Here is a 61,808-nt window from a genome sequence, read left to right as displayed (position 1 = left end):
CAGAGTCGTCTGATGAGAGTGATTGCCAGGAGTTCCCAGTACAGGCAGAAGAAAATGCACTGATGGTCACTGGCTTAGAAGACTTTAACGGGGGATTAGGCAAAGCGGTGGAGGACACACCATCCATGGCTATGAGCCCTAAGAATGAAATGAAACCTCTTTGAATTGTGCCAGTATACCACTGCATACCAACTGCTGGAGAGCAAAGGGACAGGGGAGAGGGCTTGCCTTCATGCTCCCTGCTGCCTTCCAAAAGGCAACTCTCGGCCACCGCTGAGTACAGCATTCTGTCTGACCCAGAAGTGATCCTTTCATGTTCTCATGCCCTACCATTTCCATATACCTAAAGAGCCTGACACACGACCTCCCCCAAACCCTGAAAGTTAGATGCCATGCATTCACTCCAGAATCTCTTGCTCTTGCTCCAGCCCCTCTACACCTGAATCACTCCCATCTGCAGCCCCTGACTTTTGCAAGAACTCAACCCTTATTTCTTGCTTGCTGCTGCACTCAAACCACAGAACCGCCCTAATTCCATGGGGCATCAGCTCTCGGCACCATCCCCTCCCACCAACCTGACAACCCTCTCTTCTACTTGCCATCACCCTCTTTCCCCTTCTTATTGCCACCCCAGACAAAACATGGGGGGGAAGGATGAAAATAATGATCATTAAAACACAATTTAGAGACAATGCACTTCGCAGAATAACATACACTCAAAAGGCTAATCCCTGCCCCAAGGACCTTGCAGTTTAACAGAGGAATGGAGAGTCTGGGGCCTTCTAGATGTTGTTTGTCTCCAACCCCTCTTTCTCCTGGCCAAGGACCCTGCAAAATTGCCCCCATGATGCCAGTCACCACTGGTTTCCTTCTGTTGGTGGAAAGGAAAGGCAGGAGGGTATAAAGACTATTGGCTTGAGGTCACCATTCCCGTTCGCAAATTGCTGTGCCCGCCTCATGCCAAAGTCAGACTCCTCGCATTGTCTCTCCTTGGGACGTGCCCAAACTTGGTTTCCAAGGAGCGAGGCCACGTTGTTGGGGTTGTTGTGGCTGTGTTGTGCTAAGGTGAGAGGGAAAGAGGGGCATCCTGTCTACATAATGGAAAGGAAACAGCCCGCTTGGCACACCTGCCAAGATCTGAATGCTGCAGAGATTAGCTTATTCAAACACTTTACCTCATCTCAGAGGTGACCTTGGACTGACCTTGTTTTGCCTGGAAATGGGCTCAAAACTGAGAGGTGTTTGCAAATCTTCCCAGCTGGATACCTGGGCAACTGGAGATTCTTAGGGAAGGATGTCTTTGTTGTGGAAGATGTTTGTTTATTTATTTCCTTTATAAACTGCTTCCCATCAAACATCCCAGAATGATTAAACAATTTAAAGAATCAACAATAAAAGCATATATTTAAACAATTTGAAATCTAATACAGTTACAGAGTGGGATAAAAAAATCTCCACTGAGAAGGCTCATCAAAAGGGAAGGTCTTCAACAGGGGTCAAAAAGACAACAGAGGTGGCACATGTAATGGGAGGGAGTTCCAATGCGTAGATGCCACCACACTAAAAGCCTGATTCCTACATCACATGGAAGGGACCTCCTGATGGGGCTGCGTCTTTTATCCCCTTCTCATGGTCAGATCACTACCTGGTGAGAGTAGACCTTTCGATGTCACACACCCTCCGTGGGAGTAAAGGAAGACGCGGGAAATGCAAAAGGGGCGTTTGAAACCTCTCGTGTGAAAACGGCCCCGGGAGTTGCATGGAAGCTGCCTTGGCACTGGGTCGACAAGCCGAAAGGAGTTCAACGAGGCTAAGTGCGGGAGAAGGAGAAGGGCACGCACATATACACAAGAGCCTTCCCCATCCCGAAAGCAGGCAGGGGCTCCCGGCCGCTTCCCTCCCGGAAAACGGCTGACAGGCCCAAGGCGGTCCTTCTCCTCCTCCTCCTCCTCTCACCTGCAACCGGCTTCAATCGCCGGCTGCCTTTCGCAGAGAGAGATTTATTAAACATTTGTTGTCCCAGGGAAATGGGAACTCCCTGGAGGAGACCTTATATCTCCTGAGTGATGTTAACAGCTATGTGACCCACAAGGTGGCTCTTTTTGCCCTTGCGGCAAAAAAGATCAGAAAAAAAGAATTAGACAACATAGCAATTAACTACCAGGGAGATTCTGCTTGTTAATTTTTATTATGTATATTTTCTATGTCTTTGTTTATATTCAATATTAAAGTTTTTTTTACAGTATTTTTCATGGCCTATGGCTAGCACAATAAACATTTTTGACTTGACTTGAGTCTGGTTTTCTTGATGTGGTGGGTCGCTGAAAGTAAACACTCTCCATTTCAAGCACAAGTATATATGGGCAGTGACAAGAGACGGTCATAGTGACGGCAGCTACAAAGTCATTAACACAAACAAAACTGCGGGGGTGGGCGGTCTGTATCTGTCCCCATCATAGCTGCTGCACTGGAGCCTGCATCCATCCTCAGATTGTCAAGTGGGTGGAGCTCAGGATTCCCTGCCTCTTCTTCCTCCTTCTTCTCCTCCGGGACACTTTTCCCTGATGGGCCAATCACGCCTGAGATTGTTACACGTTTGGAAGGCTTGACAGCCACCTGCTGTGGAAGAGCAAAGAGAGAGAAGAGAGTGGGGAAAAAGAGATGGGCGGCTATAGGAGAGGCAGGAGAAAACTTGGGGGGGGGGGACAGCATTAAAAAAATGGAGCAGAGGTTCTCAAACATTCCACCCCCAGGGCCCACTGAAAATTACTGAAGCCCACCAGTCACAAAATGGTGGTGCAGGGGCAGAACCAGTCAGAGACTTGTGGCAGATGAAGTTTGGTATAATCAGCTGGCAATTACTGATATCATTTTCTATTGATCTCTAAACCATCTTGAAAAATTGCTAAATTCTTTGCCACAGTGTTTTCCTTGTGGCAGGGAGTTCCATAGCTCTGCTTTCCTAAGTACAGGTATTTGCTCGAGCTACTGTGACAGCCTTCCTGTTTCACTCAGAATTTGCAGTTCAGTGGCTTTAAAGGGCTTTTTCTTTTATATTTTTAATATTTTCTCCATGCCATCCCATCCCCCCATGCCTCTCAAAGTATTTTTACCCATCTCCTGTAATTTCTTCTTCCACTTAACATGTACCTTATCCACACACACCCAACTGCCAGTTTCTTTCATCCCTCCTGCCTGTTCATGTTCCACTCATGTCTTTTTCCTTCTGCGGAGAGAGGCCTTCCTTCCCTTCTGTTCCCCACAACTTCTCTGTCTCCCAGCTACCTTTACATTTCTGGCATTGGTCCAACCAAAAGGCTATGTGGCATGTCTAGGGTGTAGGGCAGGCAAGTGAAGAGGCACTAGTCAGGCTGTGGCACTGAAGCCCACCTGAAAGTGGCCCTAGGCCCACTGGTGGGTCGAGGCCCACTATTTGAGAAATGCTGCACTAGAGCATAAGATGAGGTAAGCCTCAACTTGGTGCTTTAAAAGTAGTAATTTGTTTTGTGGGGATGACTGCCCACTGTCAGTGATGACTGTGGCCTGGTACTCTGTGCCTTGCTAGGCTCCTGGGATTTCACATTTGCTGTCTGTGAATGTGCGGCACTTTCCTGGCCCCGACTCCCTGGCTCAGAAGGAGCAACTGCGGCTGCAGGTTTCTCAGAAGTCATTTGAGCTGGCTGACTGGTTGGTCTGGATGGGCCAGCTGCCATTGACTTGGCACCCACTTCAGAAGGTCCAGCAGCCACTGAAACATCAGCCTGTCTTTCTTCCCTATTTAATTCAGACTCACCCTTTCTGGGGAAAATCTGCCAAATTAAAAAAAAAACTGTTGCCAATAACCAGTTTGAAATAACTGAAAAATCATTTACAATATTAAGCCCCTATCTAGAAGTGCCCTAAGTTGTGTAGATAAGATGCAGATGTGATCTAAGGACAGATGTTCTCAATGCTTCTAAATAAATAAATTGCATTTTGGGAACAAGAAGAAATGAGTGGCTAGTGACTTGAGGTGTCAACTCCTGACAAAGCACACTCCCTCCTTCCCCTTTCAGATGGGAAAGGTGAGGGGCAGGGGATGCTTTGGAAGCCAATAAGGACAGCAGTGGGCATGTGGCCAGTGGAAGACAGGAGAAGGAATGAGGCCAAGGAGGACAGTCTACAGGACAGATCGAAAGGCTGCAGAGGTTTGCAGTTCCCCATCCCTGGGCTCATCAAAATAGGGAATGCAGGGAAATATTTGGACCTTGAGGGTTCTTTTTGAGAAGGTGGGGGAGGAGCTAGGGTAAGACTGAGCAGCGTGATGATGGCAGGCGGATATGGTAAAGGACAAAGAAGGAACTTGGCTTTTGGGTAGCTTTGCTTCATGAGACTCACCTTCTCAGATGTAGCACGCAAGCTAGCACTCGTCCGTATCGTGTGAAGCCCCGATTCCTTCGAGGTGAAGCTGACTGGAGCACTGATCCTGCCGCTGGCCTCGTGCAACATGTAAGCAAGGCGAATCCAGCGCTCAAAGAGGAAGTTATCCCCTTTGGGGGTACAGAGTTGCAGATAATATATTTGCCCTGTTGCCAACTTTACTTTCAGCTGTCGCTCATCCACGTTATGCACAAAAATCTTCACCAGGTGTAGAGGGATCAACCTGTGAGGGAAGGAAGGACTCAGCCTAGGAACCTCCCAGGTGGTGGGGTTTTCCCGGGAAAGTGAGGGATGGCAGAATGGGGGACTGCACCAATCTCACCGAGTGATCTCCAGGTCTTTCACCTTTGCCTTTGTGATTTTGACACCTTTCTTTACTTGGGCCATGATCATCTGGTCAGGAAGTGGTAGAGATGGGCTGCTGGCTAAAACACCCATGGTGATTACATTGGGCTGGTCGTGGATGCCAACGTATTCACCCCTCTTGGTTACCTGCGTGAGAGGAGAGGAGAGGGGAGGGGAGTCTGCTAAGAATGGAACAAAAGCTGTGGCAATAGGAGCCCCAAACAAGCTACAGCATCTGAAATCATTTGGGCAATGCAGGGTCTGGCTGACAGTAGACCTTCCTTGCTGTTCCTTGCACTGTGGCTCCTACGCCTCTTCAGGCCTAGAGTCTCTTCAGCCTACCATCAAAGCCTTTGTTTCTTCCCCCTCTCATATATAATCACATGAATCTCATATATAATCACATATATAATCAGGATAGGCCACAGGTCGGTTTAGTCCAACACTGTCTGTTCTGCCTGGCAACAGCTGTCTGTATGGGCTTTGGTGGAAGCAACAGAAGTGGCTCCTTTAAGGCATATAGGCCACTGCCCAACCAACAGCAGCATGGCCATAGCTCAGTGGCAGAGCATTTGGTTTGCACGCAGACTGGCCCAGGTTCAATCCCCAGCATCTCCAGACAGGGCTGGGAGAGGCCCCTGCCTAAAACCCTGGAAAGCTGCTGCATGTCAGAGTAGGCAATACTGAACCTCCTCAGTATTGTTGGCAGTAAAGCACCAACCCTTGCAACAACAAGTAACCTGAGCCAGTAGGGGGCGATAGACAGAAAGGCCACCTATTTTCCCCTCACTGATTCCTTGTTTGTTTTTCCTCAGGCTTTGCTTCCTCCTGGCTCTGCAGTAGCCACATGTATGTCTGTTGTCAGAATGATTTTATTCCCCAGTGGTAATAAACCTTACATTTCTTTACCCTTTCAACCAACAGCCTTTTGAGACTATTTTTGCATCAGGCTATTTGTGGCAATATATGCCAACTTACTTAGGCTCAGACTAAGGCAGCTCCCTATGATCGATGACTCTTAGTCTGCCTTCAGTCAGCCCTCACTTGCCCTGCCTTCTTACTTGCAAGCAATCCAGGGGGTGGCACTGCCTTTGAGCTTCCTCCCCCTTAGTCTCCTGAGTGTTGCCCCTCATTGAACTCAGCCGGGAAGAGGAGGATAGAGACAACTAGAATGAGTTGGCTCTGACTGTCTTTGGCTCTGGTTCCACCTCCCATTGGGGCTCCCTGCCTTTCTGCCCCAACAGTCCCAATGGGCTCCAGCCACCGTTGGATAGAAGCCTTTCCCATCACCCACTCCCTGAGCCTTTCAACTAGAAGTCGGAAGCAGGGCCTTCTGGGGCACTTTGCTGCAGTCGGTTGTCGATGCAACCATCTGCCCCCTCCCATGCCTCTTTATGAGCACTTCCATGCAGAGAAACACAAGGAGACACAATGGCCCAAACTGGCATGCGGGCAGACTGAGCCAGCAGGCACATGGGAACAGGATGGCTCTTAGCGGTAATTGCGAAATGGTTTGCCTGCCGCCGCAAAGCATAATGGAAACTGCCATTTGTAAAGTTTTCTGGGAATTTGTAGCTCGGTCGGGAGAAACCACAGTTCCCAGGATTCTTTGAGGGAAGAAGTCACATGGTTTCAATGGGCTTCTGCTGGGCGGATGGGCGAGATATAAATCTAATTAACAACACCACCAACAACAGCAGTAATCATGTGTGTTGGATGAGCTTTGCATGGTATTGGTGTGGTGTGGATCTGCCTTTAATCTACGCTGGCCAATATGGTGCACATCCTTGTACGTTCGTGGGGGGAGGGCAGGCTCCAACAGGGAACGCTGCTGCAGAAATCTCTGTGCCGTAAGCCACACTGCCCAACCAAGGGCAGCATTCAGTTCACCTGCACAAAGGTGCCCTCGAACATTGGTGCATCTCCATATGGATAGTATTCAGGCTGCCGCAACACCTCCTGCAGACTGCCAGTTGCTGGGGCCCTGCCAGGGAAAGGCTGCTCACGGATACCTTTGGTGAGATTCTGCAAGCCCTTCTGCTTAGTCCCTGGGAGACCGGAAAATAAAAATTAACAAAGAGGATTCATATGAGAAATGACAGGGGAAGTCCAGGGTCAAAACCTTCAGTCTGCAGGACCTGGCTTTTGTCTTGCAGCAGGACTCAGGGACCCTTCCCTTTTGCAGTTCACTCCCTGTGTCAAATTATCAGCAGCGGCTTGTGGTTCCATGTCAGTGGAATCTGCTCTGGGTTTTCGTCTGAACTTTTGAGCGCTGTCCAAGGTGCTGAAGCCTGACCCCAAATTTAGATTCAGCACCCTGGACAGCTCCTTGAAAGTTCAGAGTGAACCCCGGAACAGATTCCACCACCCCACTGACATGGACCTATCAGCCTCCATTGCAAATTATAGGTTGTAAGCTTCTTGGGGCAGGAACTTCTTCATAAAGCCGGTGTGGGGAACTTTGGGCCCTCCTGATGTTGCTGAACTATAACTCCCATCAATGCCATCAAGCATGGCCAATGTCCAGGGATGATGGGAGCTGTAGTTCAGCAACATTTGGAGGGCCAAAGGGTCCCCATACCCACAGTAAAGCATCACACACAGTGATGGTGCAAAAATAAAGCCTCATTATACCCCCTCCCACATATGTTAAAGTTCACTAAAGGCCTCTAACTTAAAATCATAGAGTTGAGAGATGACAGGGACCCAAAGGCTATATAATTCAACCTCAAAATCAACTGGCCGCCAGTTCTTCCCAATAGATTTACATTATTTATTTATACACCACCCTCTTGCAAAACATATTGGGTGGTGTACAGCAACATAAAAGCATTTGGCTGCAGACCACAGCGCCTGCCAAGCGAGCAATGGCTCTGGACAAATCAAGCAAGTGAGCCAAGCCATGTGTGCAGGTGACAGGCAACACTATGCCTGCTTGCTCCTCTCAGATAAATGAGCCAACATGATCTGAGGGGAAATTCCTTCCTGTCCTCAAACACGGCCATCTGTTAGCTCTTGAACATGAGCAAAACCTTCCATCTCACAAGCCTTTCCCTTGAAATCAAGGCAGAATTCCGTGGAACTCAATTATCTTCCTCCCCTCTCAAGAACCTGGGCACCCTAGGTCCTACCTGCAGGGTACGTGTTCATGGCTGTGGGACTGAGTGGAGACTCAGGAGTTATAGGGCCTTGCTGGTTAACATGGCACAAGGCATCCCTTGGGTCACAAAATACTGGCTCATGATTCCAAGTGGGGAAGGGCCCCCCCATGTCCTTTGTGCCTCTGGGGCTCTGTGCCCGTGGAGGACTCTCTTCTCTGCAAGTGGCCCCCATCAGCTGACAGGCTGTAAAATGGCAGTAAAATGGCTGCTTATATGCCTGCACATTATGGCATCATAAGGCAATTCAAGCCAGTGCCTGGAAACTGGCAGTAACAAGGTTATTGCTGCCTACAGCACTAGAGCTCCTGGAGTGGGGGCACTGTGGCTTTTTGTGCCTTGGGACACATCCTCAGTGACCAGAGTCAATGGCTCCCTTCATGGGCATCATCACTGGCACTGCATGATTGGTGGGCCTTGGTGGATTGTCCATGGAAGTTTGGTGTGTGTGTGTTTTTTTTGTGCCATGTAGGATTTTCTGTGGTGTTTCCCCCTCCCAAGCTGAGCATGTGTAAGATACGGCTGCTGTTCTGCCAGTGTAACCCCCCCCCGAAGCGTTGGAGTAGAGCAGGAAGGGCTAGCCTGTGGCCTTCCAGATGGTGCTGGACCACAAGACCGAACAACCCCAACCATTGGCCATGCTGCCTTGGGCTGATGGGAGTTGGAGTCCAACAACATCTGGAGGCCCAAAGCTTCCCCATCTCTGGAGCATAGGTCTGTAAACACACTAGTCACCAGATCAAAGCTTTTCCATTAGCCACAGCTGGAGGGAACACAGGTTGATCTGCTGTGAAATCTCTCTCAAGCTGAATTTTTTTAAAAAAATGCATTCAAGCTGCTCCCACCAGATTTTACAGGGAAAGAGGCAGGGTTTGTCTAGCGTTGTGTGGCCCTAGTTTCAGAAGAGAGAAAAATGGAGACATGCTGAAACCACTGAGTGTGTTTCTACCCTAGGAGTGCTCTGTTCAGTTAAGAGTTGAAAGAGATGTTGATGTTGCTTTCAGTTGAGTACCGTTTGCTTCTGTCAGCCATGGAGCATATTTTTGAAGAAAGCCAGGTAGTATTGTACACACCTGCTGGCTTTCAAAACCACTATTTACCATTTTTTTACAACCTCTGTTGCAGGTGCCCATCAAGAATTTCAAGTCCCATGGCCTTTTTTGTTAGTTCCATTAATTAATTGCAGGGGGAATTTTTTATTCTGTGCATTCAGCATGGATTTAGCTGAATCCACGATGCTTTGCTACCGGAAGCTGAGCCCATCTCTTTCATGCACTCTCCTAGGGCCAATACCTTTTTAAAAAACAGTCGACTGTCTGAGATCCCAAAGAGCCACTGCCAGACCACCCTTCCTTACCTTGGTACCTTCCAGATGTTTTGGACGACAGCCCCAGTCCAAAACATCTGGTGAGCACCTGGTTGGGAAAGACAGGAATAATTATACTGGGCTAGATGCAGCAATAGTTTGATTTGTTATGAGACAGGTTCATCTGTTTAAAGCAGGCCCTCCAGATGTTGCTGGAGTTAACATAAATGTGTTAACATTTTTTTAAACATGTCTTGAAATCTTTTAAAAAATGTTTCTAAAGATGTTTCGTTTTAATGTATTCTAAAGTCTGTTTTTATGATGTTTTAAAGTGTTTTTAGTGCTTCTGTTTGCCGCCCTGGGCTCCTGCTAGGAGGAAGGGCGGGATATAAATCAAATAATAAACAAATAATAAATAAATTTACACAGCCACAGCTTCCCCCAAAGAATCCTGGGAAGTGCAGTTTGTGAAGGGTGCTGAGAGTTGTGAAGGAACCCCTAGTCCCCTCAGAGAGCCAGAATTCCCAGAGTTCTCTGGGAAGAGGGACTGACAGGTAAACCACTCTAGCAATTGTGACTCTGTGAGGAGAAAAGGAGTCTCCTCACCATTCTGAGCACCCTTCACAAACTACACTTCCCAGGATTCTTTGGGGGAATAAATGTGTGGTGTGAACATGGGCTTACAGAGGAAAATCAGGCTATTGGACCATGTAGCTCAGTGCTGTCAACACCAGGGCATTGCTACTCCCCACCCCCTCCCCGGCAAAGGGTCTGATGTGGCCCTCAAGTGCACTTCTCTGCCCCCTCCCCAAGACCCTCAGCAGCCACCTTCAGGCCAGTCTTTCATTGGCTTCCAAGGAGATGGCAGGAGAGGGACTTCCAAACCGACCAGTGGTCCCAGCTAGGTTTTCTGCCAATCTTACCAGCATAAGCGGTATCTGCCTGGTGAAATCCATCGTCCATTCTTTGAACTGCATGGACAGAGCCTCCTTGCGCATGTCTTTCACGTGAGCCTTGATCTTCTCCACTTGCTCCCTTTGCCCGCGTTTTTCTTTGACCAGCATCTTCATCTGGGCTAGCCTGCAGGGGACAGGGACACCAGGGCTTAAAGCAGACTCCTGTCCCGTCCCCCCCGCTGCCCCTGCCGCTGCATTTCTTACAGCTGAGGGGCACTTCTTCCCCATGCCCACATGAAAACTGAGGGAGTCCTTTCACTCTCTCAGCACCAAAAAGAGTGAGCAGGATACTGGACCAAATGGGCCCTTGGACGGATGGCTCCCTCTAATAGCAAACACGTGTGGCAAACGCCAACAGGACTGGAGCCAAAACAGGCTGCGATGAAACAAAAGGAGGGAATCAGCATGCTTGGGTGAATCCTCAGGTGTGCAGAAGAACATATTTAAAAATTGAAACAAAACTGAAAGGGGACAACCCCCTTCCCCAAAACAAAGACAGAGCAGGGGCCGTGGAATGTTGAGTGTCAGTTGGGAAGCAAAAAATGGAATATTGGGAAGGAAGGGAGAAGCAGAAGGGTCTCCCCAAGCACCTTTCTTTTATAGGGATTCTTGAGGAGGATGTACTGAAACATTTTGTTGTTTTGTCATACTTGCCTTCTCATGCCCTTAAAAGGCTGGCCTTTTGGAGTGTGTACACATAAAAAAGAACCCACCCTCTGTGCCTCTGCATGAGTCCCTGTTCTGAGCATGCCTCCTCTTGAGGGTCATAATTCATCCACAACTTTTGCCTCAATGTTATCACATGTTGATGGAAGTCAACACCTCAGAGGGTCGCAAGCTGTACCCTGCCTACCCTCTCCCACCAGCAGCCTTTGTTCCAGACTGCTGGCTGCATTTTGCGAAAGGCAGATTGTAGCAGTGGTGGCTCCGTGTCAGCGGGGCAGTGGAACCCACTCCAGGTTTTAGTCCAAACGTTCAAGGAACTGTCCAAGGTGATGAAGCACCTTGGACAGCTCCGTGAAAGTTCAGATGAAAACCCGGAGCAGATTCCACCGCCCCACTGACTCGGACCCACCAGCTGCCCCTGGATTTGTAGGCTGAAGACACTCACTTGTGCATCGTCGTCTCGGGCACGTGGGTCTTCATCTCGTCTGCAACGACTTTCATTCCATAGGGATTTGGTATTGCAGGAATATCATAGGCTGGGTTGTGCCTCATCAGGTACTCTCCCAGGAAAATAAGCGGGTTAAACGTGCAGGGCTCAGACTCCTCCATTTCTACAACCTTCTTCCGCTCTGCGACCATGAGCAGTTTCTCCACACCGGGGATTAGCGTGGGGAGCAGCTTATCGAGCAGGTACGCCCGAGTCTCCAGGGTCATCATCTCCTCGCTGAACCAGTCGCGGGTCTGACTGTCAGGGGGATCTTTCCTCTCCGCCTTTTTTTCTAGCATCTTGCTCTTGTGGATTTTGTCCACCCTCACTTCCTGCAGATCCAAAGCCCTTGGTTGTATGGTGTCATAGAAAATGGCCTTCCATTGAGCATCAGTCCCTGGAGACAGCAGTCTAACCGCAACCTGTGGGCTGGTTTCGTCTGCTTCTGGAGGTGCGTCCCTGATGGGGCTCCTCTCAGAACTTTCCTCACTCTTTTCTGGGTCTGCATCCATGTTTTAACCTGCATATTAAAAAAGAGACAAAGGAATTCCAAGTCAGACCGTTGGTCCATCTAGCTCAGTATTGTCTACCCTGACTGACAGCAGCTCTTTAAGGTTTCAGACTAGGGATCTTTTCTGGAGATGCTGAGGACTGAACCTGAAACCTTTGTCTGAGCTCTGCCGCTGATCTACAATTCTTCCCCTAAAAATGAAGCAAGATCCCAGTCCTCGTGTCTCTGAATTAAGAGCTAATTTAAATAGGAATATAGGAAACTGGCTCATATTGAGTCAGACCATCGGTCCATCTAGCTCTGTATTGTCCACACTGATGGGCCGCGGCTCTCCAGGGTTTCAGGCAGGGGACATTCCCAGCCCTACCTGAAGATGTCGGGGATTGAACCAGGGACCTTCTGCATGCAAAATGGAAGCTCTACCATGCCACTGAGCTATAGCCCTTCCTCATGCGTGGTATGATTCTAGTGGATGTAACATCCCCCCCCCCACGTGGTCCCGTTATAGATGGGGCTCAAGATCCACCAAGGTCACTTTCGGGCTGCCAATTTCAGTTTCACTCTCAAGACAACAGGGGTTTCTGGAGACCCAGAAGAGGACCATTTCAGAGACTACAAAATCGCTAGAGGCCTGCAGCCACAAGATTTGGCTGTAGGATTGCTATCTCGCACTCTGTATTTGGACATACATTTAAACTTCTCTCTGTTCCCTCCATGATCCTGTTGTCAGCCTTCTGCCCTCACCTACTTTGCAGAACACCTGGATACCTGCTTTCCACCAAGGGCGAGGATGGGGAGGTGGACAGCAGGGGCTGCAAAGGGAGTGGGCACGAAGAGAGGTGATCACAGTCTCTCCTTAAGGCATGAGGCAAGGGGAACGGAAAAGGCTGGATCTGGGCTGTGTGACAACCTTTTGAGCTGTCTCTCCTCCCCACCCCCCAGTGATCACATGAGGTGAGCTTCAACCTTCCTCAGTTATGCAGTTTTTTTGGCCATGAGTTCACCAGCAGCACCCTTGGTCTGCTACATGGATTGGCAGTGACTCCAGGGCCACGGGCAGGAGACTTTCCCAGCTCTATCTGGACTGGGGACTGAAGCTGCTGTCCTCCTGCGTGCTAAGCAGGTGCCTGCCACTTAGCCCTTCCCCCCCAAAAAAAGATTCCAGTCCTCATGGTTCTGAATAAAGGACCAATTTACAGCACATAGGAAGCTGTCTTGTACTGAGTCAGACCACTGCTCCACCTAGCTCAGTACTGGCTACACTTCCTGGCAGCAGCTCTCCAAGGTGTCAGACAACGGTCCTTCCTTGGCCTACCTGGAGATGCCCAAAGTTGCACCTGGGACCTTTGGCACGCAAAACAGGGGCCCTCCTACCACTGGCAGGGGCAGCGTGACAAAACGGCGGCTAGCAGGGTCCGAATGCCCCAGCTCCTGTCTAAGACCCAACTCTGACTCTTCCGAAGGTTTGCCTTGAGCAGCATGGAAATGCCAAGGACATGACATGTCTTTCCTTACCTTTGTAGAGCTAGCGAGGAGAAAGGGAGGTGCCTTTCAACCGTCAAGAAACTTACCCGGGAATCCAGAGGTCTTTTGCTCTTGCAGAATTTTACTCCTCTGTGTGTGTGTTTGATGTTGCTAAGCAACAGTCCCCAGGGCTTGCTGGGCTTCCAACTGATTGCTCGCAACTGGGGTGGGTCATCTCCCATCTCAGGCGGCTGGAGGAGAGGAGGGGGAGCGCGTTCATGTTGTGCCTCGCTGCAGTTACATCACCGGGCTGTTAGAATTAAAGAGACAGAGAGAGGGAGGGAAGAGATCAGAGTAACGGCCAAGTAGCCTCTGGGAGGGGAGGCAAGGTGACGGGACTGAGAGAAAACTCTTTTGCACTACAAATGAATAACAGGTGTATATTAAAGCTACAGTCCTAAGCACACTAGTGAATAAAACCTACTGAACTCAGTGGGGCTTACTTCTGAGGATACACGCTTCAGGCTTGCCCTGTAAAGACATTATACAACCAACAAGGCAGACATGGCCTCATTTTAGTCATCCTTATCTCAGGGCACACCTCTAATTACAAATTCAAGCTTGTCTCAAACCCGAACTGCCATGTCTTCTACCATAGTAAACTGCCATATACAGAGTCAGACCACCAGTGCATCTAGCTCAGTATTAACCACACTGACTGGCAGCAGCTCTCCTCGGTTTCAGACAGGAGGTCTCTCCAAGCCCTACTGGTGTATGTGGCGGATTGAACCTGGGACCTGCTGCAGGGAAAGCAGGGGGTCTGCCACTGCCCTATGGCCGTTCCCTGCTGTGCCTCTGTCAGGTCTTCAGGGAAGGCTTTGCTCTGTGTCCTTCTACCATGAAACGTACACTTGTTGAAAATGCAGGGAATAGGCACTGAGGCTGTGCCCCGTAGGGTAGACTTTCCCCAACCCGGTGCCCTCCATTTTATCCTCACAACAATCCTGTTAGGTAGGTTAGGCTAAGAGGCACCGACCGGCCCAAGGTCACCCAGCGGACATCATGGCTGAGTCCTAGTCCTCCATGTCCTAGTCTGAGACTCTAATCACTACACCACACCAGATTAAAGCAACCTAGAGCCTTCCAGATGTTGTCGGGCTTCTAACTCCCACCCACACTAGCCAGCATGGCCAACGGTCAGGGATGATGGGGAGTTGTGGATCAGCAACATCTGGAAAGCCACAGCTTTGCCACTCCGAGATTAAAGACCTCCTTGCTCAGGTGGTCTGTTCTTCCATGGGAGTGAAGGGGCTCAGGCATGGCTGCTGGCTCTTTGGGCGCTGGCTCAATTAAAAATATGGTTTATTTAAAATGAATAAATAAATAAAGGCATTAGTGGCCAAGTAGGCAACTTTCAACACCCTCACAAAACGACAATTCCCAAGGATCATTGGCAGGGAAGTTTCAAGGATTAAACTGGCTCCAGACCCAATTTAGGTTCTGGGTGTTGATGTGCCTCCAAGTCTCCCTCCACGGGATGGAAAACCTGGAAAGCAAACACGGCTCCCATGTGCCTTGAGGCTGCAAAGGATTCTGGGCAACATTGGCACACACCTGGTTTCCTCCTTCCCTGTTTACTTTTCACCTACGTGTTCCCCCCTTTAAAAAAAAATAATGTGCACACTTGAAACTTCTTGTGCTGCTTTTGGCTGTTCCTTCTGTACATTTTAATGGCTTTCCGCATTTTTGTTGTTGTTTTAAATACAGAATGTTCTCAAATATCACTGGAATCCTGCTGGCCGCAAGGCCCAAGACATGTACTGTATATGTTGTCACTGGCTCGGCTTGAATGGTATTTGTTTGTGGCCAAGCAGCAGGAGAGGGAGGACATTTTCGCAGCCACTTTTTGCCGGGAAAGGAACTTGGCGTGAAAGCTGAGGCTTGCTTGTGTCAACACCAAAACTGCCACAGACTTAAGCAGAGCGCAGATTTACGCTTATAGTGCTGACTGAACGCCTTGGAAACCGAACATTATTGCAACTTATTATTTGTCCCTCTTGGACAAAAAGTGAATGTTTTCCAAACTTTGATGGGATTATTTATATGCCACTGGAGTAGAGAGGAATCTATGTTTGTCAACACTAATTTACTGCTCCCATGCCTTAGAACTTAGGATGCTTTTGGGAAAAGAGCCATAGGTCAGTGGTAGAGCACTGCCTTTGCATGCAAAAAGTCCCAGGTAGGACTGGGAGGGACCCCCTGTCTGAAACCCTGGACAGCTGCTGCCAGTCAGTGTTGGCAATACTGAGCTAAACAGGCCAGTGGTCTGAACTCGAATGAGCAGTGGTAGCTGGCGGCTCCATGACAATGGGTCAGAAGAATCCACTCCAGGTTTTAGTCTGAACGTTCAAGGAGCTGTCCAGGGTGCTTGAAAACCTGGACTAAAACCCAGAGCAATTCCACTGCCCCACTGACATGGAGTCACCAGCCACCACTGGGTATGAGGCAGCTTCCTACGCTGGGGTGGGCCATAGCTCAGTAGCAGAACAAGTGACTGGCAAGCAAAAGGTCCCATGTTCACTCTCTAGGTAGAAAATGTAAATGCACTGCCTTCAAGTCGATTCCGACTTATGGCGACCCTATGAATAAGGTTTTCATGAGGCTGAGAGGCAGCGACTGGCCCAAGGTCACCCAGGGAGCTTCAGGGCTATGTGGGGATTCGAACCCTGGTCTCCCAGGTCCTAGTCCAACACCTTAACCACTACACCACACTGGCTCTCCACTCTCTAGGTAGGGCTGAGAAAAGCCCCTGCTACCTTCCCGTGCACCTGGCTACTGCTAAACACAAGGCCAAAAAGAAAAACTCTACGGACACATCAGGAAAGGAGCAGGAGAGGCCACGGGTCACATCAGACCATGCAAGCAATTCCCCAAACGGTGAGCCTCAAATGAGCAGCTTATGGGGCCTGAGAAAGAGGTGTCTTACATTGGCCTTCACCAACTTGCTGCCCTCCAGATGATCTGGACTACAATGGCTGTGTTGGCTGGGGCTGATGGGAGCTGCAGTCCAAAACATCTGGAGGGCACCAGGTTGGCAAAGGCTGCTTTAAATGTGAACCTCTTCAGGAGTGATGCTGGGCCTCCAGTTTTAATTCCGGGGTGAAATAAAGATGAAAACGTAACACAGGTGAGCTGTCAGGAGTCTGTCCCGTACTCCAAGCTTGCCTATTCCTGGCCTAGCGGAAAGGGGGATTATGGGAGTATAGGATGCTGCCTTATACCAAGTCAGATCAAACTGGTCCATTTAGCTCCGTATTGTGCACAATGACTGGCAGCAGCTCTCCAGGGCAGGGCCGGTGCTAGAGGGTGGTCAGGTCGGGCCCTGGCCAGGGGCTCTGCAACCCAGAGGGGCCCCTCCTTAGGGTGGGAGGGCAGTGTTCCTGATCTGCAATCGGCGGCGCTGTCAGCCCCTGACCCTGCAGCAGACAGTAGAAAGGGAGCTCCCAGACATCCCCCCCAATACAGTCAGCATGGGCCTCAAAAAGTACACACGCCTTACCTACCTCTCCCATCCCTGTGAATGATGTGTGCACGTGCCTGCCATCAACCAAAATGGCGGCAGAGGCTTCCCTAAGGGACTGATGCCCCCACCGCCATCTTAGTTGATGTCAGGTATGTGTGTGCAGCATGCATGATATGCACAGGGACAGGAGAGGCAGGTGGGATGCGCAGGCGCGCATATCTGCCCCGCACCGCCTTAAGGGGGGTTGGGCTTCAGCACTGGAAGCTTGGGGCAGGCTGGTGCCGGCCCTGGTCCAGAGTTTCAGGTGCAACACGTCTGTGTTGGAATTGCTTTTTAATATGCTTTTTAAAAAAACCTTTTTTTTAACAATATGTTTTTTTAACCCTTTTTTAAAGATGTCTTTAAAACTTTTTAAAAAATGTTTTTAAAGTTGTTTTGCTTTAATGTATTTTAAGGTCTGTTTTTATGATGTTTTAAAGGTGTTTTTAGTGCTTTTGTCTGTCGCCCTGGGCTCCTGCTGGGAGGAAGGGGGGAATATAAATCAAATAATAAACAAACAAACCTGGGACCTTCTGCATGCAGTGCAGATACTCTCCCATTGAGCAGCAGCCCTTCCTGTACAGATCCTTCCTTTCCAGTTTATTTCTTTGGTTCTGCTCTCAGAACTCTACAAGGCGATTGTGTTTAAACGTTTTCTGCAGAGTGGTAAGCGGCGGTAACGCAGCCGAAGCTCTGCTCACGGCCGGAGTTCGATTCCAATGGAAGGAGGAACTCGAATCTCCGGTAAAAGGGGTCGAGGTCCACTCAGCCTTCCATCCATCCGTGGTCAGTAGAATGAGTACCCGGCATACGCTGGGGGGTAAAGAAAGGCCGGGGAAGGGACTGGCAATCCCACCCCATATATACGGTCTGCCTAGTAAACGTCGCAAGAGGTCACCCTAAGAGTCGGAAATGACTCGCACTACAAGTGCGGAGACACCTTTACCTTTTACCTGGGCTCCCTTCCCTTGATAATAAATGACGTTATTCCCGCATCTGGCCACTAGGAGGCAAAGGTACAACAGAGTCCTACAGCTGCGGATGGAGACCTGGCGAAATGGTGCAGAGCAGCAGCGTCGTGGCAGATTCAGAAGAGCAGGGTCCCTTCATGATAGTCACCCCCTTCTAAGATTATCAAATAATCTGGCCGGGCTTGAATGCTGCTGTCTGCTTCTTTCTCACTGTCAGAGATATGGCTTGGATTATCAAATTCAGTCTCTGCACGGTTTTCTCCTGCTGCTACCAAACCGCTTGATGATGTTGATGGGATGCTATCCTCAGGATTCACTGTCTCTTTTTCTGCAGTTACGGAACTCTTGCTCTCCACAACTTGCTGGGAGCTTGCTGGGCTCCAACTTCTATTGTCCCCGCTAACCATTGGCCATGCTGGCTACTGGGGCTGAGGATGGGAGTTGGAGCCCAGTAACCAACCCACCCTCCCTCCCTCCCTCCCTCAAGAGCATCCACAGAAATATTGGGAAGGGGGCAGTAGTGTAGTGACAAATTCAGAAGTTCAGGGTCCCTTCATGATAGTCATGCCATGTTGCCTCACAGCCAAGCCCCCTCATTCACTTGCTTGCTCTCCGTTATGATCTCCACACTCCTCAGTTCTTCCCACACGCAACTTCTCCCACAACAACAGATGTCCCTAGGAGCCAATCAGCATGAAAGGGGAGTGTGTTAGCCACTGAGAAGAGTCTTCCCAGTGGCTGACTCACCTCCTTTCACTCTGATTGGTTCCGATCATCAGGAAAGGACGAAGAAGCATGTTAGAAGACTCTTCCCAGTGGCCAACACACTCCCCTTTCATGCTGATTGGCTCATAGGATGCTGGAGACATAGGGACCCTGCTCCCAAAAAAGTTAAGGGTCTAAATCCCCTGAGACCCTGGACCACTACACCCCTGTGAGGGGGGAATGTCTATGAATTGCTACTGCAGGTCATTGACAAAACCCACGATTACATTTAGAATTCGGTGGGGGGGAGTGGAAGCGCCCCCTCGCCCCACCCTCTCCTGCGGACACTCTTGCCCTTGTTTCATACGTAGGGAGGGAAAAGGGCCTCTTGCAGCAGCAGCAGCAGCAACTTCAGAGAAGGCGGAAGCGCGAGGGTTAAGGCCTGCAGGAGGGGGAGGAGCGGCGGCGTGTGGGCGGGGCGACAGAGGGGCGGGGACTCCCGGCTTGACAGGTGGCGCATGCGCGCTGGCGCCTCATTGTGCCCGGCCGGCCCAGCCCCGCCGCGCCTCAGCCGCCGCCGCTTCACCCCTTCCGAACCTCGACGCCGCCGCCCCGCCATGGAGTAAAAGGCTCCCGGCAGGCCGGCCGGGGCGGCCCAGCCGCGCCCTGATGGCTCTGGTGACGGTGCAGCGGTCGCCTACCCCGAGCGCCACCTCCAGCCCCTGCGCCTCGGTGAGTCTCGCTCCGTCGTGAGGGGAAGGCGCTACACACAGGGTCCGGCGAACGCCTCTGCGCATGCGCGCCGTCCTCGCGCTCTCCGCCTCTCTTCTTCCCCCCCTCCCCGTTCCACTCTGCGCTCCTTTTTCTCTTTTAAGTGTTTTGTCTCCCTCCCGCCTCCGTCTTCCTCCTCCTTCTGTATCCCCCCCCCCGGGCCTGCATTGACAGCTGCAGCCCATTCATTCATTCATTCAAACCTTTGCCACCATTCCCCTTACTCCCCTCCTTCCTTCCCAACAAAAGTGTGTGTGTGTTGGGGGAGCTGTCACTGAGGAATCGGTGACTGGCCAAAGCTGTGCTTTTTAAAAAGGGCCCTTTTTATTTAATATTTCTTTATTAAATTTCAAAATGGGGGCTGTCACTGAGGAGACTGTGGCTGATAATTTGGCCAAAGCGGTGCTCTTTTAAAGAAAATGTAAAGGATTATTTGTGTATTTATTCCTTATTAAATTTCAGAATGGGGCCTGGCACTGGGGAGCCTGTGGCTTACAATTTGGCCAAAGCTGTGCTTCTTAAAAAAACACCTGTAAAGCGTTCTTTCTTTCTTGGTAAATTTATATCTCACCCTTCCTTCCAGAAGGAGGCAAACAAAAACACTAAAAACACTCTAAAACATATTTTTTTAAAAGCAAAACATGTTTACATCCATATTAAAGCAAAACATCTTAATATTTGTTCTTGTTATATGCCTTCAAGTCGATTATGACTTATGGCGACCCTATGAATCTTTTTTGAAAAGATTCATAGGGTTTTCATGGTAAGAGGTATTCAGAGGTGGCTGACCATTGCCTTTCTCTAAGCCTATGGCACCCGGTATTCCCAGGCGGTCTCCTATCCAAGTACTAACCAGGCCTGACCCTGGTTAGCTTCCGAGATCAGACAGGACCAGGCGTGTTCAAGGTACTATGGCCGTAGGCTAGCGTTCCCTACTGCATTGCAAGAGATGAGGGAATGCCTCCATTTCAGAGAGGCGTTCCATCTCCTGCGAAAGGGGAATACCTCTTAGAGCAGGGATGGGCCATCTGTGGCGCTCCTGGGATGTCACTGGCCTCCAACTCCCATCAGCCCCAGCCAGCATGGCCAACAGTATTCAGAGGTACATAGACAAAATTAGGAACATAGGGAGGGGCCCTGTTTGGAGCCAGACTCTTGGTCTATCTAGGGCCGTATACCCATCATTCATTTAAAGAGCATTGCTTCCCCCAAGGAAACCTGGGACCTCTAGTTTAAGGATGCTGGGAATTGTAGCTAGGTGCGGGGTAAGCTACCGTTCCCGGGATTCTTTGGGGGAAGACATGTCCTTTAAGAGTGCTATAAATGTATGGTGTGTACATGTTGTTTACACAGGCAGCTGCTTTCCAAAGTCGCAGGAAGGAGTCCTTTTTCCCTAGCTCCCTACCTGGAGTTCCTGGGGATTGAACCCGACACATTCTGCATGCAAAACAAGGGCCCTGTCACCTTTCCCCTAAAAACAGAGTAAGATTCTAGCATTTGTGGTTTAAACAAAGAGCTGGTTTCAATAGGAAACTGCCTTATTCCAAGTCAGATTACTGGTCCATCTTGCTTAGTATTGCCTACACTGGTTGGCAGCAACTTTCTAGGGTTTCAGACTTTCCCAGCCCTACCTGGAGATGCTGGGGACTGAACCTGGGACCTTCCTTAGGCAAAGCATGGGCTCTACGCTGCTGAGCTGTAAGTCTTCCCTGTTCAATTTACCAATTTTCTACTTATCCTTTTGCTTAATTTCTCATTTTGCAAAGATGCACATCTTAGATTTTTTGAAGAGGGGAATTTTTGAGTGTGTATATGTGCATACATACATATACGTATATATGGCTTTCTTTGAGGATACATCTGCTCAAGGGTAGTTCAGGGTAAAAATATAACAAAAAAACCTTCACTATAAAGGACAACTAAATATGTACTTAAGAATTTGCCACCAACTGTCGTCTGGGAAAGGATCCTGATTACTTTTTCATATGTTGGTATTGTTTGTTGTGGTTTTTTAAATGTGTTGGAACGATTTGTTTCTTGAAAGGCAGGATATAAATAACTTTAATAAGTAAACAAACAAACTCTAACAATCAAACCAGTTTTCGAAACCAGCAAGAAGGGCCAATAGCTTAGTGGTAGGGCATCTGCTTTCCATGCAGAAAGTCTCAGGTTAAATCCGCAGCACCTGTAGGTAGGGCTGGGAGAGACCCCTGTCTGTCTGAAATCCTGGATTGCTGTTGCCAGCCAGTGTGGACAACACTGAGGTAGGTGGACCAATGGTCTGACTCAGCATAAGGCAGCTTCCTATGTTCCTAAGAATAAGACAAAAACATCCGGTCCAAAAATACTAAAATACAGGACATTCCAGTTACCAGGTTTGGTAGCAGGAGAATAAAAAACATCTCTCAAAACAGTCAACAAAGACAAGTGGTTCTTTATGGTTTTCCTAAGCACCTGAAGGGGCCTGTTGGAGCTGAGTTGGCAATTCATTCCAAAAACATGGGGCCATGACAGAAAAGGCCTCCTTCTTCATACCTGCTAGCCTGATTACTCTTGATAGTGGACATGTGCCAAATATTCTGTTTACCCTTATTCCACCCCCCCAAGTATGTTGTGTTGTAGACTTTTTTGTCTACAACACCACACACTTTTTTTGCTGTATTCTAAACACAAACTACCACTGCATTTGATTTATTACTAAAATATATAGTTTGTCTGCTTTCCTGTTCATCATTATCTGGAAATAAGTCCCATAGAACTTGGGCTTACTTCAGAGCAGACACGCCTGGGATTGCACTGGCATTCTGCCTTTCCATTAAAAATACGTACAATACAGTACATGAAATAATTGAGAAAAATGCAACAAAAACACAAGATTACCTACTTCCACAAAAGAGAGATAAACATAGTTCAGTATAATATGTCAGAAAGGAAACTAAAACATAGCATGTTCAATATCAATATTATGATTTGATTTCCCCCCCACCCCGGCATCTATTAATTCAGGATGTGTATAGTTGTGTGCATGCTAGTAGAAACAAGGACAGCAGTCTCTTTATTTTGGAACAAACGGTGTGTAAAAAATTTGAAGCTTTTCCTCCATTTTAGTTGTGTTATCTTGTCTACTTGAGGTTCTGCCTTGAGGAAGGATATACTTGTATCTAAAGCGATTGGTCTTTGTCACCACAGATATCTATCTGTCATTCGTAACATACCAAAACATTTCACCAGGAGCACCATCCTATGTGTGTTTACTCAAAACCCTCATTTCTATGGGTCTTACTCCCCTGTGTTGTAGCTATTGATGGGTAAATCTGACCATTTCGGTTTCTCTCATTTTCCCCATCTTTTATTTTTATTTTATTTATTTTTAAAACTTATATACCGCCCGACTAGCAATAGCTCTCTGGGCGGTGAACATAAATACAATAAAATACAATAAAATACAAAAACATCACAATCTAAAATCAAATTTCACAATCTAAAAAACTGGATAAGCTAAAATCAAATTACAAACATTACAATCATTAAGCTCAGTTTGCCACATTTCCATAACAGTTTGCGATATATTTATGTTGTAAAAACCCTCATAGAAATTAGTCTTAGTGTGCTTTTCTTGTAATATACACATTTTTGTACGCAGTTTTGCCTAATATACTTTTTTTTTGCAAACAGTTTTCCCTAGTGCATTTTTGTATATTTATTTTTCACTGACATGTGCATTTTCATGCATCCTTTCTCTAATATAATATAATTTTGGTAGGCTTTTGGTTGGTTGGTTAGTTGACAAAGTGCATTGCAAAATTCAGAGAAGTGCATTAACACGAGAATCAAACCAAATTTCTCCCCATCCCTAGTTTCAGCCTCAGCCTCTCGTTTTGTGCTGCCTCTGTGAGTTCTTGTTCCCTCCTCTTGTATTTCTGTATTGTTCAATGACTGTTCTTTTAAAAATAAAAATATTGCGCTGTCCATATCCACTCCCACACAAAAAATGATTGCAGAGGACTCTAGGAGGCTTTTGGTTCATGCAGAATGAGTGCTTCTACTGGCCTCAAAGCCGGCCTCTCTTTATGATCAGAATTGGCAGCCGGCAGCCCTTGGGCCAAATCTGCTCCACAGTGCAGTACCATCTGCTGCCCTTGGATGGGGAGCCTTCCATTTTGACAGGGGATGGGCAGGAGGATTGAGCATGCTCTTATGCTTTACTATCTTGTTACTACCCTTGCAGGGGTGGGGCACCTTTTTCAGCCCAAGGGCCATGTTCCCTTCTGGGCAACTTTCCAAGGGCCACATGCCAGTGGTGGGCGGGGTCAGAGGCAAAAGTAGGTGGCGCACCGAATGTAAATTTTACCTTTGTACAGTCGTCTGCTTCCTATTCACATTCGCACAGCCCGCTCTGTCTTCTGTCCATCCAGGCAACCAACAGCCCTGCAGGACACATCCATCCAGGCAAGATGCAGAGCAGGGCCAGTAAGGGTTGTTGCCTGGGGAGAGTTCTGAGGGTGAGACAGAGAGGCCCGGAGGGCCACATTTGGTCCCTGGGCCTGAGATTCCCCATCCACGACCTAGTTGCTAACTGAGGGATGGACCATGCCTGGCTGGGTCTGTGCAAATTAATATGCTAAAGAGATGTGGGGGAAGCTTCTCTTTACACAATTTTTTCTGAAGGGTGCTCAGGTTTCTGCTTATCCTCACTTTTTGTTTTGTTCGAGCCGCGCAGGGTCACTTTGAGATGCACTCAGAGGCTGGCCTATTAGAGAGCTTTCTCTCCCCTCCCTTTCCATTTTAAAAACTCCTATCTGGGCTTTTATTGCCCGAAGGCTCTCCAGGCATTTTGCAAATAAAACGAAGCAATGAAACGAGGCAATAAAGATCACAATAAATATTACTAAATTGCTAGTCCAAAGCATCTTTAGCCACACTGTGAAAGAACCACAGAGCTTTATCAGCGTCCTAAAATGCAGGCGCAAGCAAGGCCGGCTGGCTTGCTAAGGAAGCGACCTGTGAGTGATCACCCTGATTTGTTTGTGCAGGGAGATTAGAAAATGTTGGCTGTTTAATGAACTCTCATCCCGATTTGTTTGCAGGGAGGTTAGACGATGCTGTGTCAGACCACGCATTAGCCCACACTTTCCACTGCACTTTCCCATTGCTTTCCTCACCACAAAAAGTTCCAATATTTTTGGGAAGTGGGTCTCGTGTGCCAAGACCTCTCAATCATCTATAACTGAGTGACCTGTGTTTTTTTGGTGTGTGACTGAATGTGACCCCAAATTAGCAACTGTTTGGAAGTGCCCACAGTCATGGGGGGTATATTTGGTTGAAATGTGGTGTTGGAGGAGAGCTTTGCGCATACCATGGACTGCAAAAAAGACAAATAATTGGGTGTTAGAACAAACTAAACCAGGACTATCGCTAGAAGCTAAAATGCTGCAACTGAGGTTATTATACTTTGGAAACATAATGAGAAGACATGATTCACTAGAAAAGACAATAATGCTGGGGAAAACAGAAGGGAGTAGAAAAAGAGGAAGGGCAAACAAGAGATGGATTGATTCCATAAAGGAAGCCACAGACCTGAACTTACAAGCTCTGAACAGGGTGGTTTATAATAGATGCTATTGGAGGTCGCTGATTCATGGGGTCGCCATAAGTTGTAATCGACTTGAAGGCACATAACAACAACAAAGATCTGGTTGGCCACTGTGAGAAGAGGATGGTGGACTAGATGGGGTTGATCCAGCAGGCGCTTCTTGTGTTTTGACTTTGAGAGCCACTGTCAGGAAATGGTCAGCCCAACCAGCACACCCTTGGAATGGGAATTCCAACTGCTGAGTTGCTCTGCTGAATTTGATTTGAACCTTGCGGGTGCTCTGGGTGGGCAAAAAGGCTGTCGGGCGCCACTGGGGAATCCTTGAAGCACTTGGACCCAGGCTCAGAGCAACTCGGCAGCCGGGGCTGCTTTGGGGGCTGAGGCTTCTCTTGTCCTGGAAAACAACGTAGGCATATGTCTTGGAGGACAAAGTGGATTTGTTTTTTGTTTTTTAAAAAGCCTCTTTTTTGTTCCTGGCCTGCATATTTTGTGATCAGCTGTGCCAAATGTAGCCCATCTGCCATAAATTGTTATTGTCAACTCCCCCCTCCCTTTTCGGGCAGCAAGACTTACAGAGTCTGCAGTTGGCCATCTGCATTCAACCTGGTGGGTCACACCTTAGTTGTGCGGGTCTGCCTTTCCTTAAGGGCAGCTGCAATGTTTTATCTAGCCCTGTTCTCCCACGCGTGGCACGTGATGCATGAAATCTAGGTATTTTCCAGAGCAGGGGAGTTGGAACCAGGCCAGCAAGCAGGAACAGGGTGACAGCCAAGATTCTTGAGTGTCCTGAGCTTGGAATACAGTTTGGAGAGGAGGAACACATGGTTTCATGGTTGGACCCTGACCTGAGAGACCAGGGCTCGAATCCCCACCCAGCTGTTAAGCTCACTGGGTGACCGTGGGCCAGTCACTGCCTCACACTGCCTTAAATAACCTTCCTCACAGGGTTGTTGTGAGGATAAAAATGGAGAGGGGGGAACTATGTATGCCTCCTTGAGCTCCTTGGAGGAAAGGTGAGAAATAAATAAATAAATAAATAAATAAATGTGAAGAATTAAAGATTGTATAGTGTGGATCTGCCCCCATTCATTGTAACCTATAGATATTGTCTTTAGATTGTGCGCAGAGTACACCACTGAGAGTTTTTAAAAAACATTAAGCATTTTACAAATGCTTTTAAAGAAACAAACGGAGGGTTGGGAGCTTCAGGTCTGGAAGCTGAAAGTGGTCTGATTCTGGCCCTCGGAATTCTCTCCAGGCCACATCCCTTACCAGCCCAGCTTTGCACCAAGCGTTTTTGCCCTGGCCGGGATGTGCCTTTGAACTCTGATTAATGCCTCTTGTCTGCCAAGAAGGATAGAGACAGGTCTGTGAGTGTGTGTAGAAACTGGTGCACATATGACATTTAGATTTGTTGCTCCAGTGGCTTTTATCTCCCCCACCCACTCACCCACCCACCCCAGAGTTTGGAAGGTTGTCCAGAAGGGAATGTAGCCCTTGGGCTGAAAAAGGTTCCCCATCAATGACAGTAACTGTCAAAAGTGAATTATGGGAACTGAGAGAATAGGAATCCTGATTTACCTCTTCACTCTCCTCTTCTAGTTCCTGAAACCGGTCCAGTATGGACACTGGACATTATCTGCAGAGGATCGGGTACCGGGGCCCCACCCAGCCTTCCCTGGAGACCTTGTGCCATCTCCACCCTTGCCACCTCCTCTCTGTGCCCTTTGAGAGCCTCGGCATCCATTGCAAGGAGCTCATTGTCCTGGACTTGCCCCTTCTCTACGACAAGATCATCCGGCGCCATCGGGGAGGCTTCTGTTTCGAGCTGAACGGCCTTTTCCTGTGGCTACTGCAGGTGTTAGGATTTGATGCCAAAGCTGTGGCTGGGCGTGTCCGGAACCGTTTCACGGGGCGTTATGGCCCCCCGTTGGACCACATGGTGATTTTGGTGCAGCTGGATGGGCAACGGCTGCTCTGCGACGTTGGCTTTGGTGAAGGTTTTATGGAGCCGTTAGAATTGAAGCTTGCAACGGAGCAAGTCCAGGAAGGGGGTATTTTTTGGCTGGACCTGACAGGGGAAATCTGGGTGCTGCAGCGCCGGGAAATCTCTGGGAGGGAGGGGAGACCCTTATATCAATTCACCCTAGAGGAGAAGAAACTGGACGATTTCACCAGCGTGTGCCTCTACCACCAGACTTCACCCAGTTCCATCTTCACGTGCAAATCTTTCTGCTCCCTGCACAAAGAAAATGGCGGGCGCCTCACTTACATGGGTTGGCGTCTCATTTCCACAATGGGAGAGAAGCGTACAGAGACTGCCCTGCAGACCTCTGAGATCCCAGCAGTACTCCACGAGAAATTTGGGATCAAACTGGGCGGGGACTTTGAGCCAAAGGATGAAGAAATTCTGCCACCTCTTGAGGAAGAGTAACGTGGGATGAGGGAAACTACTCCCCAAATTTGATAGTTTAGAAGCTGATTCATGTATAACTTCTCAGGATGCAGCTCCTAGCCATTAGCTGAACTGCTGTGATGTCATGGAACTATTACAAATATTCTAACCTCTGAAGGGAAGGGAAGTACTTCAGGCGGTCCAGTCCTGCACCAGTCGGATGGGCTAGAGACTGCTTTGGCTGCTCATACAGCCTAACAAGTATGGCCAATGGCCAGGGATGATGAGAGTTGTAGTTCAGCAACATCTGGAGGGCCTGCTTTAAACAGATGAACCTGTCTCATAACAAATCAAACTATTGCTGCATCTAGCCCAGTATAATTATTCCTGTCTTTCCCAACCAGGTGCTCACCAGATGTTTTAGACTGGGGCTGTCGTCCAAAACATCTGGAAGGTACCAAGGTAAGGAAGGGTGGTCTGGCAGTGGCTCTTTGGGATCTCAGACAGTCGACTGTTTTTTAAAAAGGTATTGGCCCTAGGAGAGTGCATGAAAGAGATGGGCTCAGCTTCCGGTAGCAAAGCATCGTGGATTCAGCTAAATCCATGCTGAATGCACAGAATAAAAAATTCCCCCTGCAATTAATTAATGGAACTAACAAAAAAGGCCATGGGACTTGAAATTCTTGATGGGCACCTGCAACAGAGGTTGTAAAAAAATGGTAAATAGTGGTTTTGAAAGCCAGCAGGTGTGTACAATACTACCTGGCTTTCTTCAAAAATATGCTCCATGGCTGACAGAAGCAAACGGTACTCAACTGAAAGCAACATCAACATCTCTTTCAACTCTTAACTGAACAGAGCACTCCTAGGGTAGAAACACACTCAGTGGTTTCAGCATGTCTCCATTTTTCTCTCTTCTGAAACTAGGGCCACACAACGCTAGACAAACCCTGCCTCTTTCCCTGTAAAATCTGGTGGGAGCAGCTTGAATGCATTTTTTTAAAAAAATTCAGCTTGAGAGAGATTTCACAGCAGATCAACCTGTGTTCCCTCCAGCTGTGGCTAATGGAAAAGCTTTGATCTGGTGACTAGTGTGTTTACAGACCTATGCTCCAGAGATGGGGAAGCTTTGGGTCTCCAGATGTTGTTGGACTCCAACTCCCATCAGCCCAAGGCAGCATGGCCAATGGTTGGGGTTGTTCGGTCTTGTGGTCCAGCACCATCTGGAAGGCCACAGGCTAGCCCTTCCTGCTCTACTCCAACGCTTCGGGGGGGGGTTACACTGGCAGAACAGCAGCCGTATCTTACACATGCTCAGCTTGGGAGGGGGAAACACCACAGAAAATCCTACATGGCACAAAAAAAACACACACACACCAAACTTCCATGGACAATCCACCAAGGCCCACCAATCATGCAGTGCCAGTGATGATGCCCATGAAGGGAGCCATTGACTCTGGTCACTGAGGATGTGTCCCAAGGCACAAAAAGCCACAGTGCCCCCACTCCAGGAGCTCTAGTGCTGTAGGCAGCAATAACCTTGTTACTGCCAGTTTCCAGGCACTGGCTTGAATTGCCTTATGATGCCATAATGTGCAGGCATATAAGCAGCCATTTTACTGCCATTTTACAGCCTGTCAGCTGATGGGGGCCACTTGCAGAGAAGAGAGTCCTCCACGGGCACAGAGCCCCAGAGGGGCACAAAGGACATGGGGGGGCCCTTCCCCACTTGGAATCATGAGCCAGTATTTTGTGACCCAAGGGATGCCTTGTGCCATGTTAACCAGCAAGGCCCTATAACTCCTGAGTCTCCACTCAGTCCCACAGCCATGAACACGTACCCTGCAGGTAGGACCTAGGGTGCCCAGGTTCTTGAGAGGGGAGGAAGATAATTGAGTTCCACGGAATTCTGCCTTGATTTCAAGGGAAAGGCTTGTGAGATGGAAGGTTTTGCTCATGTTCAAGAGCTAACAGATGGCCGTGTTTGAGGACAGGAAGGAATTTCCCCTCAGATCATGTTGGCTCATTTATCTGAGAGGAGCAAGCAGGCATAGTGTTGCCTGTCACCTGCACACATGGCTTGGCTCACTTGCTTGATTTGTCCAGAGCCATTGCTCGCTTGGCAGGCGCTGTGGTCTGCAGCCAAATGCTTTTATGTTGCTGTACACCACCCAATATGTTTTGCAAGAGGGTGGTGTATAAATAAATAATGTAAATCTATTGGGAAGAACTGGCGGCCAGTTGATTTTGAGGTTGAATTATATAGCCTTTGGGTCCCTGTCATCTCTCAACTCTATGATTTTAAGTTAGAGGCCTTTAGTGAACTTTAACATATGTGGGAGGGGGTATAATGAGGCTTTATTTTTGCACCATCACTGTGTGTGATGCTTTACTGTGGGTATGGGGACCCTTTGGCCCTCCAAATGTTGCTGAACTACAGCTCCCATCATCCCTGGACATTGGCCATGCTTGATGGCATTGATGGGAGTTATAGTTCAGCAACATCAGGAGGGCCCAAAGTTCCCCACACCGGCTTTATGAAGAAGTTCCTGCCCCAAGAGGCTTACAACCTATAATTTGCAATGGAGGCTGATAGGTCCATGTCAGTGGGGTGGTGGAATCTGTTCCGGGGTTCACTCTGAACTTTCAAGGAGCTGTCCAGGGTGCTGAATCTAAATTTGGGGTCAGGCTTCAGCACCTTGGACAGCGCTCAAAAGTTCAGACGAAAACCCAGAGCAGATTCCACTGACATGGAACCACAAGCCGCTGCTGATAATTTGACACAGGGAGTGAACTGCAAAAGGGAAGGGTCCCTGAGTCCTGCTGCAAGACAAAAGCCAGGTCCTGCAGACTGAAGGTTTTGACCCTGGACTTCCCCTGTCATTTCTCATATGAATCCTCTTTGTTAATTTTTATTTTCCGGTCTCCCAGGGACTAAGCAGAAGGGCTTGCAGAATCTCACCAAAGGTATCCGTGAGCAGCCTTTCCCTGGCTGGGCCCCAGCAACTGGCAGTCTGCAGGAGGTGTTGCGGCAGCCTGAATACTATCCATATGGAGATGCACCAATGTTCGAGGGCACCTTTGTGCAGGTGAACTGAATGCTGCCCTTGGTTGGGCAGTGTGGCTTACGGCACAGAGATTTCTGCAGCAGCGTTCCCTGTTGGAGCCTGCCCTCCCCCCACGAACGTACAAGGATGTGCACCATATTGGCCAGCGTAGATTAAAGGCAGATCCACACCACACCAATACCATGCAAAGCTCATCCAACACACATGATTACTGCTGTTGTTGGTGGTGTTGTTAATTAGATTTATATCTCGCCCATCCGCCCAGCAGAAGCCCATTGAAACCATGTGACTTCTTCCCTCAAAGAATCCTGGGAACTGTGGTTTCTCCCGACCGAGCTACAAATTCCCAGAAAACTTTACAAATGGCAGTTTCCATTATGCTTTGCGGCGGCAGGCAAACCATTTCGCAATTACCGCTAAGAGCCATCCTGTTCCCATATGCCTGCTGGCTCAGTCTGCCCGCATGCCAGTTTGGGCCATTGTGTCTCCTTGTGTTTCTCTGCATGGAAGTGCTCATAAAGAGGCATGGGAGGGGGCAGATGGTTGCATCGACAACCGACTGCAGCAAAGTGCCCCAGAAGGCCCTGCTTCCGACTTCTAGTTGAAAGGCTCAGGGAGTGGGTGATGGGAAAGGCTTCTATCCAACGGTGGCTGGAGCCCATTGGGACTGTTGGGGCAGAAAGGCAGGGAGCCCCAATGGGAGGTGGAACCAGAGCCAAAGACAGTCAGAGCCAACTCATTCTAGTTGTCTCTATCCTCCTCTTCCCGGCTGAGTTCAATGAGGGGCAACACTCAGGAGACTAAGGGGGAGGAAGCTCAAAGGCAGTGCCACCCCCTGGATTGCTTGCAAGTAAGAAGGCAGGGCAAGTGAGGGCTGACTGAAGGCAGACTAAGAGTCATCGATCATAGGGAGCTGCCTTAGTCTGAGCCTAAGTAAGTTGGCATATATTGCCACAAATAGCCTGATGCAAAAATAGTCTCAAAAGGCTGTTGGTTGAAAGGGTAAAGAAATGTAAGGTTTATTACCACTGGGGAATAAAATCATTCTGACAACAGACATACATGTGGCTACTGCAGAGCCAGGAGGAAGCAAAGCCTGAGGAAAAACAAACAAGGAATCAGTGAGGGGAAAATAGGTGGCCTTTCTGTCTATCGCCCCCTACTGGCTCAGGTTACTTGTTGTTGCAAGGGTTGGTGCTTTACTGCCAACAATACTGAGGAGGTTCAGTATTGCCTACTCTGACATGCAGCAGCTTTCCAGGGTTTTAGGCAGGGGCCTCTCCCAGCCCTGTCTGGAGATGCTGGGGATTGAACCTGGGCCAGTCTGCGTGCAAACCAAATGCTCTGCCACTGAGCTATGGCCATGCTGCTGTTGGTTGGGCAGTGGCCTATATGCCTTAAAGGAGCCACTTCTGTTGCTTCCACCAAAGCCCATACAGACAGCTGTTGCCAGGCAGAACAGACAGTGTTGGACTAAACCGACCTGTGGCCTATCCTGATTATATATGTGATTATATATGAGATTCATGTGATTATATATGAGAGGGGGAAGAAACAAAGGCTTTGATGGTAGGCTGAAGAGACTCTAGGCCTGAAGAGGCGTAGGAGCCACAGTGCAAGGAACAGCAAGGAAGGTCTACTGTCAGCCAGACCCTGCATTGCCCAAATGATTTCAGATGCTGTAGCTTGTTTGGGGCTCCTATTGCCACAGCTTTTGTTCCATTCTTAGCAGACTCCCCTCCCCTCTCCTCTCCTCTCACGCAGGTAACCAAGAGGGGTGAATACGTTGGCATCCACGACCAGCCCAATGTAATCACCATGGGTGTTTTAGCCAGCAGCCCATCTCTACCACTTCCTGACCAGATGATCATGGCCCAAGTAAAGAAAGGTGTCAAAATCACAAAGGCAAAGGTGAAAGACCTGGAGATCACTCGGTGAGATTGGTGCAGTCCCCCATTCTGCCATCCCTCACTTTCCCGGGAAAACCCCACCACCTGGGAGGTTCCTAGGCTGAGTCCTTCCTTCCCTCACAGGTTGATCCCTCTACACCTGGTGAAGATTTTTGTGCATAACGTGGATGAGCGACAGCTGAAAGTAAAGTTGGCAACAGGGCAAATATATTATCTGCAACTCTGTACCCCCAAAGGGGATAACTTCCTCTTTGAGCGCTGGATTCGCCTTGCTTACATGTTGCACGAGGCCAGCGGCAGGATCAGTGCTCCAGTCAGCTTCACCTCGAAGGAATCGGGGCTTCACACGATACGGACGAGTGCTAGCTTGCATGCTACATCTGAGAAGGTGAGTCTCATGAAGCAAAGCTACCCAAAAGCCAAGTTCCTTCTTTGTCCTTTACCATATCCGCCTGCCATCATCACGCTGCTCAGTCTTACCCTAGCCCCTCCCCCACCTTCTCAAAAAGAACCCTCAAGGTCCAAATATTTCCCTGCATTCCCTATTTTGATGAGCCCAGGGATGGGGAACTGCAAACCTCTGCAGCCTTTCGATCTGTCCTGTAGACTGTCCTCCTTGGCCTCATTCCTTCTCCTGTCTTCCACTGGCCACATGCCCACTGCTGTCCTTATTGGCTTCCAAAGCATCCCCTGCCCCTCACCTTTCCCATCTGAAAGGGGAAGGAGGGAGTGTGCTTTGTCAGGAGTTGACACCTCAAGTCACTAGCCACTCATTTCTTCTTGATCCCAAAATGCAATTTATTTATTTAGAAGCATTGAGAACATCTGTCCTTAGATCACATCTGCATCTTATCTACACAACTTAGGGCACTTCTAGATAGGGGCTTAATATTGTAAATGATTTTTCAGTTATTTCAAACTGGTTATTGGCAACAGTTTTTTTTTTAATTTGGCAGATTTTCCCCAGAAAGGGTGAGTCTGAATTAAATAGGGAAGAAAGACAGGCTGATGTTTCAGTGGCTGCTGGACCTTCTGAAGTGGGTGCCAAGTCAATGGCAGCTGGCCCATCCAGACCAACCAGTCAGCCAGCTCAAATGACTTCTGAGAAACCTGCAGCCGCAGTTGCTCCTTCTGAGCCAGGGAGTCGGGGCCAGGAAAGTGCCGCACATTCACAGACAGCAAATGTGAAATCCCAGGAGCCTAGCAAGGCACAGAGTACCAGGCCACAGACGCCTTCAAGCCGCTCCCCAAAGAAGGGGCGCTCCACTTCTTGGAGCCCATCACGGAAGGAAAAGAAGTCTGGGCTACAAGTCCACAGGACAACAGCATCAGTAGCAGTGGGGCCTTCTCAACAAGGCTGGAAGACTGTGGGTGTGGGGCCCTCCATGGTGGTTGGCCTGATTACAAGCAGGCCCCAGAGCGGAGCACTGGGAACAGATAAAGAAAGTAAAGAACTAGCCAAGCAGATCCAGCCAAGCAGTGCTGCAGGGAAACAGGAACCCCCCAGGTATGCTGGCTGGGAGAACCAAGTGGCAGATGTTCAGGGTGAGAAGTACAGTCTCAGCAATCTGGGTTGGGCAAGATAAGAGAACCAGCTGCCTGGTGCGCTTCCTTTGAAGCCCAGCTGAACAAAGGCAAGCAGATCTGTTAGCATCTCTGGGATAAAATGCTCAAATGAGTGAAGAAGACACGAATGTCATATTCTGTGGGGTGTGAAGTGATCGACTATAACCTTGTCAACCAATAGCTCCAAATGAGATGGTGGGAGCCTAATTTATACATTGCCACAGTTTTGTGTAAATTGTTTATCTACAGTCCAGCTCCACACCACTTTGCTTGGATAGAATGAGTGCGAGGAACCTTTGGCCCTCCAGATGTTGCTGAACTACCATGGGCATTGGCCATGCTAGGTTGAGCTGATGGGAGTTGTAGCTCAGCAACATCTGGAGGGCCAAAGATTAATAATAATAATAATAATAAATAATAAATTTAATTTTTGTGTCGCCTATCTGGCCGAAGCCACTCTAGGCGACGTACACACTAAAATTCAGTAAATTACAATACAATACAGATAAAATACAGTAACATCAGTACGATCATTAATCACAGCAGCATGAAATCAGTTAGGGCGATCAATAGATAATAAAATATCCCAAAAAAGTTAGCCCTCCCCGGAATTCCTGAAGGCCTGTCCAAAAAGCCAAGTTTTTAATGCCCGGCGAAATATATCCAGGGAAGGGGCATGGCGAAGATCGAATGGGAGGGAGTTCCAGAGAGTGGGGGCCGCCACTGAAAATGCCCTCTCTCTAGTCCCTACCAACCTAGCTGTTTTCGTTGGTGGGTTGGTTGATTCCCCACATCTGGGATAGAAGAACTCATGCGGGGAAATGAAGCAATTCCTTCCCATGCCAGCACCACCCTTTCAAGGAAGCTTGTATGGAAATGAACCACATAATTTCCCCCATCCATGTCGTTCCTCCATCCGGACAGAAGGGCTGTGTGGGAGAAGCAGCTCTCATGTTGCTGGGCTGGAGAGTTAGCAGTTCCTGGGCTGAGGAACACCAACTAAAATTCTCTCACTTGGCTCCTGGCTCAGGAGGAATAGGGCTCCTCCCATAGCTGTGGTTTTGGACCTGTGCAACTCAGGTCCATCCCTAGGTATTATGGGAACTATACAGTTCTGCAAGTTTTAGCTGCAAAGTATGCATATTGCTCTCCTGAACTGCCTAGATATCAAACTAGAGTTAGTGGGCATGTTGTGCTTAGTCCTCCTGCATGTTCTTATTTTTAAAAAATGTTGCTCCCAAAGCAATAACCCCAGAGTCAGGTTAAGAAATCTTGAGTATGAAATCTCAAAAGGTGGAAAATGTAATGCATTTGGGCTTTTTAACTGTTCACCTGAGCCCTTTTCAAATGCTATTTTGTTGTTATATGCCTTCAAGTCGATTACGACTTATGGTGACCCTATGAATCAGTGACCTCCAGTGGCATCTGCTATAAACCACCCTGTTCAGATCAAACGTTATACAATGCTACATTAACGACAGGGGTGCGGAAGACGAGCTTTGTAACCTATGCATGTTCATTAGAATCTGTGAGAGAACCTCACATATGCAGCTGTCCATGTAGGAGGCCCTCTCTTCCTATGATCACAAATCCTGCGCATGCGAGGGTTCTCTAACAAAGACACATTGTGGCAGCCTACTGCCATAATGTCCCCCATGTTCATGCATTCCTGTTATGTATAACTGCTGACTCCATTAGTTAAGCATGCCATCATATTTTTTTCTAACTGCTGCATCCATGAGACCTAGAAACATACTTCTTCCATTTAAAACATTTGATTCCTGGGATTCCAGGCAGGGCCAGGAAGTGGTCTCGGGTACTATTATGAACCTTGGAATAACAATAAAAATCAATAGCTGTGTTTTTATTCTGAACTCCTTTAACAAATTAGACTAACTGAACTTGTATCTAAACAGGAGCCAGATGTCCAAGAACAAACTGAAAAAGGCTCTGAGTTCAGGTAGGAAGAAATGCCAATTAGATGGCCTATATGAATGCTTGATTCCCATATCCCCCACCACCATGCCCCTGGCTGGAAGCCATGTCGCTGGCTAATTGCTCCATTTGCTTTGCAGCTCGACAAACAAGCAGCCTTACTTTTGGAACCATCTATAGTGTCCTGTCCTCATCTATGGAGAAACTGAAACTGTCAAAAAGCAGGGAAGATTCTAAGGTACTGGGGCAGAGCAAGGGTGCGGTTTGAATGAAACATTTTGTGAGTCAGAGATGCTCTTCTGGTGCATCTGATTGTCATATGCTTCCCTGTTCCTAAAATAAGATGGCAGGTGTGAGGTCAATAGGGTGATCTTCTCTACTCACTATTCACAACTACAGCTGGTTCATAATTGCATGTACATCATTATTTATTGATTGATTGATTCAATTTATTAGTCGCCCATCTGGCTGGTTGTCCAGCCACTCTGGGCGACGTACAAGATAAAAAACAATACATTAAAACGTTAAAATTTAAAACCGTAACAGTAAAAACCTAACCCACCCCAAAAGCCTGCCTGAAGAGCCAGGTCTTCAAGGCCCGGCGGAAGCTCATCATAGAAGGGGCATGGCGGAGATCATTTGGGAGAGAGTTCCACAGGGTGGGGGCCACTATTGAAAAAGCCCTCTGTCTAATCCTCACCAGTCTAGCTCTTTTCACCGGTGGGATCGAGAGAAGGTCTTCTGAGGCTGATCTTGTTGAGCGGCATTCCTGACGATGCTGGAGGCGCTCCTTCAGATAGACTGGGCTAAAACCGTGTAGGGTTTTAAAGGTCAAAACCAACACCTTGAATTGGGCCCGGTAAACAACCGGTAGCCAGTGCAACTCCTTCCGCACTGGAGTGATGTGATCTTGCCGGCGGCTGCCTTTAATCAGACGAGCCGCCGCATTCTGTACCAGTTGCAGCTTCCGGACCGTTTTCAAGGGTAACCCCACGTACAGCGCATTACAGTAGTCTAGGCGAGAGGTGACCAGGGCATGTACCACCGGTGGGAGCAGATGGTTGGGAAGTTAGGGGCGCAGCCTCCGTATCAGATGGAGTTGATACAGCGCCGCCCGGCTCACAGCCGAGACTTGAGCCTCCATGGACAGCTGGGAGTCAAGAATGACCCCCAGGCTGCGGACCTGGTCTTTCAGGGGCAATCGTACCCCATTGAGCACCAGGTCCACATCCCCCAGCCTTCCCTTGTCTCCCACAAACAGTACCTCGGTTTTGTCAGGGTTCAGCTTCAGCTTATTCCTTCCCATCCAGCCACTCACCGACTCCAGGCACTTGGACAGGGTTTCTACAGCCAACCTCGGTGAAGATTTAAATGAGAGATAGAGCTGCGTGTCATCCGCATACTGATGACATTGCAGCCCAAATCTCCTGATGATTGCCCCCAGCGGCTTTATATAGATGTTGAACAGCATCGGGGAGAGGATGGAACCCTGTGGCAACCCACAAGTGAGAGGCCAAAGATCCGAGACCTCATCCTCCAATACCACTCTTTGGTACCTACCAGAGAGGAAGGAATGGAACCACTGCAATACAGTGCCCCCCATGCCTAACCTCTCCAGGCGGTCCAAGAGGATAACGTGGTCAACGGTATCGAAAGCTGCTGAGAGATCAAGGAGGACAAGGAAGGTGCATTCGCCCCTATCCCACGCCCTCCTCATATCATCTACCAAGGCGACCAAGGCTGTTTCAGTCCCATGTCCAGGCCTGAAGCCTGATTGAAATGGATCCAGATAATCCGCTTCCTCCAAGTGCGCTTGCAATTGCTTTGCCACCACCCGCTCAACCGCCTTGCCTAAGAATGGCAAATTTGAGACTGGGTGAAAGTTGTTCAGATCTTGGGGATCCAAGGAGGGCTTCTTTAAGATTGGTTTCATTACTGCCTCCTTGAGCGCTGATGGCATTACTCCCTCTTCGAGAGATGTATTTACCACCATCTTGATCCCCTCACCCAGTCTATCTTTGCAGCTCATAATGAGCCACGATGGGCAAGGATCGAGTAAGCAAGTGGTTGGCTTTAAGGTTGAAAGCACCTTGTCCACTTCATCAGATGGAAGAAGCTGGAACCGATCCCACACCACCAGAGCACCACTGGTCACCTCTGGCTCGCTCACTGTGTCCACAGCGCACGGGATAGCACTCTTAATACAATCGATTTTCTCCGCAAAGTGTTCAGAAAAATCGTCACAGGAGGCCTTAGCATGTTCCATTGGTTCCGGAGCAACTGGACCGACCAGGCTCCAGACCACTTGGAACAGTCTCCTGGGACAGCACTCTGCAGATGCAGTAGAGACACCATAAAAATCTTTTTTTGCTGCCCTTATTGTCACATGATAGGCTGCCGCAGCCACTCTAACATGTGTCCGATCATCGTCAGAGCGAGATTTCCGCCACCGGCGCTCTAGCCGTCTCACCTCACGCCTCAGAATTCGCAACCGTGGGGTGAACCACGGTGCCACCTGAGCTCTATTCAGGGGGAGAGGGCGTTTCGGAGCCACCCGGTCTAATGCCCCGGCGATTGCGGCATTCCACCCCTCCACCAGGGTCTCAGCCGAGTGGCTGTGTGCATGCTACAGAGAGTCCCCAAGCGCATTCAGGAATCCATCAGGATCCATCAGACGCCTGGGGCGGACCATCTTAATAGGTTCTCCACCCCCACGGAGGGTTTGTGGCACCGAAAAGTCCATCCTCACCAAGTAGTGGTCTGACCATGACAAGGGGGTGATGGATGTACCCCCAATTTTCAGATCACTCCCCTCCTCTCCCGAGACAAACACAAGGTCGAGTGCATGACCGGCTACATGGGTGGGCCCCATTGTAATAAGGTGCAGCTCCCAGGAAGCCATGGTTTCCATGAAGTCCCGAGGCGCCCCAGTAAGGATGGCCTCTGAATGTACATTGAAGTCCCCCAATACCAGCAGGTTTGGGGACTGTACACGCACAGCCGAGACCACCTGCAGCACCTCGGCCAGGGAGTCTGTCGTGCAGCGGGGTGGACGGTACACGAGCAGAATCCCTAGACTGCCCTAATAATTACTTGATTATTAGATCTTGAAATGTCTTGGCTTCCATCAAAGAACCCACATTTTAGCATGTGTTTTTAAATTGCTTTTTAAAAAAATGTGTTTTTAAATTTGTATTTGTTTTTAATGTTTTTAATTGTTGTAAACCGCCCAGAGAGCTTCGGCTATGGGGCAATATACAAATGAAATAAATAAATGGGAACAGTAGTTTAAGGGAACTGACCTCACAGACCTACAATTCCCATTACCCTTAAATCATTATCTATATCTACAATTGCCATCACCCGTAACAAACTACAGTTCCCAGGATTCTCCATTAAAGTGTTATAAGAGTGCTTTAAATGTATTATGTTGATGTGACATCAGTGCTTGATGGATGACATCAGAATGTGTGTTTGAGATGACAGTGGGCAATGTAGACATTCTGTCATTGGTGTTCGATCTATGATAGCCCCTACACATGTGCAATCCTTTACTTGATGGTTCATATATGAACCAGCTCATAGTGCAGAATTCTTCCATGCCTCAAGGATGCCTTCTTTCTTCTAGAAGTTTCTTTCTGCATTTCTGCACCATGGTAGCTCCAATGGAGACTTGCCCTAAGGTGATGCTTTTCAGGCCCCCTCCCAAAACCACATTCCAATTCCTTACTCAGTCTATTACTCCGTTTATAGACACATCTGTTCATGCAAATGTACACCTATTCTTACACCTAACAACATGCCAATTATTTATATTTATATTTATTTATTTATGCAACTTATATCCCGCCCGACTAGCAAACAGCTCTCTGGGAGGCAAACATAGCAACATATACAATAATAAAATTACAAAATCAATCAATCAAATATACAAAATACACCATTTAAGGTAAAAATTACAATATTTACATATATAACTTAAATTAAAATGCCATAGAGAAGAGAAAGGTTTTAACACAAACCCCAGCAAGGTTTGAGAAAGAATTCAGTTCCAAGCCTCAGCTAGGGTATATGTGAAGAAATAAGATAAGAGAGCCTCTGAGCATATGTGGAATCCTTTTTGCCACTAACCTCACCAGTTTGGGATTCATTAGCCAGCATGATGTGTGGGTCAAAGGGCAGGTTTGAGTCCTAGGATTTCTTTACCCTTTCTTTCCAAATTTAAACCCTGCCCAGTGGTGTCAAGGATTGTCACTGCATAATACAAATTAAGACCTTGTGCTTGAATTTTGGACAGCCCTATCAGAAGGGAGAGGCAGTCTCATAGGGGTGCTCAAAAGGGAGGGAAGGACTAATTTATGTTGTGAAGATTGCCCAATCCATTCTGACCAATGCTCTTTCTCAGGGGCAAAGGGTCTTTCTGTGTCTTATTCTCGTACACCCTTGAACACAACACCTTCAAGAGTATACTTTCAAACATTTAGCAAGTGTACTAGAATAAGACACATTAAAACCCTTTGCTCCTGAAGAAGAACTTTGGTCAAAAAGGATTGGGCAGTCATCCCCACAAAACAAATTACTACTTTTAAAGCACCAAGTTGAGGCTTACCTCATCTTATGCTCTAGTGCAGCATTTCTCAAATAGTGGGCCTCGACCCACCAGTGGGCCTAGGGCCACTTTCAGGTGGGCTTCAGTGCCACAGCCTGACTAGTGCCTCTTCACTTGCCTGCCCTGCACCCTAGACATGCCACATAGCCTTTTGGTTGGACCAATGCCAGAAATGTAAAGGTAGCTGGGAGACAGAGAAGTTGTGGGGAACAGAAGGGAAGGAAGGCCTCTCTCCGCAGAAGGAAAAAGACATGAGTGGAACATGAACAGGCAGGAGGGATGAAAGAAACTGGCAGTTGGGTGTGTGTGGATAAGGTACATGTTAAGTGGAAGAAGAAATTACAGGAGATGGGTAAAAATACTTTGAGAGGCATGGGGGGATGGGATGGCATGGAGAAAATATTAAAAATATAAAAGAAAAAGCCCTTTAAAGCCACTGAACTGCACATTCTGAGTGAAACAGGGAGGCTGTCACAGTAGCTCGAGCAAATACCTGTACTTAGGAAAGCAGAGCTATGCAACTCCCTGCCACAAGGAAAACACTGTGGCAAAGAATTTAGCAATTTTTCAAGATGGTTTAGAGATCAATAGAAAATGATATCAGTAATTGCCAGCTGATTATACCAAACTTCATCTGCCACAAGTCTCTAACTGGTTCTGCCCCTGCACCACCATTTTGTGACTGGTGGGCTTCAGTAATTTTCAGTGGGCCCTGGGGGTGGAATGTTTGAGAACCTCTGCTCCATTTTTTTAATGCTGTCCCCCCCCACCAAGTTTTCTCCTGCCTCTCCTATAGCCGCCCACCTCTTTTTCCCCACTCTCTTCTCTCTCTTTGCTCTTCCACAGCAGGTGGCTGTCAAGCCTTCCAAACGTGTAACAATCTCAGGCGTGATTGGCCCATCAGGGAAAAGTGTCCCGGAGGAGAAGGAGGAGGAAGAAGAGGCAGGGAATCCTGAGCTCCACACAGTTGACAATCTGAGGATGGATGCAGGCTCCAGTGCAGCAGCTATGATGGGGACAGATACAGACCGCCCACCCCCACAGTCCCACGCTTCAATGGGAGAAGGAGCCCCTGAGGCAAAGAGTCCTGCAGTTGGGGGTGGCAACTCAGAAGCAGCTGAATTCTCAAGGCCAGGCAGCCAGATCATTGCCAGGGAGCCTGGTGTGGCAAACGTGACTTCCCAGAAGTCTGACCAGATCAAGGATGTGGGACAGCCCAGCACTCCCCGCCTGGAGGATCAGGGTTGCCAGGTCTCCGGTTTCCTGCTGGAGTCTCAGGGGAAAAGGGGCCGTCTCCGGCGTTTAAAAAGGTGGATCTCCTGCTTTTCAGCGGCCCCCTCAGCCACGCATGCGTGATTGACACACGCATACGTTGGGCTGTGGCTGGCCGCCTTCCCGCCCTTTCTCAGTCAGCCGGGGACTGCAGACACAGGAGGACGAAGCGGCTGCCAGCAGGTGCCTCAAGAAGACTCGAGCTGCCGCCGTCATTGCATGGAAGCTGCCTTGGCACTGGGTCGACAAGCCGAAAGGAGTTCAACGAGGCTAAGTGCGGGAGAAGAAGGGCACGCACATATACACAAGAGCCTTCCCCATCCCGAAAGCAGGCAGGGGCTCCCGGCCACTTCCCTCCCGGAAAACGGCTGACAGGCCCAAGGCGGTCCTTCTCCTCCTCCTCTCACCTGCGACCGGCTTCAAGCGCCGGCTGCCTTTCGCGCAGAGTTCCGGGTTGCCGAGCGCCAACCTCGGCCTCGCCAGCCCACGCGGCAGAAGGCACATGCCCGCCCGCCCTGCCTTCTTCGGGCCGAGGAGAAGGCGGAGGCCCGGCGCGCCCGGGAGGGGAAGAGCGGGCGGTGGGGTGGAGGCTTAGGTTTGGGAGAGGCGCCTCGGCCATTGCAGCCTCGGGGGGGGAGGACGGAGCCTGCCCCTCACCGTTTCATGAAGGGACCCCCCCCAGCAGCAGCCCCTGCCCGCTGCCGAGCGGCCTGCCAGCCTCAGCAGGAGTGGAGGCCGGCCAGCCGGCTCCTTCTTAGCCCCGGAGCCGGTTCCCCACAGCATGAGGGGTGAAGCGGCCCGCCGTCCTTTCCGGAGCTGGCAGGCCGCTCGGCAGCGGGCAGGGGCTGCTGCTGAGGGGGGGGTCCCTTCAGGAAACGGTGAGGGGCAGGCTCCGTCCTCCCCCCCGAGGCTGGCGACGGCTGAGGCGCCTCTCCCAAACCTAAGCCTCCACCCCACCGCCCGCTCTTCCCCTCCCGGGCGCGCCGGGCCTCCGCCTTCTCCTCGGCCCAAAGAAGGCAGGGCGGGCGGGCGTGTGCCTTCTGCCGCGTGGGCTGGCTAGGCCGAGGTTGGTGCTCGGTGACCTGGAACTCTGCGCGAAAGGCAGCCGGTGCTTGAAGCCGGTCGCAGGTGAGAGGAGGAGGAGAAGGACCGCCTTGGGCCTGTCAGCCGTTTTCCGGGAGGGAAGCGGCCGGGAGCCCCTGCCTGCTTTCGGGATGGGGAAGGCTCTTGTGTATATGTGCGTGCCCTTCTCCTTCTCCCGCACTTAGCCTCGTTGAACTCCTTTCGGCTTGTCGACCCAGTGCCAAGGCAGCTTCCATGCAACTCCCGGGGCCGTTTTCACACGAGAGGTTTCAAACGCCCCTTTTGCATTTCCCGCGTCTTCCTTTACCCCCACGGAGGGTGTGTGACATCGAAAGGTCTACTCTCACCAGGTAGTGATCTGAACATGAGAAGGGGATAAAAGACGTAGCCCCATCAGGAGGTCCCTTCCATGTGATGTAGGAATCAGGCTTTTAGTGTGGTGGCATCTACGCATTGGAACTCCCTCCCATTACATGTGCCACCTCTGTTGTCTTTTTGATCCCTGTTGAAGACCTTTCCTTTTGATGAGCCTTCTCAGTGGAGATTTTTTTATCCCACTCTGTAACTGTATTAGATTTCAAATGGTTTAAATATATGCTTTTATTGTTGATTCTTTAAATTGTTTAATCATTCTGGGATGTTTGATGGGAAGCAGTTTATAAAGGGAATAAATAAACAAACATCTTCCACAACAAAGACATCCTTCCCTAAGAATCTCCAGTTGCCCAGGTATCCAGCTGGGAAGATTTGCAAACACCTCTCAGTTTTGAGCCCATTTCCAGGCAAAACAAGGTCAGTCCAAGGTCACCTCTGAGATGAGGTAAAGTGTTTGAATAAGCTAATCTCTGCAGCATTCAGATCTTGGCAGGTGTGCCAAGCGGGCTGTTTCCTTTCCATTATGTAGACAGGATGCCCCTCTTTCCCTCTCACCTTAGCACAACACAGCCACAACAACGTGGCCTCGCTCCTTGGAAACCAAGTTTGGGCACGTCCCAAGGAGAGACAATGCGAGGAGTCTGACTTTGGCATGAGGCGGGCACAGCAATTTGCGAACGGGAATGGTGACCTCAAGCCAATAGTCTTTATACCCTCCTGCCTTTCCTTTCCACCAACAGAAGGAAAGCAGTGGTGACTGGCATCATGGGGGCAATTTTGCAGGGTCCTTGGCCAGGAGAAAGAGGGGTTGGAGACAAACAACATCTAGAAGGCCCCAGACTCTCCATTCCTCTGTTAAACTGCAAGGTCCTTGGGGCAGGGATTAGCCTTTTGAGTGTATGTTATTCTGCGAAGTGCATTGTCTCTCAATTGTGTTTTAATGATTGTTATTTTCATCCTTTCCCCCCATGTTTTGTAGGCTGTTTTGAGCAATTCCTTTCTGGAGAGGAAAGGTGGGGCATACATTTCTTTGCATACGAATAAATAAATAAATCCCATTGGTGGTACTGGAATAGTAAGGCCAGAACCATCTCCTCATACATGATCCTGATCCTGCCCATCTCTTTCATGTCCCACCCTTGTCAGATCAGAAGTACAATGGGCAGGGATACAGGAGCAGGGCCTTCTCCATGGTGGCCCCAAGGCATTGGAAGTCCCTGCCCAGATGCTCAGCTTGGCCCTCTCCCTCATGGTGGTTAGGATTGTTGTTATGAATGGTGGAGAGAGAGGGATGAAAATGTTCTGCCTGGATTTAGCTGGAACTGAGAGAGCTGAGAAGCGCAAGCTGCTATGGGGGTGGGAGGAATCTATTGCCTGGTGAGAATGTCTGTTTGTCTACACTCATACTCTGCTTGCCTATTGTACCATTAATGGTACAACTGTCATGACGGTTTTGTGGTTTTAGGATCCGTATCTTTTAGATTTTATCTAATTGTGCCCCACACCAGTCCCTCATAGTCCCACCTCTTTAAACTAGAAAACATTTTGACCAATATTCTAAATCCAGGTCTGGCGCTGGAGGAAGAGGAACAGGATGGGGCTGGAGAGAGGCAGGGTGAGAAGGAGGAGGACCAGCCCGTTCAGGAGGGTGCCTTGCTTGGGGGGAGGGTGTCCACCTAGCCAAACCAAGCCCCCTCCCTCCTTTTAAGGCTTGCTTCACCAACTCCCAAGAGGCCCACTGCTGCATGGAACAGGAGACAATGCCTTCTTACATCTCTAGTCACAACTGCTTTGCACAGTGGTTACCACCTAGCACTGTCCAGACAGAAGATTAAAAGCAAAGTGCAAAGGCTTGATCGTTATGTGTACTGGAAGATATCTTATCTCTCTAAAGTGGGGACTCTACCTAACAGTCTGTAGAACTCTTCCTTGAAATTGGACATCTCTCACTGGAAAGGATTGTACTGAGATGCCTACAACGAAATGTAGCTTGGCCTTTAAAAACAAAAGCAAAAAGGAAGGTGTGGGGGATGAAAAGAGCAGCAATGCAAAAATCACAAGGAGCTGGATGTTGGAAACAAATATAAGGAAGGCTCTTCCACAGTTGGAATGTAAGTTGTGTTCAAACTTGCCTGCTCAATTCACATGCAGCCATTCATAAGAACCTCAGCAATTATTTTCTTAAGGACCTTGTATTATGATGAAGATGATCTTTTTAATAGATATTTTAAAAGCAAACCTCATGATTCCTTGGATGGCATATAATTACAGCAGAGGATAAGCCCAGAAAACATTGGGAGTGGAACCTGAGAGAGTTTGCCCCATTGAATAAGAAGGCTGTTGCCTTCTTTGTGTTGGAAGTGGGGCAAGAGCAACTCCTGTTTTGTCCTTTTGTTTGTGTTCCAGAATGGAGGTAGAGTTCGGGTCCTCCAGATGGATAGGCTTGACTACCTTTCCCTGTGATGCTCTGACTGACTTCCTTCTGTCTTAGACTGATATGTCTTAGGGAGCTGATCTGCCCCTCCTCCTTCCACCCTTTCCTCTCTTCTCCAACTGTCCGAGAGAGAGGAGACACCTTTGTCTCTCCTCTCTCTCTCCTGAGCCATGGGGGCACCTCCCACGCCTGGGCATTGCGCCTTCAACTTAGTTAGTTAGTTAGAACCAGGTATGCCTTTCTATCTACTATGTATTTCTATAAATAAAATAGCATTTCTTCTTTTACTAAGTCTTAAGTCTCAGTGATCTCAATGCAGGGTAAAAGCCTGCCACTTAGGTAAACGCACACACTGGCACATTCGCATCTCAGACCGTTGACAATCTCTGCTTAACAAATATACAAATTTACACAACAACACTTTGCTGGCTTCACTCACTTTAAGAGCAATCCTACATTGAGGAAGCCAGCATAATAACGGCACAATCCTATAGGTTAACGTAAACCAGCTGAAAGTATGCCAGATTCTAACTCTGCTCAGGAGCCCTTGGTGTGTGTGTGTGTGGGGAAGACCAGCTGAGCCCGCAGAACTTTCCCCTGTCTTAACTTAAGCCAGGCCTGCTGGTCACATACCAAGTGGAATGGAATGGAAGTAGGATATGGTGAAAGTCCCCATCCCATTGGCCCTGCCCCATCACACCCCCTTTGTTTTTACTTATGCCAGCTTAATTTATGCTGGTCTCAGCTGAGCCACGTTTCGGCCAGGCTTGGCTAGAATGAGGGATTTATGCCACCATAGCCCTGCTGAGCTGGACTCAGCCGGCTCAGCTAGAGATCTGCCACATCCTGTATTCCCTTGGCCAGCAGGATTGCACCCTTTACCTGTTGCCTAGACTTCTCAAGGCTCAGAAAAGGGCAACCGCAATGGTAGAGGGAATGGAGAAACTCCCCTGTGAGGAAAGGTTGCAGCACTTGGGGCAAGTGAGAGGGAAAAGGCAAGTAAGAGCGGGCATGTAGAGGTGACAAAGATGTAAAAAAATCAGGCATGGTGCAGAGAAAGGGGGAAGGGAGAGGTTTTTCTCTCTACCATAATACTAAAATCTGAGGCCATCCAGTGAAGCTGAATGTTGGAAGATTCGGGACAGACAAAAGAAAATACTTCTTCACACAGCACAGAGTTAAACTATTGAATTCGCTCCCACAAGGTGCAGCGATGGCCACTGACTTGGAGGGCTTTACAAGCAGATTAGACAAATTCATGGAGGGTAATGCTAGCCCTGGCTACTAGCCACGATGGCTATCTTCTGCCTCCACTGATGGAGGCAGTGAATACCAGTTGCTGAGGATCACAACTGGGGAGAGTGCGGTTGAGGTTCCACTTAGCTAGTGTGCATTAAAAAAGCAGGTTGAAAACATCACAATCCATCCCCAGAAACATGCTGACTACCAGCAGATGTGTGCCTCACTTGTCCAATGACCTCTCCGGAAAGGTGAAAGAACCCAGGCAGACGCGGTTGATGTAACTCAGGGGAATCCTCTGCAGCTGAAGGCACTTGAGCATGATGAAGTCATATTTGCAGATGAGGAGGGCAGAGCCTGTGATGACCGCAACACGCTCCTTCTCGTTGTTCCAGTGATCTACCCTGGAGCAGAGCAGGGAGAGGACAAACAGCACAGTTAACATCTGGCAGACCAAAGGAACGGGCTCCTGACATGGGAATCTAAGAGCACACACACTTAGAGGCCACATCCACATGTCTTGGCTTGAGGCAAATTAAATCTGCAAGAGAAAAGCAGCACAACGCATCTTAAGGTAACCAATACTTACCCCGTTCAGAGGGTGAAGCCAGAATGGTGCTCTCCAAAAGCTGTTGGACTACAGCTCCCATCAGCCCCAGCCAGCACAGCCAATGTAGTCAAGGTAGCCCAGCAACATCTGGCAGGGCCGGTTCCAAAGGGCGGCAAGGTGGGGTCCTGGCTGAGGGCCCCTGGGGCTACAGGGGGCCCTCCCCTTCTGCAATTCGCTGCAGGATCGCTGCTTCAGATCACACAGCGAGAGCTCCGGAGCCCCCTCCACTCCCTTGATTTAACTTACCTTTCTTGGCTGTTGTGCGGTTGGGCACGCAGCACTGCCCTTAACCCAGACGGCGGCTGAAGCCTCTGCTGCCATCTTAGCCAATGGCACGCATGCGTGCTACACTCATGCATCTCTACCATGAGCCAAGATGGGAATGGTGGGGGCTCCAAAGCTCTCACTGTGCGATCTGCGGCAGCGATCCTGCCATGAATAGTGGAAGGGCACTGCTGGGGCCCGGGGCAGGCTTGTGCCCAAGGGCCCCTGCATGTCTGGGGCCAGCCCTGTCTGAAGGGTACCACGTTGGCTATGTGTGGGCTAAATTTTTGTTCCTTCGTGTGACCCCTTATAAATAATCACTACAAGGAAAGACAGAGAGAGAAGTAGCCAAGAGTGAAAAAGTTGAGGGCAAGGTGGGAGGAGGAGAAGAGAAGAAAAACACAGCACGCTTATGCAGGGAAGGTATTTTGCTATAAAATTCCTTATTTTCTAAGTACTTGTAAAATGTGTTTAGAAAGTCCTCTCACAGTCTTGTTCCACATATGTTATCCACAATTAATCCTCTTTTGCTTCTTTATTTATACCAGCATGCAGACTGGCGCCAACAGATTTAAAAACATGATAGCAGTTTTTCAAAGCTGTCACGTCGTCTGCACTGAAGGAGAGTTTTCACCACCTTTCCTGCCCTCTGCTAGCCCCGAGACATCATGGAGAGCCCGAGTGCCTCTTTGACTCTGAGCAACACTCTATTGCCAAGAGCCAGATTCTGGAGGGGGGGCGGAGGAGGGGGGGATTTGAATAATAGCTTCGGCTTTGTTCAAGAAATAGCTGGCGCAACTACTGGATCGGGAGGCCTTTACTCCAAGAGAGTCAGCAAACCCCACCACCACCAGCTCACAAAGAAATTTATTCATCTGTTTATTAAGTTTGTATTCCAAAGGAGCCCAGCATAGCAAGCATCAAAGTGTTAAAACAACACAACTCAAAATAAAACAAAACATATTTAAAACAATCTAACAACATTTAAAAATAATTAGGAACCATCTAAGAAGTGACACAGCAGGGAAAAAAATCCCATTACCTAACATACATGCAGCACCACAAGCCTGGCTCAAAGGATATAGACAATTTGGGACGGGGAAAGCACTTCAGAAGGAAGTTAAAAAAATAAGGTGAACGCATGCATACCCCACATGCCACCTACTCTTCTGTGCTGGACCCCAAGGCAAATTTTACCTAAATTTACCCCTTCTATACTCAGTCGATCAATGTGCTCTGCAGGTGAAGGCCCCGCAGATACCATCTTATCAGGAGGTCTGGCCCGCAAAACAAAGGCATCAGGCCTTGAGTGTTATTGTGGCACCTATCCTTTGGAATTCCCTCCCCTTAAATATTAGGCAGGCGCCATCTCTGTTATCTTTTTGGTGCCTACTGAAGGCCTTCCTCTTTCAACAAGCCTTTTAAGTAGAGACCTTATCTCAGTCCGCATCTGTGTTGGAATCTTTTTAAGATGCTTTTACAGATGTTTTGTTTTACTATGTTTTAAAGTCTGCTTTTAGATGTTCTAGATTGTTTTTAGTGTTTTATTTGCCGCCCTGGTCTCCTTCTGGGAGGAAGGGCGGGATATAAATTTAATAAATAAATGCGGTTTACCTGGTTCCACTAGACTCCCCTACCCCACCATGCTAGGCTTTTACAGTGAGAGCCAGTGTGGTGTAGTGGTTAAGGTGTTGGACTACGCCCTGGGAGACCAGGATTCGAATCCCCACACAGCCATGAAGCTCACTGGGTGCGTGGAGAGTTTGTCAGGAGAGTTTTAAAATGAATCTTAAGGGGGAGGGAGAAGTAAACATGGCAGTAACGACAGACAACAGCTTGTGCACAGTAGCAGGAACTGAGAGAACAGCTCTAATGGGGCCCAACAATAATCTTCATAAAAAGGTAGGAAGGAATCCAGATGATAAATCACATGGCCTTCCATGTCTATATGCTAATGCCCAGAGTATGGGAAACAAACAGGATGAACTTGAAGGCAGGCGTACTCAATTCCTACTTTGGCTCAGTTTTCTTCCAAAAGAGGAGGGTTAATGTTGTCCATATCTTCAAAAAGGAGGAACCTGGGAACTACAGACCAGTCAGCCCGACATTGATCCCTTCAAAATAGGCAAATGCTAGTTTAGGCTGCATCAAAAGAAGTATAGTTTCCAAATCGCATCAAGTACTATTCATTACTATCCCTTTCATTCAGCAATGGTTAGACCTCATCCATACTTTATGAAAGATGCAGACAAACTGGAACAGGTTCAGAACAGGGCAACAAGGATAATTATGGGACTGGAAACAAAGCCCTATGAGAAGAGACTGAAAGAACTGGGCATGTTTAGCCTTGAAAAGAGAAGACTGAGGGGAGATCTGCAAGCCCTCTTCAAGTAGTTGAAAGGTTGTCACACAGAGGGGGCCCAGGATCTCTTCTTGATCATCCCAGAGTGCAGGACACAGATTAATGGGCTCAAGTTGCAGAAAGCCAGATTTCGGCTGAATGTCAGGAAAAACTTCCTAACTGTTAGAGCTATATGACAATGGAACCAATGACCTAGAGAGGTAGTGGGCTCTCCGACACTGGAGGCATTCAAGAGGCAACTGGACAGCCATCTGTCAGGAATGCTTTCATTTGGATTCCTGCATTGAGCAGAGGGTTGGACTTGATGGCCTTATAGGCCCCTTCCAGCTCTACTATGATTCTTGATGCTAAAGCATGGGGGCTCAAGTGGGACATAAACCTCCCTGACCAAGTTTTGGCAGAACAAGGCTTTGGGCCCTGTAAGACTCCCTTTGGGCCCTGCAAGACTCTACACACCAAGAGGGAATAGCAAGTGACAACATCCCTTCCAAGGGTTGCAAGCCAGTAGTGAGTGGGGCCAGAGGAAAAAGTGGGCAGAGCAATAAGTGCAAATATTACCATTGTACAGTGCACTAGTTTTTACACACACTTGCACACCCATTTCTGTCCTCCATGAAGACAAGCAAGAAGCCTGGTCACCGTTCAAAAACACATTCCAGCTAGCCAAAAACACTCGGGGTGAGAAGCAGGACCGGTGCGGGGGTATGGCCTGGGAAGAGTTCCAAAGGCCAGACAGAGAAGCCTGGATGGCTGCATTCAGCCCCCTGGGCCTGACGTTCCCCATCCCCGAACTGGAGCCTCGGTGGAATGGGAGACAGAGAGAGCAAGCTCAGCCCCAAAGCCCAAGAGACAGAAGCCTTCAACATGGAGGCAGCCAGCACTCTGACAGTCTAGCTCAGGGACAGCCAACATGGTGCACTCCAAATGTTGCTGCAGACTAGTTCCTGTCAACCTCAGCCAGTATGGCCAACTGCCAGGGATGATGGGAACTATAGTCCAGCAACAACTGGAGAGCACCACAGTGGCTACTACTAGTCTGGTTCCTTTCTCTTCATTCACACGGCACTTCTCAGTTCTTGCATCTGTTCATGAGCTGTTACGTCCCATGAGAGATTTGATACAGGCAATATTCACAAAGCTCTCTGAAAATCTCCTGTGGGACCAAGTGCTGCTATTTTAAGTTTACTTCATGCAGTGCTTTCATGCACGGTTAACTGGATGCATTAGTGGTTAAGGTCTGGGGTGGACCTTGCTAGAAAGCTCAACAGTTCCTTGTTCAACGAGGCTTGAGTTCAACCCTTATGATCCTCTTGCATATTTCAATTTCCTGTCTCACACACGCCATGCACACCAGAAAGACAAGCTGTGGGAGTCAAGAGTACCACTCGTATTTCAACAGGGGACCAACAGGTCAGGACCACTGCTAGAGCTGATGCGCTCAGGAAACAGAAACTGCAAGAAGCCGCTTTGACAAACTGGATTGACTGAAATCCACCAGGAAAGAGGACCAAATTAAATTACTGACCTGTTGGCCACACCCCTCCAGTCACAGCTACAGCATGAATAAGAAAGGCTGTCGAGTTCTTCCTCACAATCCAAAACACATTACTGGTCCCAGAAGAGCTATATGTCTGTACTTGGGGACATGGCCAAAAGGCATGTTCGGTGTCACAAGATGAGAGCTGAAGGTCTTTAAGGAAGGGGCTGGCTTGTGCTGAGCAGGTCCTGGCCAGCTAGAGAGGAATAGCCTCAGAGGGAGGCAATGGTAAACCTCCTCTGAATACCGCTTACCATGAAATCCCTATCCATAGGGTCACCATAAGTCGGGATTGACTTGAAGGCAGTCCATTTCCATACTTCCCAGGAGCACGATACAAAACATGTAGTCATACAGTTCACATACCTTTTAACCTTCAGAACTAATATATGCTTAGAGGAGCAACTGTGAAATGAAGGGTTTCTCTCTGGCGTGCCTTGTACACTTATGTAAGGACACCAAGCCAGATCACTTACTCTAACACAAAGAGCACAGAACTTTTCAGAAACAAACGTAGCTAATGACTGAGCCAAATAAATGTCCATGCCATTGCATGAGAGTCTGAATGCATAATTTTAAGATAACACCACAGTAGACCATGGGTTACAATACTTGACCTAGGAAGCCACATATTTTTGCCTCAGCTTGTTTATTTACATAGAAAAGGCAGGCTTTGAGTTCAATGGATATGACCAAAGTGAAGCAATTTCAAGCCACGGCTTCCATGCGAAAGGTTTAGCACATGCTTCTCTCTCCTACTTTAAAATAAAGTGTGCATATAAGTTTGACTGATGGGGTTTAAAAGTCCTTTAAGGTTTAATTTTAAGATATTGCGTAAGCTTCAATATTCATGTTCATAATGAATTTTGTATCATTTTAAGCCACGGCATTTTTAAGAGCTGTTACTATAACTTCCATGTTTCAAAAATACAATTTAAAATCCATTTGTTAATAATGGATTTCCTCCCCTTGAAAACCATCCAGTCTGAGTTTTGATAGTGACCATTTGCTAAAACAGCAGCAAGTACTTTAAGAGCCAGAGAAACCAGGCTCTGGTTGTTAAAATGAAGATATGTCATTTGTATTCTGAATTTCAGCAGAAACACAAGAGTTAAACTTCCTATCTCAGCCAGAGCAAACCACAGACCTTATCACATCAGCACAAGTGTTTTCTTTCCTAATTTTCTTTGGGCCTTGAAAGATATTGTGCTTAATGTGGGGTAAAGATGCTGTTCTACTTCCTCATGTGGCATGAAAACAGGAAATGCACAACTGCACGCAGAGGCTTATCTACATCTGTCCAAACACAGCCATCTTGTACATGAACACCATCGACTATCTGCTTGCAAAAATATGTGGCTATTTGGTTTTTCAGAGTTGGAACAGAGTACCAAACAAGTACAACCACTTGTTAGTGGAACTGCCAAGCCCTCCACGTCACTTGGTTCATGAACTGCCATGCCATTCACAGCCTCTCCCTTTCTGATCACTGCAACCAAGGACACCAGTGTGCAATGTAACTCATTTCTTTGTCCAGCACAATCCACATTAAACAACTGCATGGAGAGAACATCCCTGTTCACCTTGATCTGACGAAAGGCCCATCTAGCCCTGACCATCACCTACTGTTTTGCCCCATTTCTGAGATGGAGCCTCCACAGAGAGGCAGCATATTCAGGTTAATGAATATGCTGTTGTGCAAATCACATCCATTTCATATGAACATAAGAGGCTATTAGATCAGGCCAATTGCCCACCTAGTCTAGCATCCTGTTCTCACAGTGGCTAATCAGATGCCCATTATGGGAAACCTGCAAGCAGGATCTGAGCACAGGAGCACCCTCACCTCCTGCGGTTTCCAGCAACTGGTGTTCAGAAGCATACTGCCTTTGACCGTGGAGGCAGAGAACCACCATTGCGGTTCCACCAACGTGGCTCCAGTGTTATGAGAGAGGGAGAAAAACTTTTCTCTATCCACTCTCTCCATTTCAATAGGGCTTGTACAGGAAACCATCCCAGTAAAGACTGTGACCTTATTTTGTTCCTTTCAGTGCCAAAAAGGTCACCCAAGATGCAAACTGGAACTCTCCAAAGCATATTTTGTCAAAACTATAGAGGTGAGCCTCGTCTACAGCAATCCGTTTTCCTGAGCTGTCAGAAACTTTATTAGTCAAACTATTACTAAAGCATGAGCTGTGTGGTAGACGGCCTATCTTGCCAGACAGATCGCTTTATTCTTAACATGGATAATTCATAGAGCCGCAACTTCGTGGGGCACTGGCGGCAATAAAAGTGCCAGGAAACCTTCAGCTATCTTATTTCTTTTTAATTAAGAAACAAAAGGCTTCCAAGGGATGAAAGCAATGGCTTTCAATGACAAGGGAAGATTTGACGTATACAAAACTATGTGAGAGACCAAGCACTAAATGGCCTCAGCTGAGATTGGCCAATAATATTCCTTCCTTATATTATTGCCAATTCAGTACACACTGTCAGGTTTTTTTGGGATTTAGTGTGGATATTAACATGAGACACAGGTTATACATGAACCGTCCAATGCTAAATCTATACAGATATGCCCTGAGATCTGGAGAAAGAATTCAAATCACGAATATGGACTGCCTAATATTTTCTAGCCTAATATTCTAACAGTAGGTGGCCAGATGCTCCCAACACAGGTAACAAAACAATGGAAATAGCTGGCTCTTGTTAGTGCCTATTAACTCATTTTCAAAAGTGTTCTAAACACAGAGGCTTCCCTCTACATGAACAGCCTCTGACAGATCATGAATCTGGCACATTCTTGTTAAAGGAACTAACAGCTGTATTCTTCAATGTCAATTGAACCTCCTGCCAAATATTTTCACTGCTGGGTTCACAGCAAATATATTCTTTTTGCCTTTCAACGTCATTTATAATCATTAAGCATACCCCCAGCCAAGGTTAAGTCCCAAATGCTTAAGCCTTCCATCATAAGGAAAATGTCCAATAAATACTACTTAACATTTACATAGTTAGAATGTTTAAAGTGGTCCATGCACATTGCGCCAATGATATCTATAAACTATCACCTTGTAAGGTATTGATCAGTATTATCACCCCCATATTGGGGACAGGGGCTGAGCATGCTCAGACCTTCTCAAGGCTGCTTACTCAGTTCAGAGCCAACTTGGGATTTGAACCCAGGATGTCTGGTTCATAACACAGCCTCTTAGCCCCTACACTACACTCTCATTTTTCCTGCCTTGGGCTGTGCAGACAGTCCCCTAGCAGTAAATGCAAATTTGAACTCTTTTTTTAAAAACAAGATTTGGCTAGAATGTGTGAAAACAGGACAAATATCAGTGTGTTAAATTATAAAGGAGATTGCTCTCAGGAATGGAGGACATCAAGTTTCATCTTCATAACCATGAGGGCAACATCCCTTCTTAAAAGTTAAAGGTATTCTCAAGTTGACTACCTGTCAACCTAAACATTGCCCACTTTTTATCTAAACACACAAGTCCCGTAATTTATTTCTGCCCTGAGGAGCTTGCAGATTCCTGTTTGATAAGGGCAAAATAAATGGAGAAGGTGCTATGTTCAACTGTATGTACTTAAGCTTACTTTCTGCAAGGGAGGAGAACTTAGGGGTCCAACAGAAGAACATTCAGAAGGAGTATGAAAAACAGCGGTGGTTAATCTCCAGAGATGCATGACACATCCTTCTGCATATGGTGTCTGCAACCTCTCCCAGTTTTAAGACAGTCCCTAACAGACACCAAGCTACTCAGCTACGTCCCAGGACGCTTATGGCCTGCACTCCAGCTTTCAAACGTTTGAATCCTTATCACCCGCTGGTGCTGCCAGATCTTACAGTCCCAAAAGCCAGTCCCATTAAACCCTTCAGGATATCTTCTACCATTCCAATAACTCTGTGCACTTTGCACATTTGACCCCATTCACCATCAGCTCAAAAGCAAACTACATTAAAAAAAAAAACATTGCAAAAGCATGGAAAAAGTAAAGAGCTTCATTAATTCCGGATTGGTTTGATAAAATTTGTAACATGGCATTAATGCTGAGAGTGACATAGTTCAGAAAAGGAAAAAAGGGCAAACAAAGAGATTTATCTGTTGTGCTGCGAATGAAGCGTTTGCCCAGTGCCAGAATAAGACTAGATTCAGGTTAGCCAGAGAACAGACAAACCAAGGCAGTCGAAAGATTTAAGAGGCTTTATTTAAGAGGCACTGGTCATTATTATGTTCTGAAATAACAGTTTACAGGACAAAATTTATCCATCTTCTTTATGGATATTCCCTTCACTTTAAAGGGAAAAAGAATAAAAGGAATATAACACAGTTCCATAGTTTTTCATTTCATTTATTTTTTTACTTTAAAATATGAATGTTTGTGTTTAGTTATATGAGAATGGTTTTACTTTGTTAAATGTATTTAATAAAGACTTCACAAAAAGCATACCCCATCAGCCACGCTGTCACATCTTCCTACCTATATGACCTCAACTTTTCCACCACAGTACTCAGTCCCCGGTTTCAAACACAAACCCCATTCCTTCTGCTACACAGCCCCACTCCAGCAAATGCATGGTATGCATTTTATAATCAAAAAACATTTTTGGTACCATATACATAGCAAAAGAATCCCATACAGACATTCCTGCTGCCTCTTCAGATCCTTTGCCTTGTGGCCTCTTAACCTGTTCTTGTGCTCCTCAATTCCAAATCTGCTGCTCTAGACCTCCAAAAGCTCCTACACCTTTCTCACCCCACCCCCACACTTTAGATCTCATTTCTGAAGATTCCAGCAGATCCAAGCCCCCCGCCCATACTCGCATACCCACTTCCAAGACCCCAAATCTCATAACTGAGGTTTGCAGATACAAAGGTTTTTGCATTCTCATTCAATTTAAGATTTTAAAAAAACATTTCTAGTTTGAAGATGCAGAACCTTAAAAGCTGGGAGGGAGTTCTAGTCGAACCCCTTGCCAGTCCAGGAAATCTGTTCTTGCTAGGTGGCCATATAGTCTCTACTCTAAAAGCTCCAATGAATGAGAGTCCACTATCGCCCACAGCACTCTGTACATTAAACCTTTCCCACTGAACAGCTCATGCCGCCATAAACTTCTTAATGTCCAATTAAAATCCCCTTTCTAACTCATGGTGTCTGGTCATTCCCTTTAGAGCAGATGTGGAGAACCTTTGGCTCTTCACATGTTGCTAAAATGCAACTGCCATCCCCTCCCCGGCCGTTGGCCTTGCTTGCTGGAGCTGACGGGAGTTGTAGTTTAGCACGCAACAGATGGACGGCCGAAGGTTCCTCGCCCCTGACGCAGAACGTGCATGGACAGGAGCAGTCTACCTCCGAGCAGCGGATGGCAGAGGAGGGAAGCAGATTCCAAGAGGCACCCAAACTGGCCTCTGCGGGGCCCGACCCGCCAGGCCTCCTCTTCGGTTCTTACGCCACGCGAGGATGACGTCAGGATGATGGCGTCAGCTGGCCGCTCCCCCAACAAGCCCCACCACCACCTTCACACTCGGAGGAAACCCAAGAGCCTTCTCAGCCTCCCGCCCTTTCCCTTGCCCCGAACCCTGCTTCCCGCCCAACCGACCTGCCTGGCCGCCGCTCCGGTGCGCTCCCGCAGAGCCTTGAGTCGCTCCTTCCGCCGCAGAGCCGCCTCCTACAGCCCTCCAGCAGCGGCCGCCATCTTAGTGCACATGCGCGAGCAAGCGGCGGCGGCGTAGGTGTGAGAGCCGGCAAACGAGAGCAGAGTCACCGATCGCGGCGGCTTGAGAAAGGGGAGGCGAGCAGAGCGCAGAATTCATCGCTCGGAAAAGAAGAGGAGCGGGAAAGGGGGAGGGGGAATTTAGAGTCTGTGAGGTTGGTTTTCCCCACCCCCCTAAATAGGAGACGGGAACAGAGAGGAGGGGCGCCTACAGTGTGAGATATAGAGAAGGTGCCCTCCCGTTTGGGAGGGGAATGTTGAAACCAAAGTGCCTTTGGCCATACACAGAGTGCTTTTCCCCATTTAACATTAGTCTACAACTCTGCAGGGCAAATCTGTGCGGTTAATGCCGGATGAGGGGCGCTGAGGGTGAGAAACAGCAGCTTGCCAGGCCCACCAATGAACGCCCTATTGAAAAAGACATTAATGTATTATCTACCCTCCCCTCCAGCCTCTCCGAGCCAAGGAGTTCAAAGTGACACACGTGGCTCTTCCTCCCTCTCCTTTTTTATCCTCACAACAACCCTGTGAGGTAGTTTACGCTGAGACCACTTTCCAATGATGTTAAGCAGCAGCCTAGGGATTTGAATCTGAGCGTAATCCCGAACTCTTAATCCCTGCGCTGGGTGAGCTTTAGCTTGCGCCAGAGACCTCCCTGATCACACACACAGGCTGCAGCCCTATAGACACGCTTGCTTGGGAGGAAGCTCGGCTGAACTCTGGGACTCACTTCTGAGCGTTGCCCTCTGAGACTACAATCCTAAAAAGACGTACTGTACTCTAGAGAGTAAACCCCACTAAACATAATCGGGGCTGACTTCCAAGAAAGGGTTTTCGTTTAGAGAAAAGGCGAGTAAGAGAGGACATGACAGAAGTGGATAAAATTATGCATGGCGTAGAGAAAGTAGTCAGAGAAAAGTTTTTTCTTCCTCTCATATAACACCAGAACTCATGGACATCCAATGAAGCTGAATGTTGGAGGATTCAGGTCAGACAAAAGAAAGTCCTTCTTCACGCAGCGCAGAGTTAAACTGTGGAATTTGCTCCCACAGGAGGCAGTGATGGCCCCAACTTGGACGGCTTCAAAAGCAACCCTACTATCAATGGCTACTAGCCATGATGGCTATGGTCTCCCTTCAGGGTTGGAGGTAGTATGCTTCTGAATACCAGTTGCTGGAAACCACAGGAGGGGAGAGTGCTCTTTGCACTCAGGTCCTGCTTGTGGGCTTGCCATGGGCAACTTGGTTGGCCACTGTGAGTAGAGGATGCTGGACTAAATGGACCATTGGCCTGATCCAACAGGCCTCTTCTTATGTCCGTATGTGCCATTGCACTAGACCAGTTAGCAAAGGCTCTCGAGGGCTGCAATCCTAAACATGTTCACTAAGGACTACGCCTGATTAGAATCATAAAATAGTAGAGTTGGAAGAGGCCTATAAGGCCATCAAGTCCAACCTCCTGCTCAATGCAGGAATCCAAATCAAAGCATTCCCGACAGATAGCTGTCCAGCTGCCTCTTGAATGTCTCCAGTGTCGGAGAGCCCACTATCTCTCTAGGTGATTGGTTCCATTGTTGTATGGCTCTAACAGTTAGGAAGTTTTTCCTGATGTCCAGTCGAAATCTGGCTTCCTGCAACTTGAGCCCATTATTCCGTGTCCTGCACTCTGGGACGATTGAGAAGAGATCCCGGCCCTCCTCTATAATGTGACAACCTTTCATGTACTTGAAGAGTGCTATCATATCTCCCCTCAGTCTTCTCTTCTCCAGGCTAAACATGCCCAGTTCTTTCAGTCTCTCCTCATAGGGCTTGGTTTCCAGTCCCCTAATCATCCTTGTTGCCCTCCTCTGAACCTTTTCCAGTTTGTCTGCATCCTTCTTGAAGTGTGGAGCCCAGAACTGTATGCAGTATTCAAGATGAGGCCTAACCAGTGCTGAATAGAGGGGAACTAGTACTTCACGCAATTTGGAAACTATACTTCTGTTAATGCAGCCTAATATTGCGTTTGCCTTTTTTGCAGCCACATCACACTGTTGGATCATATGTAGCTTGTGATCAACAACAATTCCAAGATCCTTCTCACATGTCATATTGCTGAGCCAAGTATTCCCCATCTTATAACTGTGCATTTGGTTTCTTTTTCCTAAGTGTAGAACTTTGCATTTATCCCTGTTGAATGTCATTCTGTTGTTTTCAGCCCAATGCTCCAGCCTATCAAGGTCCCTTTGAATTTTCTTTCTGTCTCCCACGGTATTAGCTATGCCCCCCAATTTTGTATCATCTGCAAATTTGATAAGCATGCTCTGTACCTCCTCATCCAAGTCTTTAACAAAAATGTTGAAGAGCACTAGGCCCAGGACCAAGCCCTGTGGTACCCCACTCGTTACTTCCGCCCAGTTTGAGAAGGAACCATTGATAAGCACTCTTTGAGTACAATTCTGGAGCCAACTGTGGATCCACCTGATAGTTCTTCCATCCAGCTTGCTAATCAGAATATGATTAGGCATAATGGAACTTACTTCTGAGTAAACATGTAGGTTTTGCAGTTGATCTCTCCTTAATGGGTTAATTGCTTTGCAACCCATTGCCATATAGAGTTGTTCACATTCTAAGTCCCTTAGGAACACAGGAAGCTGCTTTCTACCAAGTCAGACCATTGGGTACATCTAGCTCAGTCAGTACTATCTACACTGACTGGCAGAAGTTTCAGGCACGGGTCTGTCCCTGCCCTACCTGGGTATGCCAGGGGCTGAACCAAAGACCTTCTGCATGCAAAGCAGAATGCAGGCAGAAGGCCCCAGGCTCAATCCCCAATGGCATTTCCAGAGAGGGCTGGAAGAGACCCCTGCCTGAAATCTAGGAGAGCCCCTGCCAGTCAGCGTAGACAGTAATGGGCTAGATGGATCAATGGTATGACTCAGCGTAAGACAGCTTCCTAAAGCGGATGCTCTACCACCGAGCCACAGCCTTTCCCCGAAATGGCCCCAATTTCAAATAATTTAAAGACACCTCTGCATAAGATTAGTCTATCAGGCATATGATAAGATTGGTCTATCAGACATTCAGTAGTGGTGAAATCCCCCAAGCCTCTCACAGCTACAAAGAAATAGCTGTGGGGAGAAAGAGACTGAGCAGTAGCACCACTTAGGAATTTGTACCCAAATTTAGGAAGGAATTCCCAGTTATTTACTATCAGCCAGAAAAAAAAGTGTAAACTAGGCTAACATAAAAGTCTGGCTGATGGATCAGCACCATGGACAGCTTCTTGAGAGTTCAGACTAAAAACCTGGAGTGGATTTCACTGCCCTACTGACATGGAGCCACCAGTCACCACTGACCAGTATCCAGGCATGGTGCCTCTGGTACTGAAGGAAATATAGCCTTCAAGAATTGTAGCTAGCGTTTTAAGCTGTTTTTCATAATGTATTTTATGTTATTATAAAATACCTGCCGACCTGGCCTCCTGCCAGGAGGAACGGCAGGATATAAATCAAATAATAAATAAATCATTGTGACCCACCCTGGGACCTACTGGGGAAGGGTGGGTAACCACCACCACCACCACCATCATCTCATCCTCTATTAATTTAATCCCCTTTTAAACCATCCAAGTTGATGGCCATTACTACCTCTTGTGGGAGCGAATTCCATTGTTTAACTATGTGCTATGTGAAGAAGCACCTTCTTTTGTCTGTCCTGAATCTTCCAACATTCAGCTTCATTGGATGTTCACCACTTCTAGCATTATGAGAGAGGGAGAAAAACTTTTATCTCCACTTTCTCCATGCCATGCATAATTTTATGCACTTCTGTCATGTCACCTCTTCCTTGCCTTTTCTTTAAACTAAAACCCCCCAAATACTGCAACCTGTCATCACAGGAGAGTCGTTCCATCCCCTTGTTCATTTTGGTTGTCCTTTTCCAACTCTACAATATCCTTTTTGAGCTGAGGCAACCAGAACTGTACACAAGTTTCCAAATGCAGCTGCAGGTTTGTATAACGGCATTATGATACCGGCAGTTTAATTTGCAACACTTTTCCGAATGATCTGTAGCATGGAATTTGCATTTTTCACAGCTGCTGCACACTGGGTCGACATCTTCATCGAGCTATCCACGACTACCCCAAGGTCTCATTCCTGGTCAGTCACTGCCAGTTCAGACCCCATGAACATATATGTGAAATGAAGATATATCGCCCCAATGCGCATCACCTTACACTTTTTTACACCCCCTTTTCTCTCCCTCCATGCCAAGTTGGCTGGGACTGATAGTTCTTGCCAGAGGTTTGAACTGATAGCTTGCAAAGGGTTTCTCTCTCCTTTCATTGCTCCATCCTCCTCTGCCTCTGGACTCCCCCCCACCTGAAATTAGGCTGAGGGCCCCTCCGAGTTGTAGTTTCCCCATCCTTGTTCTAGAGGGTTATATTGAAATGACTTCAAGTCAAACCATAGCACATCCTTGAACCTGCAATCCTATCCCTATGACAAATCCAGAGCAAATCTAAGCAT

At 48.1% G+C, this 61,808-nt stretch overlaps 3 protein-coding genes and 1 pseudogene across 7 annotated transcripts; 2 read left to right on the top strand and 2 right to left on the bottom strand.

Moving 5' to 3' along the window:
• Window positions 1-1,951: 1,951 nt before the first annotated feature.
• On the bottom strand, window positions 1,952-57,402 carry LOC133363936 (uncharacterized). Of its 2 annotated transcripts, none has more exons than XM_061583702.1 (8): window positions 57,185-57,402; window positions 47,028-47,204; window positions 13,420-13,622; window positions 11,296-11,857; window positions 10,152-10,308; window positions 4,742-4,911; window positions 4,378-4,642; window positions 1,952-2,616 (listed from the first exon to the last, which is right to left on the bottom strand). In XM_061583702.1, the coding sequence occupies exons 4-8, from the start codon at window positions 11,847-11,849 to the stop codon at window positions 2,407-2,409; spliced, it is 1,356 nt and encodes a 451-aa protein (XP_061439686.1). In that variant the 5' UTR covers window positions 11,850-11,857; window positions 13,420-13,622; window positions 47,028-47,204; window positions 57,185-57,402; the 3' UTR covers window positions 1,952-2,406. The 2 variants fall into 2 exon arrangements, with proteins under 2 accessions (XP_061439686.1, XP_061439685.1); XM_061583701.1 differs by having other exon boundaries at window positions 1,954-2,619; window positions 57,185-57,401.
• Window positions 19,047-27,673, top strand: LOC133363937 (arylamine N-acetyltransferase, pineal gland isozyme NAT-10-like). 2 transcript variants are annotated; one of them, XM_061583703.1, is made up of 2 exons: window positions 19,047-19,282; window positions 26,517-27,673. In XM_061583703.1, exon 2 carries the CDS (start codon window positions 26,536-26,538, stop codon window positions 27,346-27,348), a length of 813 nt encoding a protein of 270 aa, XP_061439687.1. In that variant the 5' UTR covers window positions 19,047-19,282; window positions 26,517-26,535; the 3' UTR covers window positions 27,349-27,673. The 2 variants fall into 2 exon arrangements, with proteins under 2 accessions (XP_061439687.1, XP_061439688.1); XM_061583704.1 differs by lacking the exon at window positions 19,047-19,282 and adding an exon at window positions 25,880-25,927.
• On the bottom strand, window positions 20,126-20,244 carry LOC133364617 (5S ribosomal RNA; annotated as a pseudogene).
• Window positions 27,485-41,933, top strand: LOC133363935 (Golgi-associated RAB2 interactor protein 3-like). 3 transcript variants are annotated; one of them, XM_061583698.1, is made up of 9 exons: window positions 27,485-27,570; window positions 27,714-27,771; window positions 30,241-30,398; window positions 32,142-32,311; window positions 32,411-32,675; window positions 33,244-33,794; window positions 35,770-35,813; window positions 35,929-36,026; window positions 41,244-41,933. In XM_061583698.1, the coding sequence occupies exons 3-9, from the start codon at window positions 30,375-30,377 to the stop codon at window positions 41,751-41,753; spliced, it is 1,662 nt and encodes a 553-aa protein (XP_061439682.1). In that variant the 5' UTR covers window positions 27,485-27,570; window positions 27,714-27,771; window positions 30,241-30,374; the 3' UTR covers window positions 41,754-41,933. The 3 variants fall into 3 exon arrangements, with proteins under 3 accessions (XP_061439682.1, XP_061439683.1, XP_061439684.1); XM_061583699.1 differs by lacking the exon at window positions 27,714-27,771 and having other exon boundaries at window positions 27,493-27,570; XM_061583700.1 differs by lacking the exon at window positions 27,485-27,570 and having other exon boundaries at window positions 27,692-27,771; window positions 41,247-41,933.
• Window positions 57,403-61,808: the final 4,406 nt, after the last annotated feature.

This window comes from Rhineura floridana, chromosome 9 (genome assembly GCF_030035675.1).
Source record: "Rhineura floridana isolate rRhiFlo1 chromosome 9, rRhiFlo1.hap2, whole genome shotgun sequence".
NCBI lineage: Eukaryota > Metazoa > Chordata > Lepidosauria > Squamata > Rhineuridae > Rhineura > Rhineura floridana.
The sequence above is the reverse complement of the archived record's forward strand: the minus strand, read 5'-3'. Positions and strand labels throughout refer to the sequence as shown.

What these genes read in the sequence shown, in the direction of transcription:
- LOC133363937 (XM_061583703.1), top strand. Translation starts at nt 26,536, where the DNA reads ATGGACACTGGACATTATCTGCAGAGGATCGGGTACCGGGGCCCCACC.
- LOC133363936 (XM_061583701.1), bottom strand. Translation starts at nt 11,849, where the DNA reads ATGGATGCAGACCCAGAAAAGAGTGAGGAAAGTTCTGAGAGGAGCCCC. An exon ending in CCCGAGACGACGATGCACAA is followed by an intron (nt 10,309 to 11,295) that starts GTGAGTGTCTTC and finishes TGTCCCCTGCAG; the next exon opens with GCTAGCCCAGATGAAGATGC. An exon ending in TGCGTGCTACATCTGAGAAG is followed by an intron (nt 2,620 to 4,377) that starts GTGAGTCTCATG and finishes GCTCTTCCACAG; the next exon opens with CAGGTGGCTGTCAAGCCTTC.
- LOC133363935 (XM_061583698.1), top strand. Translation starts at nt 30,375, where the DNA reads ATGTTCGAGGGCACCTTTGTGCAG. An exon ending in AAAGACCTGGAGATCACTCG is followed by an intron (nt 32,312 to 32,410) that starts GTGAGATTGGTG and finishes CTTCCCTCACAG; the next exon opens with GTTGATCCCTCTACACCTGG. An exon ending in GAAAAAGGCTCTGAGTTCAG is followed by an intron (nt 35,814 to 35,928) that starts GTAGGAAGAAAT and finishes TTTGCTTTGCAG; the next exon opens with CTCGACAAACAAGCAGCCTT.